The following is a 70,940-nucleotide window of genomic DNA, read 5'->3' as shown; positions in this document are numbered from 1 at the left end:
TGTTTGTCACTCTGACCTTTTTGTTGAAAATAAAACTGAAGCTAGCTTTTAACTGTAATTTTACATGTGAAAGAAAGCACAACTCCACTCACCTGTTGTAGCTGCAGTCAATCTTGCTGGTCAGAATGTGTTAAAATAAAGCTCAGATTAAAGTTCAATTTGAGTAACAAGAGCTTCTAACATAGTAGTGCTTTCAGTTAGTGTCACACCCCAGGGAATGTTGATGTCAGCTGCAAAGTATTAGGAAAGTGTCACTAGCAACCCCAGTATAATATACTGTCTTCTCAGCTCTTTTCAATGGAGTCCCTGGCCAGAGAGGCATCGATGGGAGTGCTGAAGGACCTGATGCATGGGCTCATTACACTGATGCTGGACGGTCGAGTGGAGGACATAGAGGAGGGGCAGCAGCTGATCCGCTCTGTCAATCTCCTGGTGGTCAAGGTGCTGGAGAAGTCTGACCAGACCAACATTCTCAGGTATTTCAAATTTTCAGGTGGAGGGTTTGCAAGGGTTTTCAATTTCTGTTTCATAGAGGGTTTTTTTCTTTACCTGGAATGTTCCACAGTATGGCATTAAACCTATAGAGAGATAAGCAGATGGCACAAACGGGCAGGTACAAGTCAGATCTATCGTGAGTCTGTTCACTGTAAATGCTCATTTGTGCTATATTTCCACATGTAAACAGATTTGTGCATTGTTGTCGTAGTAACCGTCACAGCATTTGTACTTGCAAACGTTTCTAATATCAAGGCTGCATTCTCTTAAACAACAATCGGGGGCACTAAAATTCAGTTAGAGAATTGACCAAAACAGACGAAATCTGTCAGAAGAGTTGAGGAAAATGAGGTCTCTCTCTCTCACTTTATTTAGTCCAAGCTGTTTTTGAGCAGTGGATACTAATCTGCAATTAATAAGACTGATTCAATACAAGATGCCCACCAGAAAAGTTACACTGTGCACTTTTTAACTGTAACATTTGTTTTTATATTGTATGTGAACTGTTATTGCTGTGTTTGACAGTGCTCTGCTGGTACTGCTGCAGGACAGTTTAGTCACATCAGCAGGATCGCCAATGTGCTCGGAGTTGGTCATGAAGGTAAACGCAGTCCCATCTTCATTCAAGCTGAATGCAATTATGCAGTGACAAAAGTAGTTACATTAAAATACATTGTGATTTGTGTTTGCCTAGTGCCTGTGGAGGATGATCCGCTTCCTCCCAGAGACCATCAACAGTATTAACCTGGACCGAATCTTACTCGATGCCCACAATTTCATGAAGGTTTTCCCCAAAGAGAAACTGAAGCAGCTCAAGAGTGACGTGCCGCACAGAACACTCAAGACTTTGTTACACACGCTGTGCAAACTCATGGGGGCCAAGGTAACATCCACGGAGCCGAAAACACTTAAATATCACATATTGCGTGATTTTCTGATCTATGTTATAATGTTTCCTCATCAAAAAACATACCTGGAGTTTTGTTTTTTTCGTTCACACGTTTAACACACAAACTCTGCATATTAAGACTGTGTTCTTCTCTCAAATAGAAAACACTCTTTTCCACCTTGTAATGTCATGTGGTAATGTAAAAAGTGCTCCACTACTGAACTAAAGGTAAAAGATGGAGGTCAACTTAAACTGCCACTAAATTACATCACAAGGTGGAATGGAGCTTTTAAATAGACTAATACTACAGGATTACTAAAATATGTGTGAATGAAACGAAGCATGACTCCAGGGATGTTTTTGAGCAGATAATAACATTCTAACATGACAATTTCGTAATTTCGCGCAATATACTGATGACTTGGTAATTATTAATGTCATGCTCTTTTAGATCCTGGATCACTTGTCAATGATTGAAAATCGTAATGAGTCAGAGTTGGAGGCTCATCTGAGGAGAGTAGTCAAACACTGTGGAAACCAGTCCGGCCCCAAGAGTGACAGAGGGAATGAGAAGTCTGGACTACGAGCGGTTTGTGCCCTTTTTCCCTTAAGTTTGAGTAATTGGTTGTGAAGGAAAAATTGTGAGATTTTTTTTTTTTTTTAATACCTGGTAACTGTTTAGATTCATAGGTACATACTTTACTTATCCCAAAGAGAAATGATTTACATGTATGTATGATGTGTTGGTTACTACACTCTTCACTTTATTCTATGATCTGTTTTCCAGGATGATCGCATGTCAAAGGCAAAGGTTAGCGACATCTTGTCTGAAATCTTCAAGAAGATTGGGTCCAAGGAGAACACTAAAGAGGTCTGCTCTTTCTCTACAAATGATAATTTTGTAGTTTAATTATTTTTGAGCTCAATAAATCTGCGTGTTTCCTCCAGGGCCTGACAGAGTTGTACGAGTATAAACTGAAGTACTCTGATGCTGACGTGGAGCCCTTCCTGAAGAATACCTCTCAGTTCTTTCAGAGCTATGTGGAGCGAGGCCTCCGGATGATCGAGTCCGAGAGAGAGGCTAAAACACGCATCCAGCCATCATCAGGTACACTTCATCACCGCCTCCTTGTTTTCATTTTCGGTCTCATACTAAGCTTGAAACAAACTTTTTAGTAAAAGCATGACTGTATAATCACGTTTATTATCTGTTAATATGTGTATGCAGTGATGCCCCAGCACAGTGTTGATTCAACTCTTGGCAGTCACAATGAGGAGCTAAAACCTGCAGTGTACTATGAGAGACTCAAGATCCTGCGACAGAGACAAGGCCTGGAGAACACTAGAGTGAGTTTGACTGAAGTTTTTGTACTACCTCTTTTGCAAGGGATTGTAAATTACACATGGAATTTCTGTTAAGTTATCATTAGGCTGTTTTGATTATTCCTGAACCTATGCACCTTTTTGTTTAAAAGAAATGACAATGAATGCACTGACAGTATTTTTAATGTTAAACTATAATGCCAAACCATAAGGTGAGTGGAAAGGGTTAACATTTCATATTTAGACCTAAAATTATGCTAAATTCTACAGATGTAGGGTGCCGTAAAAGTCATGGAAAAATCACTTTAGGTCATGAAAGTCAAAATTTTGTCAGTGAAAGAATGGGAACCCTGGTGAATGTCCATGGCCAAATAAATTTACAGTTCAAAGTAAGCATTGCATTTTTTTTCTTTGCTTAGTGTTGAACATTTCGAGTGAAGGGTCTGCTACCTGTACCTGTCTCCATGGAAATGTTATTGCTTTGTCTAGAATGTTCCACAGTATAGATTAGACCTGTCTATCATGGGGGAGACGAGCAGGTTACAGCACTACGCTATGTTACAATTCAGATCTGTGGAGAGTTGCCCCTATTCATCAAAGGAATTGTATTTTTGATCAACACCCATAATTAATAAATGATAGATGCATATGTTTAATGTCATACCATGGAACATACCAGGCAAAGCAATAACATCTCCATGGAAACGAGTAAAAAAGCTGCGCAATGCACCTTTTTAAGGCTTAAATTTCCTCATTGGTCTGACTTTAACATGCATTTCTTGACCACATATGGCAGATTAAAAGTATGCTGCAAACATGACTGTATTCTGTGTTTCTTGCAGAGCATCGGAGGAGATGATGAGCCTCAGCAGCGCCCCCTCCTGTCCAAACCCTCTGTAGCCTCCTCCACAGACATGCTCCAGAGCAAACTATCCCAGCTCAAAGAGTCCAGAGAGCTGTACCAACAGGAGCACAACTCTCATTCCCCCACACACGCACGCTCCTCCTCTCCCGCTCCTAACCTGGATGACCTGAAGAAACGCTTGGAGAGGATAAAGAACAACAGTAGGCAGTAGGACCACCCCACTCATCCTCAGACACCGAGGCATTCTGTTAATAAACTCACTGCTACCTGTGTATTACAAGTCGGGTAGATGTGCCACGTGTTTGAGCCTGACTCCGCCCACCGTGCCTGTTCACTAGTATGCATCTCCATTACCGGATGTTTTATGCACGTCTACATCTAAAGATATCCAAACATCATATCCTAACTCACACGACCATTTTCATACTTGAGTACTTTCTTCCATTATCAGGGCTAAAGACGGTAATTTATTAGTTCTCATCTGAACCTTAACTTGCCTTCATTTCCTTGTCTTTTGTTTTTGAGTGTTTTTGACTTGTTATCTATGTTCTATTTCATCTCCTTTTAACAGACATCCATGTTTTTGTCATGGCACAAAACATTGTATATATTTAAAGGCTCTTAATTCCACTTTAGCCGTAAAAAATCTTCTCAACATTTTGCAGTTTGGGGTTTTGAGCCATATTGTATGGCTGAATTGTTGTAGATGTGCACTTAATTTGTAGACTTTTTTTCTGATGCTCTTGAGGACGACCATGGTTCTCATTTCAACCACTTTGTTTTTATGTAATTTTATTGTAGGATCATTGGCACACATTTCCCAGAGGTCAGTGGTAGCCATTTTAATTCATAAGTGGTATCTCGCTTGGCTGTAAATAGTGTATGTACGATTTGGCTCTCTAACATTGATCAGGGCCCAGAGCTGAACCAGGTCCTAAGGTTCAGCTGAAGAATCCACTGTGTTCGTATGTACGTCCAAGAGCATGCCATGAAGTTGGTCATTGTTTTTATTTTCTTGTAAATAAAAGTTTGCTTACTAAAATGCTGCTCATTAATAACAAATTCCTTGTTTTTCTTACCAAGATGACAGCAGGGGCTCTGTCCAGTCATCTGTTCTGTAGCTGAATGTTGACAAAGGAAAACAGATTAAATAACTTGTTTTGTATTTAATTCCAATGTCAGTCATGTCTTACATTTGTTGCTCCGGTTTCCTTGTATAATCCATAGTGTAAATGGCAATAAAGTCATGTTTTTTGACTAGCTCTGTTCAGTGATATGTTTTCTGCTTCAGATAGTCTAAACATGTATAGATATGTTCATTTTACAATGTTGTGATACCCAGTTAATTATTTATTTTGTTTAATATTTAAGCAATGGAACGGAGAGAAAATTCATAATTTTATTAGAAAAAATACAATGTGCAGATTTAATCTACAAATATTAGTTCTACACTGGTACCAATTATTAACACTGTCATAATAACTTACATACAATATTTACATCACTGTACATAAATATGACACATGGGTTTGAAGGCTGATAAAACACAGCTAATAGATTTTATGACACGTTGATTTCTTCTGAGTCTGACTCGTACAGCTCAGTCTGTTTGCTGTCCTGCGCAGATAGTGGTCTCTGCTGAGTGTCAGTACCAGGCCTGTCCACAGGGGGGCAGTACGTTGGACTCACGTCGGTGAGATCTGGGTGAGGGTTCGTTTTTGTGGGGAGGGTCTGCTGCCGACAGCCCCCCGTGGACAAGAGTTCCCTCTCCTTTGAATTTCTCCACTTCATTCTGCGATTCTGGAACCAGATCTTCACCTATGAAACAACAAAAACAGAGTTTGTCTAAAGGTACCAGGAGTAACTTATCAAACGCTTTAGTTTGGGCATCACAAAACATGTCTGAGAAGTTTTTCCTTTTATCCAAACAATAAAGAGGAGCCCAGTGAGACCTTGTAGGCCTATTTGATTTATATTATTAAAGTACTTTTCAGGGTAGGGTTAATGGTAAGTTTTTGAAGGTACTTCAATTTTGATTAACATTTAAATCATTAACATGACAGCATCATAAATTGCCTTGTTGTATTGTCCGTAGGCCATTATACGAGTAGAATGTACCTGTGAGTCTTTGAGGCCCAGTTTGCTGGCCAGCTTCTTCCGGTCAGGTTTGCTGATGTACTTCTGTTTTTGGAATGTCCTCTCCAGGGACTTCCTCTGCAGGTCGGAGAACACAGCCCGCCGGAGCATCCCTCTCCTGGGCTTCCCCCTTGGGGCCAGGGGCCATGAGAATGTCCCTGGGACAGGCACTATGGGGGAGGAACCTGCAGCAAGCAAGCAAAATCATTACTCAAGGTACTCTCTATCCAAGTATATATATATATATATATATATATATATATATATATATATATATATATATATATATATATATATATATATATATATATATATATATATATATATATACGCACGCACACACACACACACACACACTTATTATATATATATAAATTAAATATATATACTTATTTCACTGGTGAGTAATCATCTCTCCAGTAGATTTACACAAGATTTGTGTTGTTAATGTAGTTTTGTTTTTATTAGTTGTTTTTTTTAAACACCTATGTTATTAACCATTTCAGTCCAAGTGTGGATACAAATGCAAGTCTAGTCTGTCCCCATTTTTCCCTGAAGTGGCATTAAATAAACTTGTTCTGCCCAAAATGTGCTGTTAAAAGTCCAATTTGTCAGCGAGCGGAGACAGAGCCTATGCTAATGAGAGTGGCACCGCAGAGGTCGGCTCACACTGCCTCTAATCGAGCATGAAGGGGGATTGTATGAGCTGCAAATGCACAGAGAATGCTGATTGTGTTGTAATGAATTGAGTGGAAAAGGCCGCCGACAGGCTAGTATATTATAGGCCAATTAAAGGCACGTTAGTATAATGCGGATCTTTGACACACGGAGTCTACTCACTGTGGACTCATGGCAGCACCAAGATTTTAGAAATACGAGGTCTGAGTGGGTGACCCCTGGGAAAAAAAACATACGCCTATACCAAGAAGTGCACGATTATTCAATTATCTTGTTTGTGTTTAGTGTTACTACAATAAATAGAGTCATTATTGTAAATATACTAGTAGATGGTAAATGTTTAACCTAAATTGGAAATTTGTAAATAATTTTATGAAATGAAACATTTTTCAACTTTCAACTCCCAAGTATAGTGTAGTAAACCTAATGGTGCAATTAAAATGCACTTGTTAGCATTAGTTTGTGTTACAATTTATTTATTTAAGTAATCTCAACTATATGAGATAAAGAATATGGTGATCTTGACTTATTACATTTAGTTGAGTTATTAATATTACAAACCACAAAAGCCAAAGACAAATACATTTTCCTTGAATTACACTTTAGTTTGAATGAAGGCAATATTTGAGTTACAGTTATACCATTTTGAAGTAAATACAACGACCATCATGTTTTAAATTCAGATTATGTGAGTGGTATGTTTTATGGTTTTTAGTTTTATTTTGAGAGCTTTTTTGATACATTGTGCTATGTAAAGTGTAGAAGAGTGACCCAAACTTTAGCTCGACCTATGACTAGACCTGTGTCAGTGGGACAGTGTGTGTGTGGTTCTGCTCCTATTGGTCACGGTGCAGACCCTTTGTGGAGGCAGAGGGGGTTTGTGGGAAAACGACAGCGCGTGAAGTGGAGCTGAGTTCCAGAGCTGGGAAGATACCCGCCTCACATTTAAGCCATGACAAACGGGACTAATATATTTAGGGCATGACAAACTGGACTAATTTGTAGATTAGGACAACTGGTGCTAATGTCAGCAGTCAATGCGCCTCCTAAATAGACCTTCAAATTGGCGGAGCTGATTCGGAGCTGTCCGGAGGATTCCCAAGCTAAAAGGGTGACACTCTACAAACTGTCAACGACCCAGTTTTTATGTGAAAAAAATTAACTTCTCAAATTCTCTTTATGAAGATTTTTTTGTTTAATCTTAATCAAAATGTTAGTTGTGTATGAAAACAAAATATTTATCCTTCTATTTGTTCCAACTGCAATAAATATGAAATTAACTGATAGAAGTAAATGCTTTTTCTAAACATGCTTGTTTGAAAAAGCTCGTTTTACCTGTGAAATATGATGCTCTGATGAATGGATGAAGGCTCCCATCAAAGAAGTGCAGAGGGAAGGATTTGGGCTGTAGACTGGGGACCGAGGGAGAGGAACAACCTGCAAAATAGCACAAGGTTCTTTTAATGCCTTTTCTACAAATCACTAAATAACCCTAAAAAGAAATAACAGTGCAGATCTCTTATAAAGTATATCATCATAAGGCCCCTGGTGAAGTGCCATGCTTTCATGAAATACTTTTTATCATGCATGTTTTTATCCAAAGACCTGTCAGATGTACAAATGTTGGGCTACATTCTGTTTATGAAAATGGAACAATTTTAATCAAATAACTCACATACAGTTATCAAGAGCATCCGATACAGTGAATTTAAGTCTATGTTGTGACAGAGTTACTCACTGTTGCGTGTGGAGGGAGCCAGGATTGCGCTGACACCGAACTTGAGGTGTGAAGCCTCGGGACAGCCGCTGTGTGGAGACCCGGGGCTGGAGACTGGGCTGGAGTGGTGCGCGGGCAGAGCGCGCTCTCTTGGCTCTGACGCACGAGGAGATGCGCCCACACAGCCCGGGTTTACAGAGAAGAGATCGCAAGGCGTCCTACTGGAAAGTGCGCGGTGTAGGTAGTTGACAGGCTGGCTTATTCTTAGGAGGTCCTCCACAAGGAAGCCTGAAGGCAGAGAGCGGCTGAGGGGCGATGAGAGAGCCGGGGTCGGGCGCAGTAAACTTGGATAGAAAGGCGGCGGTAGAGCGCCGCAGGGGAACATGACTGCTCCACTCCAATAAACTTTTTTCCTTTCTGTAACCGCTCTAGGCAATAATCTGGACTGCGAGGTCGGACTGCACAGGTTTTATACAAGACCTGAAGTTTCTTGCTCACGCACGCGACCACGTGCACGCGCAACTCACTTGTCCGCATGGGGTTGTTTGAAGACGGAGACTAGAGCTGGGATTGGTTGAGACGATTCTGCGCATCTGCTCTGATTGGACTTTTCCTCCACTTGGGTAAAGTGCTGCTATTTTACTCCCACTCGGGACTTTTGAGGCTGGCCTGTTAAATTACATGTATTTTACTGCTGCTTTCTTATTTTTGACACAAATATCTTGACAGTTATTTTGGTAATAATAATTTGGCCTTCGTTGGGTAATAGGCCTCACAGCCCCAGAACCACTGAGCAAATGCCAAGATGGGCCTGCAGCTTTTTTTTGTGTTAATGAGATATGAGTATATATATATATATATATATATATATATATATATATATATATATATATATATATATATATATATATATATATATATATATATATATATATATATATATATATATATATATATATATATATAACTTCGCTGGTCCATCTTGTCCTTGCAGTTGTCCAAGGCTAAAGGTCCGGGAACATGAGGTGGCCTTTACGCATAAAACGATTTTCAAAAGAGGAGGACTTAAACACAGATTTTCTCTGGTGGCGTTTGATCACTGTGATGCTCTCAATGTCCCCCGCTGACTTCAACGAGCTCAGATCTGAGACGATAAACGTGTGTTTTACATTTGAGCACGTGGAACAAGCTTACCTGAAAAGCGCGCCTTTCCACAGGTAAGACACGGGCGAATTTTAATCACTGACATTAGTTCAACTTCATATTTGTAGTTCTGTTTGGAATATAAACAGTATTTCGACTAACGTTGAATTAAAACGTTCTGAATTGAATCGAATTTCCAGTTGCCTTCATGCATCGCATCCTGGTCCTTCTAGGCCTGTCACTGTGTAAAGCTTCGACCCAAAAAGCCTATGGAAAATCAGCTATATGCGTATACAGTCTAAGTGAATTAATCAATAATATGATAATTATTGATAATTATGTTAGGAATTAGGAAGTATAATGTTTGAACAGAGACAGTATGTCCCTAAAGTCAGAGATGAGTGCAGAACAAAGCAGTTTTAAACAAAGAGTTTGTGGGACTTGAAGGGCACATGAGGTGATTCCCTGAGGGCCACGCTAAGACCTGTGACCAATGGTATTTAAACACCCACTATCTCATTATTCTACTGCTTATTCATACATTCATCTAAATGATCACAACGTATATGTTAGAATTTCAAATCATCTGTGTCAGTGCATCTGTGTTAATCGGACATTCTTGTTCATCTTTAACTGATAGTTCAAAATATTATATACTGGTTGTATAAATATATAATTCTACTGAATTATTTTCCAGTAACTACATAAACAGAGTAAATAATGGACCTGCATAAATACATATTGCATGTTTTAATGTAACAGGTGTGCCAGTTATGAGCATGCTTGTGATTGTTATTATAAAGAATATTCAGCCCTTTGTAATGCTGATAATGAAATGCGACCAATACAAGACCCAATTATTAAATGTGCTACAGAGACGTGCTGAGTGGCAGCCTTGCCTGGAAATAAGACACTTTAACCAAAACCCTTCTCAAAGGAATGAGAAAGAGAGAAATTGTTGCATTGAAAGCATTTTATTCCCTTGGAAAATCCCTCTATTGTATTGAAGTAAAGCAGATGGTTCTCTGGGAGGGAATATGGGCATTCGGCAGAACTAATTTCTCTCCTGGTCGAACAGACAGACAGAGCGGCCTGCTGCCTGTCTCTTAACCAATGCAACAGCTGTCAGTGAATTAAACACCAGTTAAGACTCATTTTAAAGCTATTAGCCTATAGAGGGAACAACATGAACCCACCCGCTGCACATGTAAAGGAGCAGTGTCTTTCCTCACTATAACTAGTTAAGACTCTTAGGGACTTAACACAGATGCTCCTAAACATTATTATTGTTTATGGATCACGAGAGACAGACCTAATTTAACTAATTTGTTCTAGGTTGACCGAATTTTTTATTGTCATGATATCTTTGCCAACAAATGTTTCTTTTGTTTTTTGTTTTTTTGTTTAAGAAAATATAACTGCTTGTTTTGTATTTAACCTTGTTATTTATTTAACAATTGTCTTACTATCAACGCATATCTTTTGCTTGGATATTTTATTTATGGGTAAAACAAATCCCACACAATAATGGTCATATGGAGCTGCAAAAAGATTAAGATTAAGAAAAAGAAAAGAAAAATCCAATAATTCCTTCAGTGTCTCTTTATGCACTTTTCGGTCATTAACATGTTTTACTAAAGCTGCCTCATTTTAGAAACATGACAGTACTTTAAACCCATTTCTTCTGCCAGTCTCTCTTCTCTCTCTCTCTCTCTCTCTCTCTGTGCCAGAGCATGTGTTTCCAGGCCCATGTGGAACCGAGTGGATTAGTGGGGCCCTGGGTGTCGGAGTGCGGCGACAAGCATTAAAACCATATTAACTTTCCATTAAACATCAGCTCACTGTGGAGGAGAGAGAGATACAAGGCCTGGATAAAGCTACTGAGAGGCTGTGCCCCTGAGCACCTGTTCCTCAGTCGCAATGTACAACAAAGGGCCAGAGGGTGAGGCCACGCCACACCACACACAAAACCTACTTTTATTCATTTTTCAGTGTTAATTTGTTTTAGTTTTTGTGAGTAAACTTTTTATTAGGTTATAATTTACTAATGCTCATCTGAAAATAAGATTTATAAATTGTTCAACCTGTATTTTTCTTCAAAAGTATTTTTTGTTAAGTGTTCATTTAAACCATAAATTAATATAAAAAGATTTAAAATTATTAAAATTTTTTCCTGTTGTATGTCTGTGGTTGAATCCACCCTTTGTTCATTAGTTTGTTAGTTTTTGGTTGTTGTTTTTTTGGAAAGTGCTGTTTGTTTATTTATTTATTTTAATATTTGTTTATTTAGTTAATTTTTAGTTAGTTAATTATATTTTCAAATACACTTCACCCAATTGTATTTAATTTTCCAAAACATTAATGCAATTCAAATGAACCTAGTGTTGCAACATAAACATGTACATGCACTCATATTCATGTAATCAAAGTACCATATACTTTTAATAAGTACATACTGGCATTGTTGATGATTTCTCTGGAGCAGTTGCAGTCTGACACATATGAGAAGTGGCCCGTGTGTTGGTCCCAGCAGAGGCTGGGGACTCTGTGACGTGCAGCACACTCGGTGAATGCTCATTAGTTGTAGATTGGTCATGGGAGCTCACAGAAACACATTGCTGTGCTAACAATCTTCCCCATTGGAGTGGCGTCCATTCTTCCATTGAAGGCCTTTCAGAGCTAATCTCATTGGAGTGAGTCTCATATCGCGGTGCAGGCCTTCAGGGGGAGGCTTAAAGCACCTGGCAGGTTGTTTAGAGAAGAGCTTGTAAATGCCTGTGGTTAAAAATGGGCATCAGAGACCAAACACAAGCTCAACTCTGGTGAGGAAGAGGGAGGAGCCGATGTGCCTGTCACATGTATTTACAGTTTGGCTTTGTCACTCACGCGGGGAGCAAACAGTGATGCAATGCCTGAGCAAACCTGTTGCTTCAATTGTTTGCAGTGACTCAATGATAATACCTATGTAAAAGACATGCCTAGGTTTGATCCTAGTCTGGCTTTATTTATTTGGAATTGGAATTTGAATTTGAATCGTGTCATTCAATCATTCATGCATTTTGATATATTTTTTATTTCGTATCCACATCATATACTCAGTATGCTTATTTTGCCATGCATATTGCTGCAGATACTTCCTGTCTCTACACTATGCTACTTTATAAATACCCATTCATTCAGAGTCCTGCTGTGGTCTGTGGCATAGCAGAGTGCACTTTGTTTTATGGCCGGTTTCAGAGAGTCCAGGGAAGGACCTTGTGCAAAGGCCTTCTTAAGCCCCACTGATGGCTGTGGCGTCGGGTTGAGGGCACAGACTCTGAGCTTGCTGAGGTGAAGAGACCAAGGTTATAGCTGGGCTTGGAGCTCAATACAGCCAGTCTCATTTCTGAGGGCGTCTGAATGTGGGGACGCTAGCGCTGCGCTGCATGGTTAGCAGGTATTGAGGCGGGCCACGCCACATAATTGGATTGAGCTCTGGCCACGGTATTTATGTCACTTCTCGTCTTGTCAATTCCATAACAGGCATAGCAATGGCGTGGGGATCTCCCATAGAGACGGGCTTTGCCTCTTTCAGACCAAATACAGAGAAAGGAGCCAAGCCTCATTTAATTCACGTTTAATTCTCACTCAAACCGTTTTAGGAGCTGATGTTATTTGCATAACAGGGACTGGGGACTCTGCCTTTTCAGTGCCACACTGTGTGTATGCGAGTGTGTGTGAGAGAGAAAGAACAAGCCAGTGTAGTGATTCAAAGTGTATAGTAGGCTTATATATGCATACGCCGAGGGACAACCGTTCTCACACGGATCAGCACACAGACACTCACTGTGGCTGTACACTCAAGCGTACCACTATTTATCTTCAAAATTAATGGCATTTCTATGCCTCTGACAGACAAATACATTTCTGGGACAAATCTCCAACAACACAGTATGAGAAAAAACTGTTGCTGCAAAACAAGCCTGTGTGAAAAATGTTATTTTTTTTTTCTTAAATTAATTCTGTTTTAGTACATTACATCAGATTATAACAGGTCTAAAAAGTTGTTTTTTTTTTCATTTCACAAAAGTTCTCCCAAACAACATTGCATTTTATTATTGCATCATATTATTTTATGTATTCAAACAGTGAAGCTCAACGCCAACCAAACAAAAACAGATTTGTACACTTTTGCACTGAGAATAATTCAATTTTTCATAAAAATCCTGTAACTGAGCCTTTGAGCTAAATTTTTCTTGATTGCAACCCACTTCAGTTTTAATTTCACTGGTCAGTGATTTGTCATGCCATTGTATCTCTATCATCATACATGCTTTATACTACTACTACTTTATTATTGCACCAGCGATAATATTAAAACTGATCAATGATTATAGTCTAGGACATCCAATCTGGTCAGTACTGAAAGCCATTCTCTTTTGGCCTCTATGGCTCTCTTTAAACCTGAACCCCACCCCTGAGCAGCTAGCTCTAATCCCTGGTTCAGCCTTTGATTTTAACCTCAACTCTCTCCCCTCCGTGCTATCCCGCTGTCTGCCCGGCCAGTGCAAGATGAGGGTCCCGTCTGCCCCAGCAGAGAGGCCAGAGGGGCGCAGGGATAAAGTGACTAGTCAACTTCCTGCTGGTCGCCTCGCCTTGTTCTTTGTTGGCTTTCGGCCCTTTGGCTGGCTCTTTGCTCCTGGCCCTCTCTCTCTCTCGTTACGATGTGTGCTGGTCGTATTTATGTGTGTGAGGTTTGATCTGGTTTCCCGGTGCAGTCCATTGTGACTGTGCAGGAAACAGCTAATCCAGCTCTATCCGTCCCAGTCAGGGATCGAGTGTTAGGAGCACAGAGCGCAATATGGGGCACAAAAAAAATAAAATATATGTATCACAGACACTGAAAAAGCCTTGCCTGCCATGACAAGTAGAATATTTATTTTAATTCCTCTTGCCAAATTTTGCTAGTTGGTTTAATTTTTTGCAACATTTTGAAATTTTCCTGTTACTTAACAACACATTATTTTATTAAAATATTAAAATAGTATAAAATAATGAATCAGTCTACAACCTAAATGTCTTTAAAATTAAACATCAGTTTAAACTGTCTTCCTCAGAAGCCACACACGCCACAACATGGAGTTGGTGCCCTGCGGGAGCACTATTCAGACACTTCCTGTTTCACTCACGGTGACTAAAGTCAGCAGTGGCCAGCGCACACGGCCACAGAGGCACACACTGGTGTCACATACAGCAGAAGAATGGAACAGGGGGATATCCCAATCTTTTCCATATCAGAGCTCTTTTGAGCGCTTTGACTGGAGCTGAATGAGAGGTCGCACAGGGTCTATTCACCTCAGTCACTGGCTCTGATCTGCTCACAATCAACCATATCTGTTATACATGGCTAGTCCTGGGGCCCGGGGCCCTTAGAGGAGAGAGGGGGAAAGGCTCAGGCCAGGTTATACTTTCAGTGGATTTAAACATAGATTTATTGATTGTGGACACAATAAAATACATTATAGGAGTAGCATCATCTAATTTTGCAAAAAACACATTATTTGGGGTAATGCAATGCATAAAGAGATCATTTTTTCCTTTAAATATAATTTGCTAAAACTGAAAGTGAAAGCACAATGTAATTTCCCAGTGATGCCTAGTCTAATTTCATTTTAATAGTTTTGTTAGGCTGAGATCTTTTGCAGGAGTGGACCCTCGCTGTGAAGCCAGGGTATTAAAAGCATGTCTGGTTTCATTTTATCCATTAACCGTTTGAAACAAATCCTTTCAAAGGCAAATGCTGATAGCGCAGCCCATTCTCACTCCTAAGGTAATAGTTTAGTTTTGAACAAGTTTAAATCCTGCCGTTTGAATGTATGAGAGAGGCCTGTGTGTGGTCGGCCTCTACAGTCCTAATCCCTGTAATGGAGTAGAGCTCATGGACAGGCCAGTGTCCCGGCCAGGCCCACTCCTCCATATGTCCTAAAGCGCCGCACTCTGACACATTATTATTCTCATCGTTTAGCGCCGAAGCCCTCTACCCACAGTCATTCACTGTGTTTTTGTGTTCCTGTAATTGTTGCTTTTAAACTCAAAAGGAGAGTGAGAAACGAAGGCCAATCCTACGTGACCTACTGCATTCTGGGAGTATTGGTAGCAAGAGGTTTACTAAAGGGTTGTCTAATCCATGGCATGTTTAGGTACATAAAGTGGTTTTATTCATTCAGCCGACTCAGTGGGGAGGTAGATGCCATTTATCCTCAGATTTTATAAATGTAAAATGAACTCTGTGCAAAAGCAAGTCGTCATCAAGTTATAATAGGTAACTTAGTGTGACTTTTTCTTTGTAGATAAAATTTGTGTAGCAATCATCCATAATAATCTGTTTTGTAAACATGATCTGTGTCCCCAGATATGAGGTGAACATATTCAGAGCAAATATACAACTGTAAAGACTGTACATGATGGCCAAGTTTATGTTGCTGTTTGGTGGTTTGGTTCTCAAGATGCGGAATCCATGTGACTTTTTCTAGCTATTAGAGAAAACTTGTCTGGCAAAAGTTCTCAGATTATCTGAAAAGTCTCAAGATAATGATCCTGATCAAGAATACTCATTCTGAAAGTCCCTGAAAGTCTCCTGTTTCATATGAGGCACTGTCAGTTTTGATTTGATTGTGGTTACGGAAGGAGGCCCCGGGGAAGACATAGGACACACTGGAGGAGCTAGAGGACGTGTCTGGGGTGAAGGAAATCTGGGAGTCCCTGCTTAGACTGCTACCCCCATGACCCGGCCCCGGGTAAGCAGAAAAAATGGATGGATAGATGTAGTTCCTTTTTTTAAAACCACTTAAGAGTGCAGCTATTGAGGCCACATGTTGTCTCTTTAACAAAAAAAGTGTTTTGACATTTGTTTTGATGAAAAACAATTTAAAGCAGTGTTAGACTGTACTAAAATATTGTTAAATTGTTGAATAGTTTTTGGAAGTTAGTACTTAGTAGTGGAGCTATAACCAGAAATTTGGAATCAATAGTGCACGGGGATGACCATTGAAATAAAAAGTCAATAGAAAAAGAATGGCCCTCTAGCAACAAAATCATGATCAATATTATGTATCAATTCATACAATATTCACTAAGTCTTTAACCAAAAAGAAAACTAATCTAATCCACATTATTTATACAGCAAATTTTATAAACATGTCCATTTCCAGAGTGCTGCACAGTCACATTAAGACAAGAAAAGAGAGTAAATCATAAATAGAAAAAAACATTCAAATAAAAAGCATTCAAATACACAAAGCTAAAAAAATAGTTATGTTACTATAAAATTAATACAATCAAATTAAAATTAAATAAGAGACACAGAGGACCACACAACTGGCATGGGGTTAAAAGCCAGAGACAAGGCTTTAAAGGTGCACTTTTCAGGTTGGGGACCTGCTACCATGGAGATGTTATTGCTTTGCCTGTAATGGTATTAAACTTATATAAGATGCATTTATTCAATTACAGGTGTTTTTATTGCTCAGAAATACCTTTGAAAACATGCATTCTTACTCCCTTGTATGGCTCTTTAAAGTTTAATGCCATATTTTGGAATATTGAGACAAAGCAATAACATCTCCAAAAATTACACAGTATACCTTCAAAACACTCCTCTTAGTAATCTAAAATTTGACACTGCAGGGTGATATTGAGTTACTGTTGTTGACCATAGATCTTATTGGCTGTGAGCTGATGAGTTTGTCTGAAGCTATCAAACACTACAGCTGCTTCAGGATAATGCTTCTCGAGTGCTTCGTAACTTTGAAGTCCCACATTCAGAAAAGTCTGTCTCCTGCTCCAGCGCTTGTGTCCCGTCCACACTAATACCAGATCCATGAAGAGCTGGACCACCTCACGTTGGATTTAATAGCTCTTATTGTGAGAGTGGGCAGCTCTGGAGGGCTTTGTGGATGAGTGCAGGGCCATTCCTTCTGCCACTCAAAGATGTGGACCATGAGAAGTGCTCTGAGCTGCTCAAGTATCCTTTTCTTCTAGCTGTGAGATGAGAGTAATAATAAAGAAGTGAATAGGTGATTCTAGGATTTAATTAAATAGACAAGGCTTATAGAGAAGCCTGAACTCACAGCTTAAAGAAACTCGTCTGAGCTGTAATAGAAAGAGGCTAATGAAGAGGCAGTTTACAGAAAGAGCCATTACTATTCCTCGTTAATCAATTATCACATTCAGGTAAAATGAAAAGACTAATTAACTCCTGGCTTGAGGATTGTAAAGACTGATGCTTCACAGTCAAAGAGACACAGGGAAGAAAGAGAAACAATGCGTGTGTTAGTGATGGTCGAGACCCATTGTCTAAAGAGTTACATACAAGTTATAACTACCACAAAAAGGAGATTAAACAGATGGAATGTCATTCAGTTCAAAAATATATTGTCAAAATGTATGATACTCAATAGGCATTGTCTCAAACCATGGTTATGGTATGAGACTAAATTATATTAAATCTATATGACACTAAAAACATTTTAAAAAACTGAATTGGTTTGAGACTAAACTAAAGACTAAAACACTACAAACATGAACTGACCAAACTAGTCTGAATTGGTAACTATCACTGAAAATGCCCGTCTCTGTGTTTCCCAGGTCCTTGGCTGGCTCTGGCTGTGCTGCTCACTTCCCTGGAAAATGTGTTGAGCGGGCAGTGGTGGGAGTGGACTGCGGTTGGACTTAAGCGGCCTGGGCCCTTTGAGTCAAAGAGTGGGTCTGTATAAAAGAAGCAGTGAGGCATGCGGAGGGGCATCTTCTACCTGAGAGCAGAGACCAAAGCACAGAGCGTCAAGTGCAGCTAAGGGACCCTCTGAGTGGCCCTGGACAATGGGCCCCTGGGCTGCACGCTGACCCCAGAGTCTATCATTCAGAAAAGGGTTAGTCTATAATTCACACTGCACACAGCCAGTTCATTATCAGTGAGCAGATCTGCCAACACACACACACAAGAAACAAGCACTCTTCTGGGAGCAGCAAGATATATACACGACTTATATGAGTTTAACAAACTGTGAAGGTGTTAAGCAAAATATATTGCAATAATTTAATGTCACTAAATGTTATTATGTTCTTTTGTCAATTGGAGATGTGTTTTCTACTGTCTGTTTCTACTGGAGCTAAAGGTTCATGTTGTCACTATAGTTACTGCATTGAGGATGTGTGTGCATGTAATGATACCACACAGAGCTGTGACGAAAGGAGCAAAATACAGACATTTGACACACACACACACATGCACTTTCACACCAGGCCGCGCTCAGAGCAGTTTCTCAGCTCATTAGGCAGAGGGTTGCGTGTCCAATCAGGTTTTGTATGTGAGGGTGCAGCCTCATTATGATCTAATTTACCTTTAGTGGTTATTCAGCTGAGCAGAGGCGAGGAAGAGGAAGGGGAGGAGCTCAGGGCAACCACTGTTTTATCATCCTTTATTTGTGGTTAAGTCTCAGGAGACACTGTTCCCTGTGGAATCAAATGTGACTCTACCCCAGAAATACACAGAACAGCCACTTTCGCGTAGAAGATGCATTAGAGGACTTAGCCATCCAATGCACTGGCTACAGAAAACATAAAACTATTTTTATTTATTTTTTATTTTATACATTATTGCATTTAGCTATTGTGTTGTTAGTTATGTAAGAACTAATGTTGACTTTACATACATAATTAACCAATACACATAATTAATGGGGGTGGTAAACTTTGATGTCCAAATAAATATATAACCTAAGAAATGTTCAACCACTGGTGTTCAAAATGTTGTGTCTAATCAAATCAAAGAAGACTAGATCCTAGCTCAGAAGAAGACAATGTGCCAGAGAACCCCTGCATTCCTCTTTAGCCTGACTAAAGAAGTTAAAGAGGTTTGACAAAGGCCAAGTGTGTGTATTTCAGAGGAGCTGGTTAAGGCCCACAGCGCTGTGTGCTGGTGCACATGTATACATGGGGGTTCATAGGCTTTGTTAGCGTGGGTTAAAGAGTGGTGTCCAGAGGCAGCAGTGTGTGTCCTGGTCAGTGTGTGCAGATAAAGGCCTCCATATGGCGCTGGTCAGTCAGCTCTAGCATCCAACCAGGAGGGCTGACCACCTGCCAATCACAAAACACTCTACAATAGGGCGGACTGACCCATGGCCTGCCACACACACACATGCACACACACACACACACGCACACACACTAATATTTCATACACAATTCATATAACCTGCCTCTGAAGAAAGAGGCAGCTTATATGAAATATACATAATATTTACATTTTTAACTTTAAACACAATATGCTGATGCAGTTGTTCTGTTGTCAGAACATCTGCAGCACATATAAACAGAGGAGGTTAAAAAGGACATCTCGTCCATCTCCACATCTCCTGGATTGCAGTGGATTGCAGTTAAGTCAGCAAAGCAAACTCAGTATTTAGAAGAAACAAACAGAAAAGCAATGTATATAGGGAAAAAAAGAGTCCATTATTTGGAGTTTGCTACTGCCTGTTTTGTATTAATGCCTGTAATTTTCTCAATTAGGTCATATCAAGAAAAAACTCAAGAGTGGATAAAAGTTTATAGGTTGCGTACAGTTAAAATGTAGCTAACTGGTACGAACTACCATTACACACTAATTAAAAATAGGTCTTTTATAGGATTTAAATATGTTTATTATATTTTAGAAGTGATGTTGGAGGTAGCAGCTCAGTTGGGGGAACAGCCACCTTCCCATGACCCTGCTGCACCATGTCCTGCCCAGTGCCAGCCGTGTGGTCTGATCGGACGACCTCAATTTGCACTTCAGATTCTCCACTAGATTAGGACAAACACAGCCTGCCTAATATCTGCAGATGCTCAGTGCAGCACATCAAACAGGGTTATGAGTTTAAATCAGTCCTTTGAGCGAGTGAAGTGGGACTGAAGTCTGAAAGCAATGGTTGAAACAAATTCAAATTGAGCATGGCTGATTATTCTGTGCATTACACCATTTATTCTTATCCTTTTGTTCTCAATATTTACACATTTTATTACATTTAAACCTTTAAATCTCAATTCTTTGGCTTAATCTTCAGGGGGAAAGTCTCATCATGATCCTGAGTTATATGGAGTGCTTTTTGTGACCACATGTGGGCACTGTTGTGTCACAGACAGTTGTCTGTGTTTTAACTTCTTCTGTAGAGCCCTGAATGATGTCCCTGATCCTCTGTGTGTCTGCCTGCACCTCTGCATTCTCAGGGTCAATCTTCAGAGCAGCCTGATACTCCTGAAGGCCTGCACAGACAGAACTATATGTTTAATTGTATCTAACTTTCTTTTGGGTTGCAGTGGGTTGATTATTGGTAGTTGAATAATTAGAAACAAACTAGATGGTAGCTAGTTGCATATGCTTTATCTATGTTTAAACCTTGCTTGTTAGTAGGCACGCTGACCTTCAGTGTAGAGTTGCAGTTGGCAGAAGGCAGTTCCTCGGCGCACATGGGCTCTGGCTCTGGCTGCTGCGTTGGCAGGCACTGCTGGAGTCATCAACTCCAAAGCCTAAAGACAAATATCCATATATGAAGATAAAAGAAGTTAGGTCAGTAAGAAAACTACATTAAGGCACCAACTTGGTTATATATAAATATATTAGAGGACTGAATGTTATATTATACTTTTTATCATAGATGTTTCAAGCTACAGCTTTGCACACACACACATTATTACTTAGAAGTGTTTTTGTATTGTGCGGATTGGATGTGTGTGGATGTTTTGAAGAGGCATAAACTAACCTCAGATGAATCCTCTATGGCCTTGTGGAGATTCTTCAGCTTCAGATGACAAGCAGCACGGTTTGAAAAGAGAGCGGGCACTTTCCTGTTGATCCTAATGGCCAGACTGTAAGCATTCACTGCACCCTGGTAATCTCCGGTGGAAAAGCATTTACTGGAAATGTGAGCACTTGTTTAGTTGCATTAAAAATTAGAATAATAAAAAATACCATGTTGTTTCAAAGCATTTACATACTCTCCCTTGTCCTTGAGCCAATCTGGATTCCTTTCCTCCTCCTTAAGGTCCTTCAGATCCTTCAGTGCATCATTAGAGGCACGCCTGGCCTCAGCCTGTTTCCTGAGCCACTATGAGTGTAAAAGGTAACACATCACATAATGCCTTTAAATACAAAAAGAATTAAAGAAACCAAGAAATATAGTAATATTGTGTTTTACTGCTATGTATATGATGCTGAGTTCACGTCTGTTGTAGGTCTCACCTCCTCCTCTTCGGCCACTCTGGACTCTCGGAGCGCTGTGGGAAAGACTCTGGGAGTGAAGGTCACCTGGATACTCCCTGAAGCTCTTGGGGCAGGCAGCTCCATTTGCTTTCTGCTTTTCAGTCCTCTATTGCCTGTGAGATATCAAAATATTACCAAACAGTAATTTAATAACACAAACTAAACTCTGTTTATAGCACTTACCAGATCTGGCTTTTGCCTCAGTCTCACTTCTCTGTGCAGTGTTTTTTGTTGGTTCCTTCTGTGTAGTTTTGATACGTTTCTCAATTTGAAGTTGATCTTTCTGTTTTTTCTGCCAGGCTTCCAGTTCTGCTGTGGTCTTCTGTCGCTCAAAGTCCTTGATTTTCTGAATATTTTGTATTTCTTCCTGTTCAAGCTAAAGAAAAGATTACCTGTGCATTAGATGAGTCTAACCAAAAGTGCAATACAAAGCATCATACCTTCATCATAGTCTTCAGAGCATATTTCTTTTCAGCCTGTTGCTTCTCTGCTTTTGCTTTGGAGTCGGCACACAGTTTTTCTTGGTGTTTGATCAGAGCTTTCTCTCTCAGATTTTTTTTTGTTTCCTTGTCAGCTGTAACATTCATAATTATGGATTATACAAAGCACACTTCTTCAATGTGTGTAATACTCCAGGCGTACCTGTAGTTATCATTAGCTGGTCCCATAGCTCTTCTGTCTTCTTTGGCAGAGTGATGAGCGCTGCTCCGTTGCCTACCTTTGCCGAGCTTTTGTCTTCATCTACAGGCTGTGCCAGGAAGGCCTCAAACAGGTATGGAGGGAAATGCACCTGGACACCAGCACAAAGCACTCAGTTTAATAAAAAAAAAAAAAAACTATGTAACTTTTTGTTATGTGTGGATGATGTGCTTGTCTCCATAGATACCGAGTCTCAGTTTCAAGCCATACTGTGAAACATATGAAAGCAAAGACATCTCCATGCACCTTTAAACTGTTAATATCATCATGGTAACTCTATTGCAGTGTAGGCCCAAATCGGCTTGGGTTAGTAGCCTACAGAGGTTTGTTCCCCTGCGTTTTATGTCTGGAGATGGAGCAGTTTCCAATTTAGAGCACAGACGTAAAAAGTCACGCACTCATACATAACTTTTAAGATGCAAGAAATTACACATGGCATGGACGAAGGGTGAGTGATATCTACGTTAGCTAGCATCATGTTTATCTTAGTTAACTGTTAGCTAGCTAGCGTAACTTACTTTGATGTACTGGTCAGTAGCGATAATGTCCACTTGGGAAGCTCTGGCTCCTTTCAAAGGGACGCTGATGTAAACTGTGGAGTCTGTTTGGGTCCACGAGTAATCTGTAATCAGCAGTGGCATTTTAGCGGAGCTACACATGAGAATATTCTCTGAACGAGCTAAAAGTAACTTTAAGCTTAGTTTAATGCATAGACGGTCTATGGTTTAATGCGGAGAGCCGAAAGCGAAACGCTACTGAAGGCGCGTGGTGTCACCAAGGTAACCGCTGTGGCGCGTTCACTTGTTCCGTAAAAAACAAAACTGGCGGAGCTGGCTGTGTACGTAGAACTATAGATCCATGGCCATATTCCGGACTGGCCAAGTAAAGCTAATTTTGAGAAAATACATGTGGAATAAATATAGAAGCTTAACCATTTTAATAATGTGGTTATTTGTACAGCAGAAACAGCTGTATAATGTTTTAGACCAGTAGAAATCCTAGTACTATTCATTTTCTTGATTGATCATTTCTCCACAGAAGACAAAAGTTAACAAGTTGAAAGTGTTTCAGTTAATCTGCGTTTGTGTGCCTATGTTCACTTCTACTTAGTCTTGGATATATTATTTTAACTTTTTATCTCCTATTCTAAGTTCTATGATCTCTGTGTCCATCACATTGTTGGGTTTCAGAGGGCATCACAGCATTCTATAGGCCAGTATTAATTAATACAGATGGGGGCAGCTTAAATCAATATGGTTAAAATGCAAAATTATGTTGTAATAGTAAAAGTAAGTTCTTGGGTTTAGTCAAAACTGAAAATACCAGGTTCAACAAATGGGAATTTATCTTTTGGATATTTCATGGCCAAATGTAATGTAGTCAATACGGAAATCTGGCCCTTGGGGGCATCAGAGAATATGATATAATCACATTCTAAGATCTGAAAACTACCTATAATGTCATATGCTCTTTCAAAGCTTTCTGTCAAATCAATCTGGTGGAAAGAAGATCATTTTGTGTCAAACGTAGTAGACTGAATCCAGGACTTTACTCAAGAATCTACTCTGAACTGTATACTTTTCAATAATTATCTAACTAAAATTATTTAAGTTTCTTTTCCCCTTTAAACCAGGTTTTATGTAATTAAAGTTATGAATTGACACCCTGTGAGCCTCCCTTCATAATGGAACTTATAATCACCATGCTGCACAGACATCATCTTTTATGAGATATCCCACACAGATAAAAACAAGGCCAAAGATATTGTATAGACTGTTTGCATGGCATCATTTTATAGACTGTATTGTTGAATCACTGACAGAAAATGCTCATAAACTCATAAATATTGACTAGTGTGAATAGTTGAATGTCTTTGTTGCCAACATTAGAGCATGACACCAGAGATAAAGGCTGTGTAAGAGTGCAGTAAATCTTTTTATTGACTAGAGGACATTGAACTTGGCTTATGAAGTGTGTATATTAAGACCAGTCTTAATACTGCAACAGTTATAGGGCTGCAACAGTTATCATTCAGTCATTGTCTCAACCGATACAAACTGTAAAACACATGTCAAAAGACCCACCGTCTTTGTTCTAAACTGTCTTTTGACAGTACAACATTATTAAAAAATGTCAAAAAAGAATAAGCAATTTCTGATTTTCAGCACTTTATTTGTAAATATTCTCTTTTAGAAGCTTTCAGTCATTATATTTTGACTTTTATTTGTTGTTAATACATTTAAAAAGTTTTAATATACAACAGAAATTCTAGTCTGAAAAGTAACTGCAGAAAGTCAACAAGGCTAGTAAATCTGTTTATTTATTATCAGTTAATTAAGTTTGATCAATAAGTAGCTCTATGATGGACAAAATTTCCATCATAGAGAGAATGTTTTGTAAACCATTGCTTCCATAATATATTTATAAATCATAAGTCATAAAAAACACTTTATAAAAAGATATTATTAAAATCTGTTAATAGACAACTACAGAATGATAATATGAATTGAGGAAGTAGGGTGTATACAGGTTACAGATAAATACTCGAAGATAAATTTTTCAGATGTCTGTTTTGAGTGTTTGAAATTATTGGAAAGAAAACCTTATATTATCTTAAGAGAACCCTAATGGGCTATTGATCTGATTTTTTATTTTTATTTTTTTACCAGATTAATGTAAATGGGTCAGTGATGTGACATAGGCATTTTTATGTCCAGAAGCCACAACTTTTCTAGTTATTAATATATAAATGTTTAAATTGTTTAAATGTATTTGTTTTATATCACCTTTGTTGTACCAATACACATTTGGAAGAAGAAACCAAATTTGAAAGGATATTATATGTTCAGTATCAGAATCAAAATGTCATTTGGTGAAAGGGATCATACACAGAATCAGTGATACCTTTTGCTTACACAAATTATAAAAACTGACAAAATCATAAACTTTTCTCTGTGGGATAATTTTGGAAGCCTTGGCATTAACATGTAAAACTATTATCAAAATTAACACAAAAGAACTACTTTTAATGTCTTAAAAAAGTTGTCCCCAGAAGCCTATTTCATCAATGTCATTCGGTATCACAAAGTCAAAGAGCCATTTTGAACAATAATCGGAGGTCTTTCCTCATGTATCACATGATGACATCACTCTGTGGACCCTGCAGGACTTTGAGGTGGAAAAAAGATTTGGCTTTTTAGTTTTTGCTGGTGATGCCTTTGTCACGAGAAGTACAAATGCCACAATTTTGGATGTCATTTGGTGTAACGTTCAAAATGTGTTTAAAACTGTAATAATTTTTAAAATACTACATTTGAAATCAAATCATTTGTTGTGAGCAGTCAGCACTGATGCTTGTGTTTCTCTGTGATGGATAAAGTATAAACCAGTTTAGAATGAAAATGTATGAAAAATGTCATACGGTAACACAAAATGTGTCATGTGTGAAACGAAATTTGTTATTTGGTGAAACAGACCTGTAACATTAAGCATTTAACTAAAAAATATTTGTATTTCTTTTATAATTTTATTTGTATTACCAAAATGGTACCAGAGTTGAGAGTTATTGCCATATCAAGGCAAATGTAAAATTCTTCAAAACTTTAAGAAAAAAAACCTAAACTTTTTAATGTCCTACTGTTTATTTGTAAATCTCAGTTTGTATTTTTCATCATTTTCAATAAGCTAAGTTATTTAAAATTTAATTAAATTTTTACAATATGTTCGTTGCACTGAATTACATTTTTAAAACATCCCTGACTTTAAATGCAGAAAAATGTTTTTTTCAAGGTGCATATACTAAATGATAAAATATACACTTAAATATATAAAAAAATATGCACATTTTGTGAGCCTTTATATTTTCATGTTTTGAGCATTTGAAAACTCCAAATGTCATTCACCCAATACATATGCAAAGAAATCTACCAATAAATCCCTTAAATTATTTTTCGTTTGGAGTGAAATAACCTAAAGCAAAAATACTGTTGGACATGTTTAGAGACAGTCCTATTACTTTGTAAAGAGTTTGTTTATACGCTCTGCTTCACAGCCACCCTATTTACATGTATTGGTCTTAATGTCATTCAGGTTTTTTTTTTTCTTTTAGGGTTTTAGTTATTTTTTTATTGCCCTCTACTCTATTCTAATCCAAAGTGAAATAAAAGTAGTATATCTAAACTCTTTACACAACAAATCCTGTTTATTCTAAATGTTAATGTGTCACCTGTAGGAAAGGGGGTGGGATCAGAGGGAGTACATATAAAGGCTGATGGTCCACACTTGATGCACATGTGTGGTTAGAGTTTTGGTGTCGACATGGGCAAAGGCTACTTCATCAGCAAAACCGTTGGCATATTCCTCATTTTTCTGGGGGTAGCCTCTGTCTCTATCATTATCGCTCTCTCTGTTGTTTACTCACAAGAAAAAGGAAAAAACAATGAAGTATCACCCACAAATGGAGGAAGCACAACCAAACCTACAGTCACAACACCTGCCCCATCTAACAAGCCCTGGGACCAGTACCGGCTGCCCAAGACCCTGGTGCCTGAGCACTACAGCCTGACACTGTGGCCTCGACTCACTAAAGATCCGACCACCGGACTGTACATCTTCACAGGTGAGAAAGTCCTCTATCACAAGTCATTACTGCCTTGTTAATTAAATGTAAAGTATAAATGCAAAGACGGGTTTACAATTGTGCTTTTAGACTTGCATCATTTCATAGATGTTTTGAATGCTTAAAGGTGCATTGTGTAACTTTTCTGGCAGAAGGCCTATAAAATGCTTTACTTCTTGGAGGTGTTATTGCTTTGGAATATCTGGAGTCGTTCACAGTATGGTATTAAACCTTTCTAACTTCATGGAGACCAAACCGAACCAAGTTCCATTTCAGATCTGTGGAGAGGTGACCCTGCTTAGTCAGAATGCATGTTTTACTAGTGTTACTATTTTTTTACAAAACCACCTTTAATGGAATATATGTAAGGTAGAGCTTGAGAAAAGCATTTGATGTACCCTCCACTTGAAAAGTTACACAATGCACCTTTAAATTAATAGTTTTTCAGCTGATTAAAGTTCATCCACGGAACAATGGTAAGTGTATCAGTTCATATAATAATTTTCCATTTCTACTGGGTACTCCACTTATCCAGGTGATTTTTAAAGTATCTTTTAAAAACAGTTTACAGAGTGCTTCACAACAAAGTAAAAATACAATACACACCCAGAAGCTAAAATTAAAAACATAGAAAATACAAAAAAAAGACGCACATATAAAAACAGGCATTTCATAAAAAGATTATTTGAGTTTGATGTATTTTTAGGTGTGTCCAGTGTGGAATTCAAATGTGTGGAGAATACAGACCTGATCCTCATTCACTCCAATAAACTGAACTACACTAAAGAGCCTGTTCTGGAGTCTGTCAGTGGTGGTGCTGGCACTCCCAAGATCAAGAAGCACTGGTTACAGACAGTGACGCAGTACCTGGTCATCGAGTTGGACAGTACACTGATGAAGGACCATGTGTACCGCCTCAGCACAGAGTTTGTGGGAGAGCTGGCCGATGACCTGGGCGGCTTTTACAGGAGTGAATACATAGAAAATAACGTCACAAAGTACGTGCCTCTTGATTCAAATAAATTGAAGACAGAACTTCTTGCTCCTACCATGAATACATATAACACTCCCACCAATATTTGTGATAAAATTCAAGTGTATCATGTTTAAAATCGCTGCTATGACTTGCACTGCTACTACTATCATTATTATCACTATTTTGGTTCTGAAAATGGTTGTTCACCTCTGATTGTAAGTGATCTTATTACTGTAGACTGCAGAAAGTTGCTTTAAATATTTGAATGTAATTTTCTCCCCAAAAGGATTATTGCTACAACTCAGATGCAGCCCACAGATGCCAGAAAGTCCTTCCCTTGTTTTGACGAGCCTGCCCTGAAGGCTGTTTTCCACATCACTCTCATCCATCCACCTGGAACTGTTGCCCTGTCCAATGGGGAACAGAAATGTGAGTTGCTGTTACAAGAAATATGATGCAAATGCAGAACAGCAAGTATAGTAAGAGTAAGCCATTAACTCTGAGGGTCAGATCAGCTCAGGGATGAACTTTGGCTGAGGAGAGTCCATTGTTTTCTGTATCAGAGCTGAATGATTATATTATTAGTTTATTTATATTATTATTAGTTTATTTAACAGGGACAATACACATTAATAATCATTTCTGTAAATTTACCAGAATTAGCTATTTTTCATCTGCTGTCCTTGGACAGATGTTAAAAAGTCACATTAAACCAAAGAGAATATTAAAGTACATAGATGTATACAGATAAACAATAAAAGACATGGTAAACACGTTGTTGAAAACACATAAGGCAAAATGTACATTACTGAGAATGCTGGCAGGTTTGATTATTTAATAAATGGATTATGAATCTATTTTCTCAATTTGAAACTCAACCTCAGACTCAGGATGACTTCATGTAACATCTTACAGTAACAGTATTTGTATTTTTATTCTTATTACAGCCTCTGTAAATAAAGAGATAAATGGTGTGAAGGTGATTGAGACCTCCTTTGATCCAACTGAAAAAATGTCGACCTACCTGCTTGCATATATAGTGAGCGACTATGACTTTGTCAGTAATACCATTGATTCGGTTTTGGTAAGTGTAACCCTACTATTTTAGACAAACTGGTCATTAAAAATATATAAATATCTATTTTGTGTTTGGATGTAGATTCGCATCTTTGCAAGGAAGTCTGCCATTGCTGCCGGGCAAGGAGACTATGCTCTTAACACAACTGGGCCCATTCTGAAGTTCTTTGAAAACTATTACAATTCCAGTTATCCCCTTCCCAAGTCTGGTAAGAGCTGTGTACAAAGCTACAGATTAACATTTTAACATTAGACTTCTTTCCATGTAACTGTCATGCCCAACATATTGCCTTGGATTACAACAGTTCCAAAACCATTTATCATGTGAAAGTTATATCCTTATTACCTCTTATCTTTATCAGTCACATCTATTCTTGTCAGCATTTTCCTCGAACTTTATTACATATTTGTCTCATTGCATGCATCAAAGAACAAATAAACTTAATCACTCTGACCCTCCTACTGATCATTATGTTTTAGTAATATCTGATTTTACCTTCAGATCAGATTGCTTTGCCTGACTTTAATGCCGGAGCCATGGAGAACTGGGGTCTGATCACGTACAGAGAGACTGCGCTGCTGTATGACCCAGCCTTCTCCTCCAACGGCAACAAAGAGCGCATCGCCACCATCATTGCTCACGAATTAGCCCACATGGTTAGTCAGTAATAGAGAAATTTAATAAGATAACAGGTAATGAGAAGAATACTTTAGTTACTGAATATTGGAAATACTCAATACCTGAATTAAAATGCATTTCGTAATGTATTCTCTTACTTGGGCCAATCAGCGTACTGTAATCAGAATACTTAGAATACTATTACATAAAGTTGGATTATATTATTGAGAGAAAACATGACATAATTACAAGCAACCTTATTTTTGTGGTTATGCATTAATTAATTTCTAAATAGAGATAAAAATTATACATTCACATTGCAGTGTTTTCTATTTTTTTCTCTATTATCATGCAGTTCAAAGCTAAAATTGCGTGATGAATACCACTATGTATTCTGAATACCACCAAATGAAAGAGTAACTGTACTGGAATACAGTTACTCAGAATTAGTATTCAGAATATGTATTTTCGGTATATGTATTCAGTTACTTCCCAACACTGGATATAACTTGTATTCTGGTTATTAGTTCACATAGGCCACTAAATTCATTCAATATTACCAAATGTCTTCTGTGTTGGTTAGTGGTTCGGTAATCTGGTCACTCTGCGATGGTGGAATGACCTGTGGCTAAATGAGGGCTTTGCGTCCTATGTGGAGTACCTGGGAGCAGACAAGGCTGAACCTGACTGGAACGTGGTATGTTTTCCAACTAAACGCACAACTATTAATGATTAGTGACATTTCAGCAGTGATCAACCAGTGTATGCTTCTTTACACAGAAAGACCTGATAGTGCTCAATGACGTTCACAGAGTGTTTGCAGTGGATGCCCTGACCTCCTCTCACCCCCTGTCCTCCAAAGAGGAGGACATCCAGAAACCAGCACAGATCAGTGAGCTGTTTGATGCCATCTCATACAGCAAGGTATCTAAATGTATAATTTCACAGCTACTGCACATTTAAATATGGAAATGTTCTTAAATATATTTGGATTGACACCATAAAGTAATGGAGCATGCCATTCTATAGATTTAACCATATTAACCAAACTAATATCATGTAATTGGCACATGTAATTGTGCAAATGTAAACAAATTTTTAAACTTAAACTTTTTCTTTAAATGTCTGCACCTGTCTGTCTGACCTCTCCTATATACAACTGTGTCAATGGTTTTAGGGTGCTTCAGTGCTGAGAATGCTTTCAGATTTCCTCACAGAAGAAGTGTTCACAAAGGGGCTCCAGGTATGCATATATTTTACACAATAAAAGCATACCAACAAAACTAACAACATAATTATTGATCTTTATTTTCCTTCACTTCCCAGACTTATCTGAATGAGTTTAAGTTTGGCAACACAGTGTACACAGACCTATGGAAACACCTGCAAGATGTGCGTATTAATTTATATTAAAAAACAACTATTGTTGTGTCCTTAGGCAAGGCACTTCACCCACATTGCCCAGTATGAAAGTGGTGTGTTTGTGAGTTTTGGTGGTGGTCAGAAGGGCCAATGGCACAAATTGGCAGCCAATACAGATGATAAGCAATCATCATCATCATAACCTTTTCCATGTCATCTTTATAGGCTTTTGAAACGACTGGACAAACCCTCCCAGATACTGTCGGCAACATCATGAACACTTGGGTGCTGCAGATGGGCTTCCCCGTCATTACCATCGATACAGCCACAGGAAATGTATCTCAGAAGCACTTCCTGTTGGACCCAGATTCTAAAGTCACAGTCGAATCCCCGTACAAGTATGTGTCGCCTCTGTGTTATGTCATACTAATACTATTATGAACTTAAGTGTTTTTTTAACTCAGACAAATTCTAAGAGAAGCTGCTTATGTCTCTTTAGAATAAAACTAGGAATAGGTTTTGAATCTCGGGAGTGAGATTATAAAAAAGTACTGTTGATCCACATGCCTTTGGTCATTTATTATTAAAACTAGGTTACTGTGTTATATGCTGTGTGGGATCACAAAACATTTTACAGATTTTTTATAAAGGTACCAGTGGACTGTACCCATTAAGTGGATGAAAACTGGAACTGTGGAGTCTCCAGAATGGCTGGTCCCAAAGTCAAGTAAGAAATCCCCGTCACACCACCTTAACCCAATGTCCATTTATATGTTATTTTGCTAAGTAAAATGTTTTTGATTCTGCAATTATACTTTACTATGTTTTTTTTATTGTAGAAATTGTTGAGAGGATGAAAGTAACTGGAAGTGATTGGGTGCTGGCCAACCTCAATGTCACTGGTTACTACAGAGTAAACTATGATCAGGGCAACTGGGACAAACTCTTAAACACTCTTAGCACCGGTCACACAGTGAGTCCAGACTGCATATACAGTAACATAATATTAATGATTGTATTAGCTGATTGTTCCATACTGTTTATACACATGTATTATAGACTATTCCAGTGATCAACAGAGCTCAACTAGTGGATGATGCCTTCAACATGGCCAGGTATGGTGCTGTTATATATTACATGTAATACATATTTTTCAGTAATTTATATCATGCATGTTTATGGTACATTTTCAATAGTTTGTTTTTAATTACCTGTCCAGTAGTATGATTTAAGTTGTAAAGTGTGTTTAAGAGGCTAATTATTTCCAGTGTTTTCTTGTAGAGCCAAGATTATTCCCACAGTACTGGCCCTGAAAACCACCCTATACCTGAAGAATGAGCGGGAGTTCATGCCCTGGGAGTCAGCTCTGGACAACATGGATTTCTTCTATCTCATGTTCGACAGAAGTGAGGTGTATGGCCATATGCAGGTGAGCAACTGTAAAATAACTTAATCATTTTGTAGATCTATTTTTCATTCTCAAAAAATGTCGTTTATGACTGCTTTTGTAGACATATCTGCAGAAACAGGTTACGCCATTGTTCAACTATTTCAAGGGACTAACAGAGAACTGGACAAAAGTCCCCAAAGGACACATGGAGCAGTGAGTAAAATATTATTATAAGTAAACTAGACAGTGTCCAGGATTTTTTATTATTTTCCTCTCACTTCAGGTACAATCAAGTGAATGCTATCAGCCTAGCATGTAAAACTGGCCTCCAGGAATGCACAGATTTGGTTAAAGGCTGGTTTCAGCAGTGGATGAACAATGAAGATAACAACATGTAAGTCTCTTTACAAAGAAATAAGTTAATTCATATTTTTGTTCAAAATCTCCTATAAATGATCATTTCAATCCTACCTTTCAGAATCCAGCCCAACCTGCGCTCTACAGTGTACTGCAATGCTATTGCAGCAGGGGGCGTTAAAGAGTGGGAGTTTGCATGGAAACAGTTTGAGAAGGCTAATGCCATTGAAGCTGACAAACTGCGTTCTGCTATGGCCTGCACTAAGGAGCCATGGCTTCTCAACAGGTGGGAAGACGCCATCTACATATGCACGTCATGTTTTTATGTCATAAAAGCCCTTGCTTAAAATATTATAGAAAGTAACAAATAGGATAAACATTACTGTGTACGTGGGAACATTAGACCAACTATTTATGCCTTATGACCATAGACTTATATAAATGACACTTGGCTTTTGCTACTTTGGCTTAGGCATTTTCACAAATTCTGCTTCTCAAATCTGTATATCAGATACTGACAAATACATTATTTTACGTAATTGAGTGCATTTCAGTCTGTTTTGAAAATATAGACATTTCCAGTCCATGTGACTATACTTTTCACTACAGGTATCTGGAATATGCAATTACACCAGGGAAGATCCGTAAACAGGACGGCACTTCTACCATTATCTACATCGCAAACAACGTGGTGGGACAGGCGCTGGCATGGGACTTTGTCAGAGCCCGCTGGACATACATTTTCCAGGAGTGAGTACTTCAGTGCAAACAAATCAAGATTTTAGTTACCTTTAAGCAAAGAGCGTGTTTCAGATGACAATACAGATACATTTAACGAAGATAGATAGGAAAAATTATGATTTTAGTTTTAATATAATGAGGTGAAGGGGCATATCACTATAAGAAATTATGAATGCTAAGTAATGTTAAATATGATCTTTTCTAATATATTTCATGAAAAGGACATGATATGTAAAAGGAACCCATAAAAGGAAGAAAAATAAGCAATTGATTTAAGTGTGCTCTCCAGTGACTCCAAAGTGATCTTACTGTGATTTTAGTTTTGTGTGTTTAGTTTACTGGACATTGAGCCTTTTTGATGGACTTGTTAAATATCCTTATGGAGTACAGTGTCACATGTCTCACGTGCACCAGCTCCATAAAACATCACAAACATTATCACATGGCAGCTCTACGGACAGTTTATGAGAGCAATGATCACAGGTCAACGCTAACTCAGCAACACCACCCTTTCAGCTGACCTTTTCCATTATTTCAATTTCTTTTCGTGTTTTTTTTTTTTTTCAGTTGGTTAAAGAATTCATTCATTACTTAGTCTAATATGATATCAATCAAGATTTATTTCAGACTCCAGTGGATCCATATAAATAATTTAATTAGTTTTATTTTAATTTTGGAAAATGGTTGGCAAGGTTAAAGATGTAAACAGCAGTTGAAAAAAACACCTTTACTGATCCACTGCTGTTAATGTCATTTCCATGAGGTTATGGAGGGTTTAATCTTGGCCGTGTGTTTGTTTTTAGATATGGAGGAGGCTCCTTCTCCTTTTCTAACCTCATCAATGGAGTAACGAAACGCTTCTCCACTGACTTTGAGCTTCAACAGGTTTGTGTTTTTCTCACCTTGTTTATAGTTATAAAGTGCTGGACAGTTTTCTGGTGGAGGGTCCGCCACCTGGTGGTGTCTGTGGTCAGTCAGTGGTGAGGTGACTCCTCAGTGTAAGAATGTCTGTTTTTCAACACATTATGTAGCAATGAAAAAACACTTGAAGCAATACAAGATTACTGAGTATTACTGTGAGAAACAAGCTGCCGAATCTCTGTCAGAAAAGTTACATAGTGTACCTTTAAGCATTTTTTACTGAACGTGAATATTCCTTGAATATTATTTACACAACAATATGAATATGCATGCAACCTATTACCACAGTGCAATCTAAGACATTTTAATTTAAATCTAATTATTCAATGAAATGTAACCTATAACATATAATAGTGATGAATGTGATTTGTGTGCTCTGTTTTTAAAGCTGAGGCAGTTCAAAGAGGACCATTCAGAGACTGGGTTTGGCTCTGGGACTCTGGCCTTAGACCAGTCCATCGAGAGGACCATCAGTAACATGAAGTGGATTGAAGAGAACAAAGAAATTGTTTCTCAATGGTTTAAAGAAGAAGCCGCAAAACCATAATTTAAATATTAGCCCACTACTATCCAATTTTATGGATAGTTATGGATTTTATGGGATGTTTTTGTATTTTTTATATTTATCTCTTGTGCCCATGAGATAATTCTCATTTACATGTAATTGTTTTAACCTATATATTTATTGTACAATTGTATACACAATAAATTGGATAAATCAGCATAAATAGGATGTTATTAATGTGCTCCCTTTTAAGACAAAGTTGAAAAATTATTTGCCATTTCACATGTTGAATAAATGCACCTTTATGTTCACAGGCCCCCATTATGTGACTACTGACACTGTGAATGCTTATAGACATTTTCTATCAAGATTGTACTCTATTTTGAGAAATAAAAATGTTTGTATTTAGTACTTTGTTGTGCTCCTTTGATGTGTAACTACTTGTGATACCTCGTTTCGTTAAAGATTCTTGAAGTAGACTTATCTTTATTGGGTATTATATTTTACTGTAGGCGTTTACACATTTGTTGAGTTACCAGACAGATATAGCCTCTCGATACAGCTGCCGTTTAGAGATTTGCATTGTCTGCAAAAGGATATGTTATCGTTAAAAGTGAATAACTCAGAAAACACATTTTAATTCTCCATGATAATATATATATTATATATATATATATATATATATAACTGTTTACATCATTACAGGCTAATAATTATGTAAAATGTTTTCTATGTCCATTTATGGGACGTGGGGCTGGGAGTGCAACTTCAACTTGAGTTGTAGCAGTGATATGAGTCTGTTGTTGAAGTTAATGAGATGTTCCTAGGCGCTAGGCTCGTTTATAAGCGAGAATAATTTATCACTCTTATCTCTCCCTCGGCAGTTTATCCACACATGTAGTTCTGCTCTGGCACTAATTTATCACCAGCCTGGGAACCTCGTGTCCAGTGAATGTACTGTACTGGAGTGTATCTTTGCCTTTGGGCTGGTTATGCGTGCGCCTTGGAGAAGACCACTTTGTAGCACTTTGGCCTGACCTTACCTCGGGACTGGAAACATGGGGAAATGCTGCCGTGTCAGCAAACTGTGTATGCTGTGTACGGTGCTGGCTGTGGCCTCGGTGGCGACCATTGTCACGATATGGACCCTTGCTCTGGTGGGAGACGAGGGCGACAGTACCGCACCATGGGACAGGTACGACCAACTTTGGTCATCTTTCACCACTTCACAAATATCCAAGGAGGACAGTTAAGAAGTATATTGATTTGATTCTTTAGATGTGTGCTTGTGTGTGTCTTAATTAGGCCACCTCTATTTGTAATTTAAATCTAAAAACAAAAATTCACTTAGAATAAAGGCTAAGGAATTTTGTGATGGAGGAAGTGCGCCCTCCAACGGACTTTTAATAATACTGCAATAAAACATATACATGAGTAAAATGGAAATGCTTTATCGATCTCCTTTGTGAGCTACGCTAGGAACTATTATGTTATCGCAATAGAAATTTAATGCTGTTTTTAATGAAGGAAAGCCTGCTAATTTTTTTATAGTAAATCATTGACAACAGGTTCTTACGTCCTCTATGGATAGAAACCACAAAGAAATAATCTGCAAACATTTAAAGATGTCAAGGAATAAAAATAAAAAAAATAAATTTTTTTTTTCATTTTACCCATTTCTTGTGTGGCCCACAGATATCGCCTGTCTTCTGCTCTGATACCACTCTCCTACAGTGTGACTCTGTGGCCTCATCTCAGCCCAAATCCTGATAATATCTACATCTTTACAGGTAACTGTCACACTGGCTCCAGTGTGTAAAGAAACAGATCATTAATATGTGAACCTAAGCCATATGTATTTAGATGATCTTTTGTTTTATTGTTGTTTCAGGAGAGTCTACAGTGGAGTTTGAGTGTGTGACAAACACTGACGTCATCCTGATTCACTCAAACAAACTGAACTACGTGCTCCAGGAAAATGATCTCATGGTCCGACTCACAGCAGCAGGTTCTTTCATTCACTGTGTTACTGTGGTTAAACTTCAGACACAAGCTTTTACTCTTTTACACACTGCCAGTCATGGTGGCTACCACTCACGCTTCACAGTAAGAAGGTTCTAGGTTCGATCTCCAGTCTATGCGGAGTTTGCATGTTTCTTTCCATGTCTAAACTGGGGTTCCTCCAGGCACTCTCTCATCATGTTCACCCATCAACCCAAAGATGCACTATAGGTAAAATTCTCCAGTGAACGTAATCTGAACAAGTCCAGCTCAAGATCATAGAAATAGGTCCCTGAGCACCGGGCTGTGGTGCTCACTGCTCCCGAGACTGAAGGATGGGTCAAATGCAGAGGAGGAAGATAATTTGGTTCACTGTAAACTGCAGTATTGATCTAAAACTGTTAATTAGTAGAATCTAATAACTAGAGTAGAAAGTCTAATCACTTCCTTCCTTTAAACACAAGCCAAAAATATATGTGAATCCCTGTACACAATGGTGCATAAAAACATAAAAAGTAAGTTTAAAAATATATGGGGGCAGTAGCTCAGTTAGTAGAGCATTTGCCCACTGATCTGAAGGTTGGCAGTTCAAATCCAGCTCTCGACATAAACATCACAGGTTAAGCAGTCAGATCCGCTGACCCACAGGTTGGCTGGTGTGATTCCAGCTCCCACAGATGAATGCTCTCGTTGTGTCCTTGGGCAAGACACTTAACCCACCTTGCCCACAGTGTCTGTGTACACTGGTGTGTGAATGGGTGAGTGGTTCTTTGTTGTAAAGTGCCTTGAAGGTGGAAAAGTGCTATAGAAAAATGTGACCATTTACCATGAATGTATTTGTTTGTATTTTTTGTAGGGGAAGAGCCTGCTCCCAGTATCAAATCCACTTGGCTGCAGCCTACAACACAGTATATGGTCATCCATCTAAAAGAGCAGTTAAAAGCTGGCAACACGTATCAGCTGTTCAGTGCCTTCATTGGAGAACTGGCAGATGACCTTGCTGGATTTTACAGGAGCGAGTATGAAGAAGATGGAGTTAAAAAGTAAAGTAACCTCTCTTTTTGTACAGCTAACATCACACATGTGTATGTATGTTTACCAAAGTGTCCTGGTTCAGGGTTGTTGCCACCTCTCAGATGCACCCCACACATGCCAGAAAGACTTTCCCTTGTTTTGATGAGCCTGCTCTCAAGGCCGTATTCAATATCACTCTGATCCATCCTCGAGGAACTGTGGCCCTGTCTAATGGCAAAGAGATTGGTCAGTCTTATTCCCATCTTTTCACTATGGTACTTATGGTTAAACTCATCATGTGGGGATGTTATTGCCTTGTCTAGAATGTTCCATAGAATAGATTTAACCTATCTGTAACTTACATCACAGTTCAGATCTGTGGAGAGTCACCGCTATTCACAGGAGGAACTATTATATTTTTGAGCAATAGAAACACCCGTAATTAATAAATTCTAGATGGAAATGTTTAATGTCATACCATGGAACATTCCAGACAAAGCACTAACATCTCCATGGAGACAACTTTGCACATTGCACCTTTAAAGCATAACCCAGCTACATGGATACTTATAAAGCTTAAATGTAGCTAAATGTTTTAATAACTATGACTTAACATAGTTTTAAATTGAAATATAGATGCTGATTATCCCCTGGAAAATGCTTAAACTTTTAATATTATTTTTAATATGTGAAAACTGAACTGGAAATCTCTATGTGGGTATTCATTGTTGAGTACAAATTATAATATTTTGAAAAATATCAGTTATCAATAATATAGTGTGTATTTTCAGACATGGTTGAAGTGTAATCAAAATATATGATGGCTTTTTCAGATGTGGTCAACACAACCATAGATGGAATCGCAGTAACGCAGACCAGGTTTGAATCCACTAAGAAAATGTCTTCCTATTTACTGGCAGTTATCGTCTGTGACTTCACTTTCATCAGTGCAGAACAGCAAGGCACCAAGGTAATGATGATGCTGCTTTGAGTTGCAAGATTCAAAGATTTCAAAACAAATGCAAAAGTCAAATTTTGTGTGTGTTGAGATACGGATCTGGGCTCGCAGGAAGGCCATTGAGTCTGGGCAGGGAAACTATGCTCTCAATGTCACTGGACCCATCCTGGACTTTTTCCAGAATTATTACAATATCCCTTACCCTTTAAGCAAATCAGGTGAGGCTATTGTTTAAAGGGCCTATATTACGCTATTTTCTGATCTATGTTGTAATTTTGTTTCCTTATTACAAACACACCTGGACTTTTGTTTTGTTTCATTCACATGTTTAACACACAAACCCTGCATATTTAGGCTGAGTTCTTCTCTCAAACAGAAAAAAATCTGTTCCACTTCGTGATGTAATGTGGTATACGGGAAGTGTTTTTGTTGTGTTTTTAAATTCTATTCTACTGTCAAATACATGGAGTGGTGTCTGTTGGAAAAACCTAATGAGATTTTTCTGTACACCAGAACAGAAGAGATACCAAGGAACAGGTGATGCCTGCTGGAGATGTGGTAGTGACGGTGCTAATCATTTCCGTGTTTTTTGGGAATGTAGGGTCATCCAAGAACACTGGTCAGAGATTCATCAACATCTACAAAATGTTTTTTCATTTCTTTCCCCCTGTCATTTGAAGCCTTGTATCTTGGTAACTTAGTGTTAGATGGCTTTAGCAGCACAAACAAGAGATTGCTCTATATTCTATCAGCAGCAAGTAAAAAGGCAATAATTAGGAAGTGGCTTAAACCTGAGCGAGCAACAATTGAGAACTGGACTGATATTGTGCAAGAGATCTACACAATGGAAAAAGGTTTCATTTTTATTGAAAGTGCAGCTGAACTTATTTTATAAGATGCGGTCTAAATAGAGTATGTTAAGCCAGTGAGATCAGATTTCATATAAAACTACTTCATATTTGCAATGTTTTGTTAATTTTGTAAAAGAGGTTCCCTTGCTTCCCAACTTCTTCTGAGTTTGCATATGTTTTTAAAAAATACAAAAGCAGGATTGTGTGATTTCATTCTACACATTGCAATGTGTAATCTGCTTTTTTAATAAAAAGTTAATTTGAAAAAAAATATAAAAATAAAAAAATTCCCTACTACTGCGTCATGACATTACAAGGTGGAACAGAGCATTTTGAGATTTGAAGATGTAGACAGACTAATAATAAAGGATTAATCAAACATGTGAATGAAATAAAACACAACTCCAGGTATGTTTTTGATGAGGTATTTTAACATGGTTTAAAGCTCCCAAGAGTCAATTCCGTGTAATATAGGACCTTTAAACTCTTCATTGTCATTTGACTCGTCTGGTCAGGCTTAAGTTGTAGTGCTGTTTTTGTGTTAACAGATCAGATAGCTTTGCCCGATTTCTACTTTGGTGCCATGGAAAACTGGGGCTTGGTGACCTACAGGGAGACCAACCTGCTGTACGATCCTGTGGGCTCCTCCAATGGAAACAGAGAGACCACTGTCACCATAATTGCACATGAGTTGGCACATATGGTTAGTGTGGTACTGCTTGGGTATTTAAAGTTAATAAGTAAAAGCACAGATACCAGCGCAAATAAATACAAAGTAAAAAGTATCACCTGAAAAAATGTACCTAAGTAAAAGTATTATAGTACCTGTTTAAAAGTATTTCACACAGATTTTGAGATCTAAAAAAGCTTCTGATGGATTGATTTTGATAAAGATTTATGCAGAATTTTGCTCACCAAAAACAATTGAATCTATCCCTCTATCTACCTTTTCTAGATGTTTTATTTGTTAATTATTGTTTGCACAAATATGTTAAAAATAAACCCCTCAGCCTTTTTAGCAGGTCTCAAATTCTTCTACTTTTCAGTTCAGTAAAAAAAAATGTAGTGGAGTAGAATGTACAGATACCTGCTCTCAAATGTAGTGAAGTAAAAGTAATAAAGATCAGTTTAATTTATACTACACCACTGGGTACATCACTGAAATTCTGGATACTAAATTGGTTCTACTAAAACAACTAGATAGATTATGTATCGTTTTTTCTAGAGGTTTTCTTGCAATTAAAATATGACATAATTTGCTCAACGAGACAACATGCTTTCAAAACTTACCTCTGACTACATTTAAATTTCTGTGTTGAACTAGTAGAGAAATAAAATATCAATGTATATTTATATTATGGACTCCCTTGTTACATAATAACACAAATGCAGTTTAATGATTTTTGTAGAATGATGTAACAGACTAGTATATGTAGGCATAGTTTTAACCAAAAGCATTGTGATATGTTTCAGTGGTTTGGGAATCTGGTCACTCTGAAGTGGTGGAATGAGGTTTGGCTGAATGAGGGTTTCGCATCCTATGTATCTTACTTGGGAGCTGACCATGCTGAACCTGACTGGAACTTGGTGAGGCTATCTTTTATAACCACAAATATATTTGTTTGGTACCATTTACAGTTGTTTATTTGGGTGTTTGTTTTTTTTTTTTTCTCAGAAAGACATGATTATACTTGATGACATCCACCGAGTATTTGCTGTTGATGCTTTGACCTCCTCTCACCCTCTGTCCTCCAAAGAAGAGGACATCCTAAAGCCAGAACAGATCAGTGAACAGTTTGATGCCATCTCCTACAGCAAGGTATTATCTAACCAGTCATACATAGTGGTAGTAGTCTGTGATCCTCACTAAAAAACTGAAATTAAATTGTTGTATACTAACAATTGACACTGTTCAAAGGGGGCTTCTGTGCTGAGGATGTTGTCAGACTTTCTCTCCGAACCAGTTTTTGTCCAAGGGCTAAGTGTAATTATATTTATACTATTGCAATATACATAATTTGACTATTTAAACAAAAGTGTGTAAAACTTTTCTTTTCTTGAAGACTTATCTCACAGCCTTCTCCTATGACAACACTGTGGGGTCATATCTGTGGCAACATCTGAACATGGTATTAAATATTCAGAAAAGCATCACAAAGAGGCCTGTACAAAAGCGAGAAATCATTTTGAAATGTTGTCTTTTGTTGTCAACAGGCGGTGAAAAACAATAGCATGTCTCTGCCTCATCATGTTGGAGAGATCATGGACACTTGGACCCTTCAGATGGGATTTCCAGTGGTCACCATAGATACAGCAACAGGATATGTTTCTCAGAAGCACTTCCTGTTGGATCCTGAGTCGAATGTCACAGTCAAGTCACCGTACAAGTATTGATCAGTATATCACAAAAGATAAATATATGAATTCACCTTGTTTTGTTGTTATTAATGATTCTTTAACATTCAGCTACAAGTGGTTGATTCCTGTGCGTTGGATGAAAGATGGTGTCCTCCAGAGCAATGTGTGGTGGCTCAGTGAAAAGACTGGTATTAAAACAATATTTACTTTTATTGTATCTTCTGTAAATAATGACTAGAACTTTGAAATGTTTACAATTATTTGCTGTATGGGGATGCAAAATAGCAGTGTAGTAACTGCTGTGTGTTATGGTTCTTCAGAGGTGAACTCTGACATGAGAAGTGGAGGGGAATGGGTTCTGGCCAATGTTAATGTAACCGGGTATTATCGTGTGAACTATGATTTGGGAAACTGGGAGCGCCTCTTCATTCAGCTCAATAAAAACCACCAGGTATATTTTACCAAGCTCACTTCAGAACCAATGTACCACATGGTATTAGCCTGTGTTGGCTCTCTCTTTGCAGCTAATACCGCTTGATAAACAGAGCCCAGATAATAGACGATGCTTTCAACTTAGCAAGGTGTGTGCTGATCATACTAATACAACACTTTCAAGTCATTTCTTTGACACTTGAGTTAGTTATTTTCTTTTCTTTTCTGATGTAGGGCCAAGCTAGTATCCACCACACTGGCTCTGAGGACCACCCTGTTCCTGTCTGGGGAGACTGAGTTCATGCCATGGCAGTCTGCTCTGGACAACATGCACTATTACTACCTCATGTTGGACCGCACTGAAGTCTACCAACCTCTACAGGTATCTCACTAAAGACCTGCTGGATGGTGTTTTACTGACAGTGAAACATGACCCACGGTAGTTATTCATAAAACTTGGTTTTCTAGGATTACATGAAAAAGCTGGTGACACCCCTCTTTTTACATTTCAAAAACATCACATCGGAGTGGACTGAGGTTCCAGCCAGACACACAGATCAGTGAGTTCTGTGCTCAGAACACACATTCACATTTTAAAGACCAAATATTGTTTAATGTTCAATGTCGTTGATTTGTACCTATTTGTAGATACAACCAGGTGAATGCCATCCGTATGGCCTGTCAGACAGGAGTCACAGAGTGCCAGGACTTAACCTCATTGTGGTTCAGACAGTGGATGGACAGCCCTCAGAACAACATGTGGATTTACTTATATTATCCATATTTGGTGCATATTGTTACATACACAGAGCTGATTTATTTGTTTATTTATTTTTGTAGGATTCATGCAAACGTGCGTGCAGTGGTGTACTGCAGTGCTATAGCAGCTGGAGCAGAGGGAGAGTGGGATTTTGGCTGGTCCCAGTTTAAAAGTGCTGCTGTGGCCAGTGAGGCCAGTAAACTCATGTCTGCTTTGGCCTGTACAACCAAACCTGAGCTGCTGCAGAGGTGTGTTACTCTGGTTTTACAGCAGAGGGCGCTGTGGGAGTATCTATCTGAAACGGGTCCTGTCACATTTCTGTTGCAGATATTTGTCTTTTACGTTAAACTCAACCATGATTCGCAAACAGGACGCTTCAGCAGTGATCGCTGCTGTGGCCAGTAACAGAGAAGGACAAACACTGGCATGGGACTTTGTTAAAGAGCAATGGGAATACATGTTCACAGAGTGAGTTCTAAGAGTCCACATGTAATATACCTGTAATAATATTTATATTATTTAATAATGAATGGATACAGTTTGAATGGCATATTTATGTTGAAAGTTTAGGAATGTTGCCTTAAAGACATTGTGTTGTCTGTAGGTATGGAATGGGATCCTTTTCTTTTGCTACAATAATCAGTGGTGTCACAGCGAGGTTTTCTACACAGACTGAACTGCAGCAGGTACGTCCTGATTGGCGCAGGAACATCCCTGACTGAGTTATTTTCATCAGGTTATTTTAACATGGCGCGTTTCCTCTGCAGCTAAAGCAGTTCGTGAAAAAGCACGAGCACTTGGGTTTTGGCTCCGCCTCTTTGGCCGTGGAGCAGGCGCTGGAGAGGACTGAGGCCAACATCAAGTGGTTACAGCAGAACCAGCAGGAGGTCCTGGACTGGTTCATTGGACAGACTGGACCGCATATGGTGCTGATGTGATCTGTTTCTATATGCTGACTGAGGCTGGTAAAACAATTAGCATTTGTGTATACTGTTTAGTAGAAACTATAAACATTTATATTCAGGTTGGGCATTTTTATGTAAATATGTGTGTAAGTATCAAAATGATAAATGACAATAAAAAAATCTAAGAGATAAGAAATTACTTATAAGAAATTGACATTGATTATTGAACCCTTATTATTAAATTTTAAAATAAAAACGTGTGAAACACCATGCATTGTTAAACCTTTTATTGTTCTGGTTGAAACAGCAAGAAATACAGTCAACAACAGAAACTGAAGCACTCAACAGTTTCTTCACCCATCAACAACAATAAAGACAATGGCTCAATTACAATACTTTATCTTAACAAAGAACAAATTATGGCTTTTCATTTCACAGCAATGTCATACATACACATACGGCAGGTCTAAAGAAACAGAGACATACAGAGTGAGTGAAGAGCTGCACAGCACTTGTTATAGCAATATTAATGTAGCATTGTACATCTGATCTTATATACTCAAACTGGTCTAGCCCTAATAGAAACAATTATTCTTGATATACAGTAGACTAGTATGCCAGTTGCACATCACTAGGCTCAGTTGCATGGGGTCCAGAGGAGGGCACAGTATATTATGTGTAGTGCTCTTAAGTGAATTGCTCAACTCACTTTTTATACAGTATTTATAAGGTGTATTGAAAGTGCACAACACATGCTTGACTGTTTTGGAATTTTCTCATAGCAAAACCCAGTCTGAGAAGGAAAAGTCTACATAGACTCTCAAGTCAATAAAGGTATTGGTGCACAATGCAAAACACTAGATTTTAATGTTCTTACTGAGGTTAAGCAAAAATGTCAAAATCACAGTGTAAGTGGCTTCAGGCTAGTTAAAGACTATGGCAAAGTAACATGGCTTTTTATCTACACATTAAAGTTTCACTGGAAAACATACCTTAACATACTTTTCCTTATCTCTGGCTGGGTCTTACTATTGTTAATTGTGTTATGTTTTTATCCCACAGTTTGCAACTAAAAGTAAATGAAAAGTTCAAGCTGCACTAGGTAACTTTTTGGTTTGGGGTCCGTCACCTGCTTGTTTCTATGGATATGTCATTGCTCTGCTTGGAATGTTCCACAGTATGACATTAAACATCTCTCCTTATATTACATTAGATTACAGATGGTTTTATAGCTCAAAAATATCTAGAAAAATAAACATTCTGACTGTGAGCGGGGTTACCTCTCCACAGATCTGACCTGTAACTTGGTCTGGTTTGGTCTCCATGAAGATAAAAAGGATTAATGCCATACTGTGAAACATTCCTGACAAAGCAATAACATCTCCATGGAGAAAAGCATTTGATGGACCACCAGAAATGTTACACAATGCCCCATTAATTGAATTGGTACAGACATTATTGCTATTTTTACTTAAATTTGATATAGCACGTTACTTATTTTGCCTGGTATACACTTCATTGATTCCCTTATTTCATTACAACTATTGGTAAGAAAGAACTATACAGTGAATACAAGCAATATTGTTTGGTCAAAGCAAAGTCAACATGAGCAGAGGCAGACTGCAGTGAAGCATCCTCTCTCGCTGTTCTCTGTGGAAGACATTTGAATACAGAGACCCAATACAACCCAAATAATAAACACACAGACCTACGACGCAATAAAAGCAAAAATAAAAGACAAACATGCAGCCACTCTCAGCACAAGACTCTTGAGTATCAACAGGGATATTTTAAACAACAAACTGTACAAGATCCAAGCTGTTAGGTCGGTCACAATGTGCTGAAATCTGAAGTAGTGAATGCAGGTGACAAAACTGTAATAAATAATAATAAAAATACATACATAAAATAAAAATGGACACTATGTATGTACAAATACAAACAGAGAGGAACATTTTTTTGTGTTTTATCTCCCACAAGCAGTATAGCTTATCTTAGTTTGCCATTGGAAGTTATACAGGTGTCGAAGAAAACGAAAAAACTTTATGAAGAGAGAAAGTTGTATGTTGAAAGTTGGAGTGTGCTAAGCTCACTGCACAGAATCACTTCTAAAATGATTCATTCTCGTAATTAGCATTAGCATCATTATGGCGTTAGTAGATGAAGATGTAGCCTCCGTGCATATAATCACAAGTTAGATGAACATTTAATTGAATCTTAATGATATGTTAATGTCCTTGATGGGATCAGGGTACAGGTTAAACTTTCCAGCGTTGTGTATCTAAGATGGGTGTGAGACTGTATGTAAATAAATCTGTGTGATTGTATTATGGCTCATGGAAGGGTTAATGAGGGCAAATGTCTATTTAATTTGCTTAGTTTTGAAAAGCCAGCAAAATGTAATGCTTGCAATGTAATGTCATTTCCAGTGATCATTTTGACTGATTAAGTGAGCATGGAGAGAAAATTATGAACGTTTTACAAATAAATTAAATTAGTCATGGTAAATATGTGCTCTTACCACAACCAAAATATTCAAAAAAAAAGTGAAACACTAAATAGGAAATCTCACTCAAACTGACCGCACACTCTCAAATGATGATGAAACATGATAAGAAGCAGGTGACAGTGTTTGGCATTGTACATGAATCACATATACGTTTCCTCACCCGCTCCCCTTCACAGAGTTTCCAGGGGCTTTCTTTCTGTCTCACAAAAGGATTTTCTCTCGCGTGTCTGGGAGCCTCAGAGCCACCAGGCCACCGCCCACCAACGCGGTGAAAGACAGCAGGATGGGAATGGCTTTGGTGATGCCCACAAAGCTGGCGAAGATGGAACTGCCCAGAATAGCTGCCAGTTTACACAGGGCGTTTAGGACCCCAAACGCTGTTGCCCTGAAACACACAAAGCAGACAAACTGGTAATGACCATTTGCAATTGACTCTATGAGCCAAGAACACTGCACTGCTATGACTTGTACTGTTGCCATTGCACTAACACTACCGTGATGTTGCATTCATAAGGAGTGTCATCATTATACTAAAATTTATAACTCCAATAGTCTCTGTGCACAGCAGCTGCTTGCTACTCATGGTGTCTCAAAGCTAATGGTTTATTAAAATAAAAAACACAAAATAAACAAAATTAATTAAAATAAAGACTACCCAATCATTTTTTATGTAGAATATTTCAGTTTGTCGCATTATTTTAATCGGCTGTTTATTATGCCTCCAAATTTGCAGTAGCATTAGCACTGAGACACAAAATCTCACTTTTTAACCGAAGTTTCCTTTCGGTCATGTATTCATTTTATTTGTGTAGTTTTTAACATGTTGTCTGTCACATTCACAGGCAGATCTGTGTCCACTGTCTTATCTTTAAATATTTGTTAGTTTTAGCATGATTCGCCAAAAACCTCATAAAGATTGAATTGGACAGGAAGTAGTGACACTAACAGTGAGGTTGCTGGGTGCTGTTGCGCACAGGCATGATAATAAGTTGGATTCAACAATGATGAAATCATTCACCTTTTTAGTAATGTTGCATTGTAAAAAATGTAATTTGCAACAACAAGTATAGTCATTTCTTCTATATTACAATTTGATCTTCTGCGAGTTGTGATGTACAGATCCAGAGCACTATTCTTTTTACCTCATGTTTTCTTGTTTCATAAACTGTTCTATTTATTGCATTTTATGTTTGTTATGCTTTTTAGTACTTAGTCATTTAAAATTTACAGGACTTTGGTCAGTAATGACTGTACTTTCAAAGTGCTTTATAAATAAAACTTGACCTTGATTCTATATCATCAAAACTGAACCGCCATGTACCTTTTTGAGGCAGGGTACAGCTCCACAGTGACCACTTCAATGCCATTCCAGGCTGCCACACTCACGCCACAGAAAAGGCACTGCAGCGCGATGATTGCTGATTGGCTGAAGCTCAAGAAGAGAAGGAATGTACAGCCTGCGGATATGAGCATGGAGCCACCTGGGAGAGAGGTTAAAAGATTAGGATTAGCTCAGAAAAATCGCACTAACTTGTATAGGATAAATCAAATAAGCTCACCGATTATCTTGACTCTTCCAATCTTCTCCATGAAAAGCGCTGATATAATGTTGCCGGGCAGAACAGCCAAACTGCCCAAGAAGCTGACCAGATATATAAGGACGTCGTTCTCCTCCACAATGTCCAAGTGGCAGCCATGTTTGTTGTGTTCAAAGGTGGTGTTCTCCATCTTACAGTCGATGAAACGCTCCTCCCAGAGATCTGAAAAAACAACAAGAAAAAAACACTGTTGTTAAAGATGCATTCTGTATCTTTTCTGGTAGGGGGTGGAGATGTTATTGCTTTGTCTGGAATGCTTCACAGTATGTGTTGGAGCCATATTGCGCTTCTTTACCTCCCGCCTCTGTGTGGCGCTATATATAATTTGCTGCCCTATAAAAGGGGAGGAAATTGTGCACACAGGTGTTGCACCGTGAAGGTATACAGTCTTTTGAACGTCGTCGTCGTCGTGATATATTGAGTGCTGAATCTGTGTATTTTTGGATGGCTATAAGGTACGCCAATAAATGTTAAGGAACACAGTATTTGGACTCTCTTTTTATGGAAGACACGCGTCCGAGACACCACACATGCTGCAGCCATAGCGGACCTTGCACAGGGCAAGTTTTGGCCGCTACAGTACCTTTCAATCTTCATGGAGATCAAACCAGACCAATTAACAGTTTAGATCTGAGTAGAGGGAACCCCGCTCACAGTCAGAATACCTGCTAGGTATTTTTGAGATATAAAACCACCTGTAATTGAATAAATGCAAGGTAGAGCTGTTTAATGTCATACTGTGGAACATTCCAGGCAGGTAGAGGAGTGATATATCCATAGAAACAAGCAAATCAACCAAAAAGTTACACAGAGCACCTTTAAATGGTTGGATTGTGCAGTGCCATAATGTGCTCAGTGTTGCTTCATTGTTAAAAAAAAAAAAAAAAAAAAAGAAAGAAAGAAAGAAAACCCAATATATATTACCCCCAAATGGGTTCAAAAACACCATATGAGTAAATAAGGCGCACTTCATTGAACCAGAAACACCACAAATCTTTTTAGTTTTGTTCAATATATTAGTGGAAAAGATTTCCAAGGTCATTTGGACAAGGCAAATAACTTCTCAAACAAATTGATGAAAAAAACAACAACATTGTACATCTTTGAAACTTGTTCAACTGTTGTAAAGCAATATTGGTAATTAATATTTCTATCACAAAAGTAAAAAAAAGACACCTTTTATTATTTTGAATGTGTGAAACAGAGTACATTTTATGAAACTTAAGTACTACTTTAACTTCTACATGGTGAATGGCTGTTGGACCATATGATACTTTCATTAGAAGATCATATTTCATCTTATTACATTGCACTTATCCTGTCTGTGTTGAGACTATAAATTGCCTAAGAACAAGGTCCACTGTAATGGAGGCAGTGGGTCATGCAATGTCCTGGAGAGACCAGGTCTACGCATATTATTAAGATTTAATATGGCTATAAATGATAGTGACATGTTGAAGTGTCTGTTCATTACTAGGAAATGTTCACCTTTCTAAATATATTTATGGTGATGTGTGTTAAAGGGTCACCAGTGAAACAAACTAAAAACTAAATTACCTTATAAATTACTTTACTGTTCTAAAATCATCTTTACACATGATTTTGCGACCTCAGACAAACAAATGAGCACAACACATGCATTCTACATAAAAAAAAATAAAAATAAATAAAAGAAAGGGGACATACTGGCTTTACTTTAGCATTTGTTTAGGCTGTAGTGAGTTTTCACACAATCTTAAAAGTTTTTGTCTGTGTTTGCTAATGTGTGCATTGCGTCGCCATAGTAACTGCTCAACATTCCTACAATACAGATAGGCTACATGTAGAACACCTCCAGCGTGATGCCAATGCAAAGTGTCAACTGGGTTAAATACATGTTTGAGTGCAGACCTACCTGTGTTAGTGAAGACAGTGGAGCGGATGGTACAATTCTCAAATATTGTGTCTGTGGACCTGATGTTCTCAAAACGGCAGTCCTCAAACAGGGAGTCTTCAAACTTCACTGATATCATCTCTATGTTGATGAACCTATGAGCATGGCATGGACACACACAGACAAACTGACAGGCCAAAACAATATGGACTTCTATCGCCATGGCTGTGGCAGACCCAGAGCTGACAGAATGTGATAGTATGTTACATCAAACAACTGAGCCATTCTGTCACTTTGAGCTCTGCAAAACGCATAGAAGTTTAAAGATATACAGTATTAAGATAACTGTATATCTGCCCTGTATATTCTCTTTGAAGGTGAAGCTTGTCGCATAAAGATAAACTGGTTTTGATATTTCAGAAGCATCTTAATTGTAATGCAGGGAGCCTGTTCTATGCTGAGTTGGCCACATTCCACTGCGGAGAGGTAATAAATGGTGAATTGAAGGACACTGAAGGAAATTGTTGTTTCAAAATACGCTAAACTAGTGTGTGAAAGTATTTATTATGAAAATAAATGACCACTATTGAACTATTGTCTGTGTGAAATACTTTGTTTTTCCAGATGCTCTTCTAACCATTACATTTTGTATTCATCCAGACTTGGAACTGGAGATGTATTTGCCTGTCACCTTTTAATGAGTCACTTTGTCTCATGATTTCAATTGGTTGTTCAGTAACAATGTGAATAGCTGAAAAAGAATAGTCTTGTTTTAAATATGCTATTAAGATGATCTCTTAGTTTATTAAGTATCCAGGAGCATCTCATAGCTCAAAACCAGAATGATATCTTTGCCTGCTTCACATCGATGAGTTATGAAATCCTACTATAATATACACCACTGTCTTCCATATGTTGCAGTGTGAAGGGCACAGAAACTCACAGTTTACTGCTTTCACAATGCATAATGAATCTGACTCTCCATTAGCATATGCAATAAAGTATTGACTGTTAACATATAGCTAATGCTCAACACAAGATCATGCTACTATGAACACAGAATGAAATGATAAAGTACAACAATTACATTTAATTATAACTAATTACAAATTACTGTCTACATAGATGTCTTATTATCTTATCTTTTTCTTTTTATCTGACAAAAAATGCTGCAGGGTTCAGGTGTGCAGCTTCAGACTTTACTCACTTATCGTGGATGTACTCCCCCTCCTTGTGAATCTGGTTCTCCAAAGAGAAGTTAAAATGGAAATTTTCTACTCGCTCTTTATGGAACACCTGAGAACACAAGAGGGAACGGTGCATTATTTTTTATTTACTGATTGCAGAAGACAAGTTTATGAGGCAATCAGCCTAAAGACATAACGGGCATAGAATATTTATAAATATTTTTTGCTGTTTTCTTTATTTGGGCCTAGAGTCTGTACAAGCACTACACTCACAATCCTCACCAACAAAGATCTGTATCCAATGACACAACAGAGTGTAAAATGTGCAGTCCTAAGTCCATTTACTTTAAAATGGAAATCCCTCATCAGTAAGTGTAGAGCACTTGCCAGTGCTGTAATGATTTTGAGGAAGACAGATGCTCTGAGTGTTACCTTGACTTTGGACTCGTACTCCTCGTACTGCAGATGCTTGATCATGTCAGGGAACCACACAGACAGACCATAATAACTGCAAAACAAAAGGTAAATGTGCACTTTACTTCTATTGTGGTTTTCTCCAACTGCTGAGTGCGATCATGTTTTTTTTTATCTAGTTCTTGATGGTCCATAATAATTGTAACAATCTGGTTAGATAAATTGAATAAATAATGATAAATAATGAACAGTCTGTGTTTGTGAAATGTTTTGAAAAAAAAAAAAACTGGATTTCTTACCTGAAGGCCATACAGAACCAGATAATGGCCATGAACAGAGTGGCAAATCTCAGCTCCACAGACAAAAGAGATGCAACATTTCTCAGGACCTTTACAAGAGAAAACACATTAATATTAGGCTTATTCTCAATTTCTATTCCAAACTTTTACAGTATGGACTCACCAGTTTACAAAGGGTCAGTGAACGCACCGCCCAGCGCTGCACTGGAGTTCCCGTGGCTGCCTGGATCTCGATGAACTCATCTTCTGCTGTTTTAGGAGCCTTGATATGAGTTACCTGAATGCCACACATATAATGTTAGTAAATGCACTTATAACTTTCTTTCAGGGACAAATCTACACTATGAATGCAACTCTAAGATGGAATATGGAAATGTACAGCAAACACTTTGATTGCATACTATTGTGATTAATTAAAGGGCTCATATTGCTCCATATTTCTGATTTGTTATATGTTGTTTCCTCATCACATACCATACCTGGAGTTTCATCCACATACGTTTAACACACAAACACTGTATATTTAGGCTAAGTGATGCCTTGTGGTAATACAGGAAGAGCTCCACACCAAACACTTTCACTAGAATCATTTGGATCATTTCAGTCCTTGAATTGCCAATCTCTACTAAACAAAAGTTAAAAATGTAGCTGTTAACTTGAAAACTAATGATTCATGACATCACAATTTGAACAGAGAATTTTGAGCCTTGAGGAAACTCCCACAGATGAATCCTGCCATTGTGTCCTTGGCAAGACACTTAACTCAATCACACCCAGTGTCTCTGTACACTGTTGTATCAATGTGTGAATGGATGAGTGGTTCCTTGTATGCATGTATGTATTATCAGAAAAATTCTCACTGTAAAGACTTTCTCCGGTTGCCCCTTGGCTCTCCAGTTGGTATCATGGACCTGCTTCAGAATCATCCAGGCTTCATCATGTTTGGCATTCTGTCACAAAACCAAAACAGAAACACACCAAATATTAGAAAGATGAGCAAACATACTGAAATTAGTGCTGTCATGCGATTAAAAAAATTGAGAGATTAATTAATTATGATCTGTAATTAATTAATCTAATTAATCTCATTTTAATCTCACCTAAAAATTGCTGAGAAAAGCCTTCAATTTGAGGTATTTTTATTTAAATTCATTATTACATTATTGTGGCAGATCAAAAGACTGATATAGATTTAAAAAAGTGACTTTATAAAGTAATTTATTGTTTAACAAATCTCTCCAAATTGGCTGTTGAGCCCAAGTCTTAATAAATAAGAAACTGTTTGCTGTAAAGTAGCAAAGACGAGGAAATCTGAACATAATAACTTTTGTCTACTTAAAGACAATAAAAAGTCCAGTCTTTCCTTAACCATATTAAAAATATTATTGATAGAGAAATGCTTTATATATGAGATCACTGGTTTTAGTCCTTGTTTTAGTCCTGGTTTAGACCTGCTTTAGTCCTACTTTAGTCCTACTTTAGTTCTGGAATGGGTTAGTCCTGGTTTAGTCCTGGTTTAGACCTGGTTTTAGTTCTGGTTTTAGTTCTGGTTTAGTCCTGGTTTAGTCCTGGTTTAGTCCTGGTTTTAGTTCTGGTTTTAGTTCTGGTTTAGTCCTGGTTTAGACCTGATGTTAGTTCTGGTTTAGTCCTGGTTTATACCTGGTTTAGACCTGGTTTTAGTTCTGGTTTTAGTTCTGATTTAGTCCTGGTTTAATCCTGGACTAGATTAGTCCTGGTTTTAGTCTTGGTGTTAGTTCTGGTTTAGAGGCGCACAGGAGGAAGCGCGGTTTACGCAGCGTACGCGAGAAAACACGATCCACACGCGGCTCACGGGAGCACGTCGGTGTCCGTGCAGTAACTACGGAAGGAAACGTGGTCCGCGCGTTCTCAGGTTGATGACGATGATGAAGGTGTGTGTTTGTTTTTACCTGTGCACTGCTGACTCTGTTCTACTGGCTCTTCAACCTCGTCCATTGTGTGACTGACGCCGTCAACGTTAACATGACGTTCACATCGCTCTTACTGCGCGCGTTTTGTGTGGGTTTCCGGCAATGAGTGGAATTACCGAAATAAAAAAAAAATTATAAATGTGTGTTTGTGTGTGTGTGTTGTTGTCCCAACAACACATAAAAACAGATTTTATAATAAAGCAACTCGCATACAGAGACAGTAAAGTTAGAGATTAAAAATGAGATTAACGCGATTAAAAAACATAACGCGCTAAATATGACTGTAATTAATTAATCGCAATTAACGCGATAATGTGACACCCCTAACTGAAATACATTTAGCATGCACAGGAGGCACAGTGGAGTGATGGTGGTGCATTGGTCTCACCTCCAGCAGGAAGCGGGGGCTTTCAGGCATGAAGGTCAGCCCCACCAGAGAGGCTATGGCCGGGAGAGCAGCGACCAGCACAAAGACCCTCCAACTGTGGAACTGGAACTCTGTGCCCATGCTGAAGCCCCAGCCTGCACACATATAAACACACAGGCACAGCAGAGAAAGATATGTTTTATTAATTACTTGATTGATTGAGATAGTGGTGCCCCTCTAATTTTCTTCCCCATGATGTAAAAGAAAGTTGAACAATATATTGGTACAACAAAAATGTACAGATTTATTTCCAACTTTTTCCCTAATATTAAAATTAGAAGATCAAAAAATGACTGCTTGAAGATTTAATATAGATGTTTCATTATGTGGCATTTTTAACCCATTAAATACAATGATTAATTATAATTATTCAAATAAGAAGATACTTATTAGATACCGTGAGATACTTTAGATTCAACAGATATAGTAGGTCTGTTACTCAAATTTTACTTAATTTTACTCTGAGTTTTATTTTAAAACTATCTGACTAGAAAGAATGGACTTGGTTGGAACTACAACAAGTGAACTGATTTGTGCGCTCAAACAACACACAAACATCATACATCACACATACAGTCACAAGTTAGCCAACATTAATCAACACTTTTTTTCACTCTCACCTTTGTGTTGAAAATAAACCTAAAGCCATGTATTTTTGCTTGAGCTTTCAGACCAATTTTAAAACATTATTTGTCTGTGTTTGCTAATGAGTGCATTGTGTCATCATGGTAACTGTTGACCATTAGGCTAATAGACATACATGTAGAACACCCCCAGCATGATGTCACTGCAAAGTATCAAAACACAAAAGTACCATATCTGGGTATGATTCCCCAGGCTGTGAACGAGGCGTAGATCCCTCCCATCATCCAGAACATACAGAGCCAGGACAGGTGCTCTCCTCTTTTGTCCATTTGCAGAAACTCAGCGAAGTATGTGTAGACAATAGGAACCGTGCCTCCAATCCTGCCAAAGACAACACATATTCAAACAATTATCAAAAGTCACCTATCTATCACGAGGGAGACAAGCAGGTGACAGCACTACGCTACACTACAGTTCAGATCTGTGGAGAGTCGCCCCTATTCACAGAAGAAATTATTGTATTTTTCAATAGAAACACCCACCCATGAATAAATGCTGAATGGATATATTTAATTATTTAATGTTGTACCATGGAACATTCCAGGCAAAGCAGTAACATCTCCATGCAGACAAGCAGGTAGTGAGTGAATGAGTAATCTAAAAATATGCATAAAGTACAATATATATGTAAAATGACAGCAAATACGCAGGATAAATAAAGGAAAAGTACTCAAATTGCATACAAAGTAACAGTCAATGGACCAGTGTCCAATAAAATAACATTTAAGGTGTTTAGATTTTGCTTTCGTACCCTGTTGCTTTCCCTGTGTTCTCTATGGGTTAGGGAATTTAACAACCAATCTCCCAGCTGACCCATACCAACACAGTATTTACGATCCATCTGTGCTAACAATGTCCTACACTGACTTGCCCTCACTTTATTGGCCAGCTGCTAGTCTATATTCAAACTTGGTAGCCCTAGCAGTAAAATCCATAATGTGAAAAACTGCACTGAAAATACTTATTGACAGTGTATCTCAGGGTAAAAGAAAATTGAATACATTTAAATCAAAAGCGCCTTGTAGGGTGTGAATAGTGGCGCATGCTCGTTGCCTTTGCTCAGAGTGTGTGACCTGATTTCTGAGTAGGTCCCTGTAGATTTGGGTTATTTTAAGATGGCGTTCGGTGCAGCGTCAGCCCGCCCCACTTGGTCTGTCTGATGGGTGTGTATATATGAGATATAAATTTACAGGGATGCTTTTCCTGCTGTGCTGCAGTGCTCATAAAACATGCAGAGGTTTGATGAACATATGGCTGCAGCTTGAGTCGTAATAACAGATTTAATGGGGTTTAAATGTCCTATATTACACTAAACTGACTCTTGTGAGCTTTTGGCCATGTTATAATGTTGTGTTTTGTTTCATTCACTCGTCCCTATTCACAGTAATGCCGCATTATTGGGCTACCGGCCTTCCCAAATATCAAAATGCTCTGTTCTATCTTGCCATTTCATGAAATGGTAGTTTTCAAGTTAACAGCTGCCCTTCACCTTTTATTCTGTAAAGACTGGCAATTCATGGGCTGAAATCATCCAAATGATTCTCATGAAGGTTTATATCACATATCACGTCATAATGTGAAACAGAGTGTTTTCTGTTTGAAAGAAGAACTCAGCCTAAATATGCAGGGTTTGTGAGTTAAACATGAGTGAATGAAACAAAACACAACCCCATGTATGTGTTTGATGAGAAAAGAGCATTATAACATAGATCAGAAAATAGAGAAATATAGTCAATTTAAGCAAAAACTAAACCTAGAAATGGCCAAAAGTGACTACAATGCAATACAGTATACATTGAGCCACTATTATTTATCTCTTGTATGCATATATGTAATTAAAACTAATTTACAAAAGCTAAGCAAGGTTGGGCCTGGTTAGTACTTAGATGGGAGACCACAGTGGGTGCCACAGTGGGGCAGCAGACAGGTCACACTGTTGTTGTATCTTTTACCCACCTTGTCTAATATGCATGTGATGTGTGAGTGAAAAATTGGTAGGTAGCAGAGGAGCAGATGGCAGAAATTGACAGAGGTTGGGGAGATGGTAATTAGAGAGTTGACATATTCATTGTTCATTTAAATAACCCGTACAGGTAAGTTGAGACAGGCTTGACATTTTCAAAAGGCCACTCCAACTACAAAATCACTTTGATTTTGCATAGCAACATACAGCTTATGTAGTAGCCTAAATATGGCAGAAAAAGCTGAAGTGGCTATGACATTTAGTTAACTTGCATGAACAGAAATTAATCAAATGAAAACAAACATTAAAGGTCCTTTATTACACAAAATTTACTCTTGAGAGGGTTTAGTCATGTTAGAATGTTGTTACCTATCATAAACACACTCAGATTGTATTTTGTTTCATTCATACATGTTTGAGTAATCCTTTATTATTTTTCTGTCTACATCTCCAAGGCTCAAAATGCTCTGTTCCACCTTGTGATGTAATGAAGAGACTGCTTGAGAATAGAACTCTGTCTAAATATGCAGGGTTTGTATGTTAACTCCAGGTATGTTTTTGATGAGGAAACGTGCTGTAATGGTGATGGGTGTAGGTGATGTTGTAGTTACCCGATCCCAGAGAGCAGCCTGAAGAAGAGGAAGAAACCGTATCCTTGGGCAAAGGAGGACAGGAAGGCGAACACACAGTTGATGGCCAGAGCCACGATCAGACACTTTCTCCGGCCGAGTTTGTCTGCTAGTCCTCCCCACAGGAACGCTCCCACCATCATGCTAAGGAAGACCACCAAACCTGCAACAAATCACCATAAATTCACTCAAAGAAATCAAAGACATGTTTTTCTCTTTTTTAGCATAAATGATATGTCCACACATTCCTGTTAGAATATCTCTTCTAAGCCAGATGGTGAATGGTCAGTCCCAGGACAGTTGCCCGGGTAAAGTGTTTCTAATGCACACTCTTGGCTTGTTGGCACGCATTAAAGCCGGTAATTCAGAATTTACTCAATCGCTCCAATTCCTAATGGACCATGTGCTTTATTTACACAAAAGCAATCATGAAACTCTTTCTTCACTTCATTAAGAAACTCAAAGGACAAAATCCTCCAATATATTACTAGTGGTAAAAGACATTATGAAATTCAATTGTCTACACTGCCACAGAAGAGCATTTAAGTGGATATTTGTATTTTTCAAGTAAAAACCTCTTCTCTACTTTGACATGACTGACTTGGAACATGTCAAAAAGTATAAAATAGTAGTAGTAGTAGTAGTAGTACAATATTAGTTATTAGTTGTTGCTGTATTGTTAAAAAGTCTACAGGTATATTTTATGGACAGATTTACTGTATAATTGTATTAGAGCTGGACCAACTTGTTGAGTCCGTTTGAGTCACACCTACTTGATCTAGCGCAGCCTAGTTTTCGCCAGTTGCTGTATTTGTGCCAACCATGCTGCCAACATCATACACATGGGGCAGATGGTACCCCACAGGAGGGGGACGGCAAACATGACTCAGCTTCGGAGAGCCAAAACCACCCCGCTGCCCTCACTACCTCTGAGACTACTTACTTCAGTGACAGAAAAAGAACCATGATAATTAATGACCTGTTTGTGGTTAGATGAGTAACACATCAATCTTTAAATGATGTGTTTTGGTCCAATAGTGGGATGTAGAGCAGAGCTGAAAGGCAAGGTCAGGACACAGAGGATCGATAGCTGTAACTGTGCTGAGTCACAAACACCCACACCATGAGAACTCAGCAACAACACTGGGAGAGGTGCACAGGAAAACAGACCGGAGCCGTGTAGAGAATTCACAACTCTTTCTGTCCAACAGCAATACAAATTTAAAGACAAATTAATGTTTTAAAGGTGGTGATGATAACTGCAGCACAGGTAATTCTTAGTGTGTGGAAAAATCCTTCTCCTCCAGACTTTAAAAGATGGATGGACAATTTGATAAAAATAGTTTCATATGAGAAATGATTGGCAAAGTTGAATGATAAAGCAGACGTGTTTGTAAAATCTTGGGCACCTATTTTTGACTAGTGCCTATGACAGGTTCGACTGCTTATTCTGATGAAATTCAAATGAGATCATTGTGTTTGAGATTTTTACACATTTCACTTGTCTTCCCAATGTGTACTTTTATAGTATTGAAATGATTTTTTATTTCCAACAGGTTAAATTGTGTAGAATTTAGAGAGTCCTGAAAACTTGCCATACGCACTTTAACTGTGTGGTTTTTTTTTACTATCGAGTATGTGCACTTATGCCAAGATATAAGAAGATCATGACAATGTGCTGCAGTCTGTTATATGTTAAAAATGGCAAAATAAATAATACAAATAAATAAATAAATAAAGACAAATAATTATACAACATTGACTTTTGGAGCTTTCTACCATGTTATAATGTTCCCTCATAAAAGACATGTCTGAAGTGATTATGTATGTCATCCACACATGTTTGAGTAGGGCTGTAACGATATCCAAATCTCACGGTATGATATTATCACGATATGCATCTCACTGTACGATATTTATTGCGATACTTTGAAGAGGCTAATGTAATTGTAGATGGAACGCTTTTTTGCTTTTAAAATACCTTGACAAGATCTTGGTGTGAATTATTACTGTCATCATCCCAAGAAGTCAAGTAAAAAACATGTATCTTCATTATGGTTGCACTGAAATGAATCATGGGATATGTAGTTCCCAATGTTCATAAGCTGTTGCTACAGTAAAACCATACATTTAAGCAAAGGAACTTTTGATGAATTTGATATATTGTGACAGTCTACAATATTATTGTGAGACTTTTGACGATACAATATCACAATATTTCGGATACTGTTACATCCCTATATTTGAATAATCTTGCAATCTTTCACAATTCAGACCCTCCTTATGGTCGGCAGTAAAGTCATGTCCAAGACTCACAAGCCTACGTAACCCATGTTCCTGGGTTATAAGTTAAAGGTGCATTATGTAACTTTTCTGGTAGAGGGTCAGGCAGTTGCTTGTTTAGTAGTACTTTAGACTGGAGCCAGACATAAACTGTAAGACTTGCATATATTCTGAATGGCCCATTAGCTAATAGCACTGCAGCATTCACAGAAGAATTATGGACAACTCTGAAATGCTGTAGGAAGTCATTTGGTCAGTGGCAATGTGTTACTTACTAATTAAACAGAGCAGATATACAGATACAAATGTAATATTGATGATAAAGTAAATACATATTTCTATTGGTAATATAAGTCCTCAGCTCTTGACTTCTTATTCTGAGTTTAGTGTAACTACATACTTAATTAAAGACCCTTTATAAAACGCAAAATTGATTCTTGTGAATGCTGTTGCCTCCTAAAAAACATACTCAAAGTTGTGTTTTGTTTCACACTTGTTTGAGCAATTCTGCATTACTGGGTTGTCTACAGCTCCAAAGGTCAAAATGCTCTGTTCCACCTTGTGATGTTAGTTGGTAGTGGTTACAACTACCTTTTACCTTTTGTTTAGTTTAGTAGAGATGGGCAATTCCACGTCTGAAATTATCCAAATGGTGGGAGTTGGGAGATGGGAGATATGGAGTTTAAAAACACAGTGGAGTTTTCTGTGCGTTAAACATGTGTGAATGAAACAAAACAAACTCCAGGTATGTTTTTGATGAAGAAACAACATTATAACATAAATCAGAAAACAGCATAATATGGGCCCCTTGAAGCTATACCTTGTAATTTTTTGTAAGATAAGATGATTACTTTGCCTAGAATGTTCCACTGTATGGCTTATAACGTATCTGTCTTGCATTAATTCAGTTACTAGTGTTTTATGGATACTAAATGACCTTGCATACTGTAAGCTAGGTTGATTTTCCACATATTGATCAGTAACTTGATCTAGAGGCATTATCTACGTGTACATATAGATAAGTTTACACTGCTGAATATTCTAAGCAAACAATATCCACAGAAACAAGCAGAACCCTTGACCAGAAAAGTTACACAGTGCATTTTTAAGACAGGACAATCCTTACCCAGCATCCCTTTCTCTGCGTTGGATAAACACAGGTCCTTCTCAGCAGAGGGTAAAACAAAAGCCACCACGAAGCACTCAACTCCGTCAGCCATGAGCGCCAGCCCCAGCACCATGAAGAGGGTCCACTGGAACTTCCCGTGTCCACAGTCCTCCATGATGTCCTCGTACTGCTCGGACAGCTCCTGTAGTTCAGAGGCAGCACTGGCCCCACCTCGAGACTTTGTCCTACAGCAGAAAGCAGATGCATAGAGGATTCAAGACATAATTCACAAATGATAATGTAATTTATTTTTACTTTTAGTTGGTTCAAATCAAAATCCAAAATCCAAATCTGCCCAGTTTGTTGTAAACCAAACTGATGTTACGATTAGTTCACGCAATTTAATGTTACAAATTTTTGTTGCAAACAAAATCAACATAAATCATAAGTTGGTTCTCCACTATGATGAGAAATTATAACTTCTAATCATTTAACAAAACACTACATTAGCCTTGCTTTTGTGGAGGTCAGAGCAACTGTGGGTTTAACAGTTTAACAGTTTTGTTTCATTCACACATAATGGAGTAATCCTTTATTATTAGTCTGTCTACATCTCCAAAGCTCAAAATGCTCTGTTCTGTCTTGTGATGCCATGAAGCAGTAGTTTTCAAGTTAACTACCTTTTACCTTTTGCTCATGAAAACTTCCAAATGTTTTGGTGAAAGTGCATGAAATATGAAAACACAGTGGAGCACTTCCTGTACTACCACATGACATTACAAGTTGGGACAGATTGTTTTTTGTTTGAGAAAAGAACACAGCCTAAATATGCATGGTTTGTGCATTAAACATGTGTAAAAGAAACATAACACAAATTCAGGTATGTTTGTTATGAGGAAACCACATTATAACATAGACAAAAAATGTGCAATAATATGGCCGTAATAGAAACACTTGAATGCAACCACTACAACTTTAATCACTACTTTTTCATCTTCTTCTATGACAAGGTTATGTTTACTCTTACCGTGCGGCCCTTTGTGTGGCCTTCACTTCATCTGGATGTGGGATCCCCTGGTACTCCCCCTCGTACATCTGGTCCTCCTCATCGTGCCCCTCTGTGACATCACTGGCAGCATCCTCCTCTTGAGCGGGATAGTCCGCCTGGTACCCGTAACCGTCATGGCCGCCGCCTTCTCCGTATGTCCCATAAGCATCTCCTCTGCCTTGGTGATAGTAATTGTTCTGGTAGGGGTCAGCCATCTTGACTTACAACAATGCAGGATATTGCTAAACTGTGGGTGGGGAGTTTTAAATGAACTCAGTTGAATATGTCCATTGGTAACAATCGCTCTCACTAAATCCTGCAAATCCACAGAAGTTCCAATCAGGCATGAGTCTTGTGCTGTATTGAAGCAGCAGTTTATGGATGATATGTTGTGATCTGGTTCGTATTGTCACAGTTCAATTCTGAATTGTGAGTCCACAATTTTTCTTCTTTTCTGAGCCCTGAAAAAAAAGCAAGCACAATTTAGCTCAAATAAAAGGCAAGCTCTCAAGAGTTAAAGTTGCTACCCCAGTATTGAACTGCATTTTATTGTCTTCCTTTACTGATTCTCTGCAGGCCCAAAACAAAAGAAACCCCATCAATATTTAATGTGAAGAAGCTAGAGTAGGGGTGAAAATCAGACTTCACTGACAGATGTGCCTTTACACACATCAGGGCCAGAGGAGAGGTTTAGGATAGTGGTTTGTTTGTCTTCAAATATTGCCCTGAAAGTCACAGATGGGATGTTTTAGCTTTTAGCTTGACAATAAAGAGCTGAACTGTGCCACAGTGGATTTCAAGGATTTGTACCATTGTTTTTTACAGTTACATTGAAAACTATGATCACATTTAAATTCAAGACATGACATACTAGACATAGGCCTCATACAGCATGATACAAGGAATAATCTGATACTGATTCTGATAATATGGCTATAACTATCTGCTATTACCCGATACCAGCGCAGAGATTGAAAACAGCATTTATTTAATTTAAACAAAAATAGATAGATAAATTGCAAACAGTCCTAAATGTGTTCTGTAGCTGCTACTTATCCCTCAAGTAACTACAGAACAGCTTTGTATAATTAAAGTTTAAACATTTTGAATATTTTCTGAGCTGAGTACGACCAGTAGTTGTATTACTTCAATTTATATGTCTAACCATCATATCATCTGAACTGATATTCAAGTCAGTATTGGATCAGTTAATCCCTACATGATACTTTAGAGGTCTTGACTGCAGCCCTTTTGAGGGGCTCTGAAAGTGCTTGCTTCAGAAATGAGAGTTTGATTCCTGGCTTCTAAGATTTGCAACTTGCAACCTTACAAACTTTATTTAACTTAATAAAGGAAAATTTAACCAGCATGATCAGTCCAAAACCAAAGAAACAATTGAATAGATTTTCTTTTTGTTGGCAGAACATTTCAAGACAGCCCTTCTGTTAGTTTGTGCTTTGCTAAACCAATTGAGAGAAGCTCTTTTACTTTTGCGATATGTTTTCTGAGTGCAATAAAGACTGGGATTGAATTGTCTAAATAGCTGAATAATTTTTCACTTATGCATATGTATTTTTTAGCAAAGTTATGGAATGATTACGGAATCTGTTCACATAATCAACAGTATGTTGTATGGGGACCTGCCTTTCGTCACATGACCCACTGGGCTTTGTTAAACTGCATTTAGTGTCTCACCAGTAAAGCACATATTGAGTCTGCACCATAATAAATATGTGTGCTTATAGATTTCACACACAATAAAGGAGATAAGGGAAATGAGAGAAGGCGTTTGTGTCCTCCTCTGCCAACAGAGGGAACATCAAATAAAGCTGCTTCTTCCTCATTGCGTCTGAGAATATTAATCATTATCTAATGTGACAGGGACGTCCTCGGTTAGAGAAAGTAGAAGATTATATCATGAAGAAAAATGTCCCTTTTGTCAGAGGTAACATGATTTTGTAATCACTGAGCATTTGCTATTGTGGTCCTTTAATAAACACTTGATTAGTTGATTAGTTGAATGTAATAACATTAGCTAAACCATTGAAACTATTCACTACTTTTAAAGATGTTTATGCATTTACAAATGTGGAATTACAATTATATAAATCAACCTATGTCATATGTTTAGGTTGACATCTCTTAATTATTTGGATTTTTATGTTTTTTTAATGTATTTTAAATACACTTGCTTTTTTTTTTTTTTTTTTTTTTTGAAGCTCTGATGCTGACAGGTCATTAGCAGCCTGTCTCTCTCAGACGATGGCTCCTGACTGATGGTTCACTGCCTCATCTTCTGTTTATGTATGAGCCAGTTCACAATAGCACCATTCCATTTCAGCAAAGTGAACTGAACAACAGCACACACCACAGGTGCATTTGGCTGTATAATGCTCATTCATAAGCAGTTGATTATTTTAACAATCAGTCATAATTACTCTGATTGGTAATTTGTACAGCATATTATGACCATAAATTGCACATTGCATATTGTGGTTGAGAAACAATAGAAATAGACAAATTTGTCATCAAACAAAATAATACAGAACTTATACCTTGGGCCCCGAGTACCTCACATTGTCAACACCACTTTCTGTCCTTTAAATGTAAAGCTGTTTCAGGGGCAGTGTAGCAGGAGCACGAGTTGGCGCAGGGTTGCGTGAGGCCAGAGGCTCAGACAGCTGTGGTCTCTCAAGTGCTGCATATGTTCAGAGCCACAGCTGATCCACGCACCACTGACAATGTCTTTCCTCATCACTTTTGTCTCTGGACAAAATCTAAAAGCCCAATTTCACAGTAATATTTTCAAATTAAGAGTTTCGTGTTAAGATGTTAAACTGACATTCAAGTCAGGGATGGAGGAGATACTCGATATGCACTAATTGCTCTCCAAAGGTTTACATTTAGTTAATTGAATTATTAGATACAAACCAATTACCAAAGCCTAACAGCTGTCTCAGACATGCTCTAATCATCTAGTCTCAGACTAGATAATAGAGCATCCAATGTCACAAATACAGCAATCAGTTAAAGGTGTATTATGTACCAAGCGCACTATTAAAAGAGTCCACCACCTGCTTATCTCCATGGAGATGTTGTTGCTTTGTCTGGAATATTCCACAGTATGGCAATTAATTGATCAATCTTCACTGATGAGATGGTGGCACCACCAGGCCAACTTATATGGCAGGTACATTTAATACCATACTGTGGAACATTTGAGGCAAAGCAATAACATTGTTATGGAGACAAGAGGGTGGCATTCTCTCCATCAGCAAAGGTGCGTAATGCAACCTTCAGTTAGGCAGCTATAAATAAAATGAAAAATGCTTACTTAGACATACGAAAAGTTTCCTAAGATGCCCTGATGGAAAACACTATAATAAGACTGTGAGCAGCACAGACTTAGAAATGTGGGAGAAAGCCACAGCCTCAGCCATTTAGGTGAGATAAATAATGCATAAACTCCAGCACACACACACGCACACACCACACGCACACGCACACACACACCCACACCACGTCACACACAGACACACACACACACACAGACACACACACACGTACAGAGGAGTGTACTGTATCCAACTGGAGCAGAGGCGATGCATCAGCTCTGGGGCCAGTTGCTTTCAAAATAACACACTATTTTTATGTATTTTTCAGGATATGAAGCATGTTGTCTGTTTCCAGGATCAGAGACAAGTTTTGAACCAACTCTGTCATAGCTAAACAAAAGGAGTAATGGGCTCCAGGCATGGCTTTCAGTTTTCAGTTACAACATATTTGCCTAACTTAACAGCTTTAATAATAAAATAAACTGAAATTAAATTATATAAGGGAGGGTGTCTATTAAACTAAAATTTTTACAAGTGAAGAGATTTTCAGGTCTTTTATGGGATCTGAATCTTTTGGGTCTGTACATGTTAAAGACATTTTACTAATAAACTAATCCCAGAGAGGAATGCCCAAGGCTAAGATTTGACTCAAATGGTTCAGAGTGGGAGTGAGTTTACTCATTTAAATTATAAATAAAAAGTTACACTACAATAATAATAATTAAAAAACAAGTTATTATGATGCCAAAATTGCAATTATTTTTTTGTGCACCTGCTCTGCTTCTTTGCATACAAGTTAGAAAGAAAACTATTCAGTACTTAAAAAAAATGTTCACTGTTCATGTTAAAGGTGCACTATGTAATTTTTCAGGTACAAATTCAGCACCATGACAAGATGCTAGGGAGATTGCTTATTAATTAATTATAGGTGTTTTTTTTTAAATAAATAAATGCCTTGAAAAATATGCATTCTACAAATCTGACCACTAAATTGGCATGGTGCTTGTCTCCATGGAAAAAAATAAGTTTAATGTCATCCTGTGCAAAAATTCCAGGAAAACAACAACATTTACATGGTGACGGACCCTCCACCTGGACAGTTACACAGTGCACCTTTAAGGAACTGTTCAAAAGAGCCGACTCATTCATTCACAAATTTTTACTTTGTGTTATAGTGCCTTGACTAGCTGACTGTTATTTGCAAACCAGACTACTAGAAATATACATTATCTCTTTGGCCATTAGTAGAAATAGTTACAAAAAATAACATGTGGCCCTTACGTTTTGTGAATCTTACTGCATTTGCGCACAATCATCTCTTCAATTCTACCTAGAGACAAGAGAGGCCCAACTGATTCTGTGTGCAATAGAAACAGCAAGGGGCCAGGCAAACAATGGGATCTGTGCAAACATTATCTGATAACTTTACAATACAACATTTGCCCAGTGTAAACAGTGACCAACAATGACATGTTTTTATATCTATCCTTGTATTTTGTGAGTGCATGCAGTATTTCATGTATCTAATCAAATCTCATCAGTTTGTTTTGGCTAATACGCTGCAAAAATAACATCACCATCCAGTTTCATCAAAAGAGAGTGTGTCAACAGGCCCTTCTGTTCCACACTCACCATGACACAGGGAAACAGGTAGGATGTGGTGACAGATTGGATGAAGGTAGGTGCTACAACGCTACCACAATATCCTCTAAGATCTGAACACTGATAGGTAGAGAATGTGTCTGCATAGTGTTGTTACTTGGGCTAGGAATCACAAAGTTCCTCACAATTCAATACGATACACAAGACATGGCTCACGATACGATATTATCACGATATGGCGACACATGTGAGAATCAATATACTGCACATTATACTCAGTTATAGGCTATTGCTGTTTTTTAAGAACCAAACACATTTTAGCAACAGTATTTCTTTGTTAAACCACCAATACATCTATTTTAATCATGAAAACAGTGGATATGTCAAGTGTATTGCATAAACAAGCTTCCTTCCACTAAATAATAGGAGTGTAAAGTGAAGTCTCATGATACGATAACATCATGGTATGGTGGGGAGGCTCACAATTAGGGATGTAACAATATAAAAATCATATTGTATAATATTTTCACGATATACATCTCTAGTTACAATATTTATTCAGATATTTTGTGGAGGTTAACAAAACTGTTAATATGCTACTTTTTCCTCTTTAAATGCCTTAACAAGACTTAATCCAAAGAACTAAGATTTAAAAATGCTTAGAACTGTTATTTCTTTACGTAGTCTACACTGAAATGGAACAAAGGTTCAAGGTCTATGTAGTTCCCTCTGTCTTTTTGCTGCACCATAACTCTTAATTTAAGCAAAGAGACTTATAATTCGATATATTGTGATGGTCCATGATATTATTGTGAGAACTTTGACAATACGATATCACGATATTTCGGCTAATGTTACATCCCTACTAAATAAGCAATTAAATTGTAGTGTGGTCACAAAAAAATTACTAAAAGAAAGAAAATAATACTCTTGCCGATATATTGATACAGCAGCCCACGATAATGATACTGTATCACCAAATGATTTTCAAGTTTTTACGTTTACAAGTCAATGTAAGCAGTGTAATAAAATGTGATCTTTAAAGGTGCACTGTGTAACTTTCCAGGTTAGAGGTGCACCACAATGTATGCTATTGCTTTGTCTGTAATGTTTAGACTTAGACTTATATAAGTTGAAATTATTTTATTGTGTGTGTTTTTATTTATAACTTTAATAACATGAATTCTGACAGTGGAATCGCCTCTTCACAAGTCTCAACTGTAAATTGGCCTAGTGGCATCCTCTATGGAGATTGATAAGTTTAATGCCACACTTTGGAACATTGCAAGCAATGTAATAGTGTCTCCATGGAAGCAAGCAAATGGTGTGCCTTCTACCAGAAAAGTTAGATAATGCACCTTTAAACTAAAATCATAATGAAAATGTTCTGTCATCAAATGGTACAAACAAGGAGCCTGTTCAAAGACAGTCAAACCTTCTTCAACTCACTTTTTGCTCCTAAGTCCTGAGCAACCATTTCAAAATTATAAATACATTGTATATAAAAATATACATTATAAGAAACCAGTTTGATTTCACCATCTAGACCCCAATATCACAAGCCCCTCCAGTATGTCTCACTGTTTGAAATGTCTGCTGGACCTTTTGCAGGCTGCAGCAATAATTGATAACTGACATCACATAACCCTGGACATCCAAGTACATGCTCAGCTCATCTGCTTCATGTCCACACTATCTTATGATGGACCCGACTGCAGATGAGTAAACAATTGGTCTTTATCTCATTACCTAAAGGTAGCTTGTACGGGGGGAGGCGAAAATAGAGTGAAACGTGAGCTGCTTGTGTATAAGCATTGATTACATAATGCGTGTTGGAGAGCAATCCCTGCTGAATATGAGATTTTGGAGCTTCCTGCTTCTGTCCCGACTGACTTTGTGACATTTAGCAAACATTTTAATGAAAATTCAACTTGTATGCACCTTGAAAAGTTGAATATAGTGTAAAACAGCATTTATATCTAGCACATACATTATGCAAGGCTTTGTGTGTTATATTAAAACAATACAAAACAGATTTCACTGTTAAATTATTTTAGCTTTCGAAATAGACTGGTGCCAATGCTGCTGTCATACATAGATTCATAGGTTAGATTTGCAAATGAATAACCCAAATGAAAAAGTATCTCGAAGCAAGTCTCTTACCAGAACTGAACGCAGCCAAATATTATCCTGATTTCAGTCAAAAAAGAATTTGAGATGTATCTGCCCGTCCGACTTGTGTTTTACGAGGAGAGCATCACTGTTAGAACTGAGGGATTAGGAAAGGATCGCGCCTATGCCCCCACCTACCCTCTTACCTCCTCCCTGCCTTGTTCTCTGCAGCTCCTCCCAATGGGCACCCCTTACACCAAAATAATGGTTTGGTCCAATCTAGGGCGATCTATAAGCTGGGACGTGCCATGTGAGAGGGAGCTGGGGGCTTGGGAGATGGTGTGAGGGGGTGGGGAGGACAGAGAGGATGCAGAGAGAGCGGGCAGATGGTGGGAGGAGGAGGGGAGGAGGAGGAGGAGAGCTGCCCCGCTGACAGATGTGTGCTCAGAAGAGTTGGTGATGGGGGAACTATTGCTATTACCAGCCAATGTAGACCCTATCAGCAAACTACCACACCCCCACCAGCACCGCATGGGCAGGTCTGACTCACCGTGTGCACCAAATATGGATTGTATCTGGCACCAAATCTGCAATTGAGAGAATAAAGTGTTGAGATGCAGAGCTAAATACGTGGGCTACTGTACACAAGCTATAGTCCTATCAAAATTAACAGTGAATCTCGCAGAAGAACATTTTTACATCAGAATTATAACCAGCATGGACAGAAAGGTGTACAGAAGTCTATTAATTAAGAACAAATTAGGATTTGATAATTGTGATTTCTAATTTAAAGGATCCATGTTATAACATTTCCTCATCACAAAAATATGGGAAGCTGTGTTTTGTTTCATTCACACATGTTTAACACACAAACCCTGCATATTTAGGCTGAGTTCTTCCCTCAAACAGAAAACACTCTGTTCATGACATCACAAGGTGGAACAGAGCATTTTAAGCTTTGAAAATTAATAATAAAGGGTTACTCAAACATGTGTGAATAAAACACAACTCCAGGTATATTTTTGAGGTTGTGTTAGCTTAATATGGCTTTGGATAATATAGGACCTTTAATAGGACGTCAATATTAAATCACAGCAAATTAACTTTGCAGTGATCTCAATTAAAATGTTTGAAACGTGAACCATTTTACATAATTTTACTGTGTTCACAAGAAATGGCCTATATTGCATTTTCTATACAAATTTCCTTTCAGACCTACATCCAGTTCAAGCTAGTTTATAACAAAACCAACAAGAATGGACATGTAGATTATAACTCAATAGTGTTTCTTCATTTTCGATACATTTTGCAGTGATTTTGCTGTTTCAGTTCTATAAGATGGTGCTTTAATCTTTGCTCTATGGCATTGGTGTGATAATGAGCGCACAATAGGTGCTCCATATGGTCTGCTGTAACCACAGATTCAGAGCTGACCTGCTGGGCCTGACAGTGCCTCGGGGCTGAAAATAATAAGAAACAAGAAAGTCTGGTTGAAGACACTGTCACTTCTTGTGCAAGCAGCTCAGAGTTTTTCGGAAACAGCTCAGAGGTCAGCTGCCAAGGTCTGCCAGGTAGAAATCCTGCAGTCTGTGTAAATGATTTAAAGGTGCACTATACAGCTTTTCTGATGAGAGGCCTGTCATCTCAATGTCTCCATGGATATGTTATTACTTTGCCTAGAATGGCCAGCTGTATGGTATCTAATATATCTATCTTGCATTTATGTAAATAGGTAGCTCAGAATCACATTGAAAATAATTATGTTTACACCTTTTCAACACCATATCTGACCTGTAACTACCTGGTCATCTCAGGTTGTTGAGGGATATGAGAAATAAATACTTTATTTTGATTTAAAGGGCCCATATTATACAATTTTTTACCTCGAGTTGTTT

At 38.1% G+C, this 70,940-nt stretch overlaps 6 protein-coding genes across 9 annotated transcripts in view; 3 read left to right on the top strand and 3 right to left on the bottom strand.

Moving 5' to 3' along the window:
• The window catches only part of ckap5 (cytoskeleton associated protein 5), an 18,551-nt gene extending 13,719 nt beyond the window's left edge, over nt 1-4,832 (top strand). For all 4 annotated transcript variants that reach the window (XM_055155365.1, XM_055155362.1, XM_055155363.1 and 1 more), the window contains 8 exons: nt 289-476; nt 1,021-1,096; nt 1,190-1,378; nt 1,836-1,973; nt 2,172-2,255; nt 2,333-2,492; nt 2,613-2,731; nt 3,550-4,832. In XM_055155365.1, coding sequence (XP_055011340.1) covers nt 289-476; nt 1,021-1,096; nt 1,190-1,378; nt 1,836-1,973; nt 2,172-2,255; nt 2,333-2,492; nt 2,613-2,731; nt 3,550-3,783 — 1,188 coding nt within the window. In that variant the 3' untranslated portion in view covers nt 3,784-4,832. The remainder of the gene's footprint in view (nt 1-288; nt 477-1,020; nt 1,097-1,189; nt 1,379-1,835; nt 1,974-2,171; nt 2,256-2,332; nt 2,493-2,612; nt 2,732-3,549) is intronic.
• A 300-nt stretch (nt 4,833-5,132) lies between these two features.
• Nucleotides 5,133-12,629, bottom strand: LOC110169485 (homeobox protein DBX1-B-like). The gene is made up of 6 exons (XM_020935025.1): nt 12,529-12,629; nt 11,703-11,791; nt 8,125-8,391; nt 7,722-7,823; nt 5,691-5,893; nt 5,133-5,390 (listed from the first exon to the last, which is right to left on the bottom strand). Exons 1-6 carry the CDS (start codon nt 12,627-12,629, stop codon nt 5,133-5,135), a joined length of 1,020 nt encoding a protein of 339 aa, XP_020790684.1.
• A 7,710-nt stretch (nt 12,630-20,339) lies between these two features.
• dnaaf4 (dynein axonemal assembly factor 4) lies at nt 20,340-22,949 on the bottom strand. Its single transcript, XM_055155708.1, has 9 exons — nt 22,738-22,949; nt 22,163-22,310; nt 21,961-22,094; nt 21,704-21,896; nt 21,500-21,633; nt 21,256-21,365; nt 21,021-21,174; nt 20,682-20,787; nt 20,340-20,523 (listed from the first exon to the last, which is right to left on the bottom strand). Exons 1-9 carry the CDS (start codon nt 22,876-22,878, stop codon nt 20,351-20,353), a joined length of 1,293 nt encoding a protein of 430 aa, XP_055011683.1. The 5' UTR covers nt 22,879-22,949; the 3' UTR covers nt 20,340-20,350.
• A 3,575-nt stretch (nt 22,950-26,524) lies between these two features.
• Nucleotides 26,525-35,114, top strand: anpepb.1 (alanyl (membrane) aminopeptidase b, tandem duplicate 1). The gene is made up of 21 exons (XM_020934898.2): nt 26,525-26,837; nt 27,544-27,835; nt 28,100-28,242; nt 28,761-28,897; nt 28,973-29,099; nt 29,393-29,547; nt 30,093-30,206; nt 30,290-30,433; nt 30,687-30,752; nt 30,836-30,901; nt 31,097-31,269; nt 31,522-31,598; nt 31,711-31,844; nt 31,931-31,986; nt 32,153-32,300; nt 32,383-32,474; nt 32,545-32,655; nt 32,740-32,904; nt 33,228-33,368; nt 34,163-34,244; nt 34,669-35,114. The coding sequence occupies exons 1-21, from the start codon at nt 26,537-26,539 to the stop codon at nt 34,825-34,827; spliced, it is 2,883 nt and encodes a 960-aa protein (XP_020790557.1). The 5' UTR covers nt 26,525-26,536; the 3' UTR covers nt 34,828-35,114.
• A 729-nt stretch (nt 35,115-35,843) lies between these two features.
• On the top strand, nt 35,844-44,183 carry LOC110169483 (aminopeptidase N-like). Its single transcript, XM_020935023.2, is given in 24 exon segments — nt 35,844-35,980; nt 36,481-36,575; nt 36,677-36,793; nt 37,643-37,829; nt 37,904-38,046; nt 38,634-38,770; nt 38,850-38,976; nt 40,158-40,312; nt 41,083-41,196; nt 41,285-41,428; nt 41,528-41,593; nt 41,673-41,738; nt 41,824-41,996; nt 42,076-42,155; nt 42,288-42,418; nt 42,492-42,506; nt 42,508-42,548; nt 42,634-42,781; nt 42,868-42,959; nt 43,048-43,158; nt 43,240-43,407; nt 43,487-43,627; nt 43,764-43,845; nt 43,927-44,183. Coding segments are annotated over 24 exon segments (2,841 nt in total). The 3' UTR covers nt 44,098-44,183.
• A 2,584-nt stretch (nt 44,184-46,767) lies between these two features.
• sv2bb (synaptic vesicle glycoprotein 2Bb) lies at nt 46,768-62,211 on the bottom strand. The gene is made up of 14 exons (XM_020935232.2): nt 61,976-62,211; nt 60,967-61,193; nt 57,540-57,720; nt 55,135-55,286; nt 54,282-54,415; nt 52,805-52,894; nt 52,108-52,221; nt 51,945-52,033; nt 51,664-51,739; nt 51,252-51,340; nt 50,066-50,199; nt 48,133-48,333; nt 47,895-48,054; nt 46,768-46,958 (listed from the first exon to the last, which is right to left on the bottom strand). The coding sequence occupies exons 1-14, from the start codon at nt 62,209-62,211 to the stop codon at nt 46,775-46,777; spliced, it is 2,067 nt and encodes a 688-aa protein (XP_020790891.1). The 3' UTR covers nt 46,768-46,774.
• Between the last annotated feature and the right edge of the window lie 8,729 nt (nt 62,212-70,940).

This window comes from Boleophthalmus pectinirostris, unplaced genomic scaffold, assembly GCF_026225935.1.
Source record: "Boleophthalmus pectinirostris isolate CB_2022bp ecotype Guang Dong unplaced genomic scaffold, ASM2622593v1 HiC_scaffold_2, whole genome shotgun sequence".
Classification (NCBI taxonomy): Eukaryota; Metazoa; Chordata; class Actinopteri; order Gobiiformes; family Gobiidae; genus Boleophthalmus; species Boleophthalmus pectinirostris.
This window is presented reverse-complemented; position numbering and strand designations above follow the sequence as displayed.

Coding starts and splice junctions, on each gene's coding strand:
- LOC110169485 (XM_020935025.1), bottom strand. CDS start 12,629: ATGAGACTGGCTGTATTGAGCTCCAAGCCCAGCTATAACCTTGGTCTC. Junction 11,792..12,528: donor ACCCGACGCCACAGCCATCA/GTGGGGCTTAAG, acceptor TGCACGTCACAG/AGTCCCCAGCCTCTGCTGGG. Junction 5,391..5,690: donor TGGGCCTCAAAGACTCACAG/GTACATTCTACT, acceptor GTTGTTTCATAG/GTGAAGATCTGGTTCCAGAA.
- dnaaf4 (XM_055155708.1), bottom strand. CDS start 22,878: ATGTGTAGCTCCGCTAAAATGCCACTGCTGATTACAGATTACTCGTGG. Junction 21,897..21,960: donor CTCTGAAGACTATGATGAAG/GTATGATGCTTT, acceptor TCTTTTCTTTAG/CTTGAACAGGAAGAAATACA. Junction 20,524..20,681: donor ACTGCAACTCTACACTGAAG/GTCAGCGTGCCT, acceptor CTGTCTGTGCAG/GCCTTCAGGAGTATCAGGCT.
- anpepb.1 (XM_020934898.2), top strand. CDS start 26,537: ATGGGCAAAGGCTACTTCATCAGCAAAACCGTTGGCATATTCCTCATT. Junction 28,898..28,972: donor ATACCATTGATTCGGTTTTG/GTAAGTGTAACC, acceptor GTTTGGATGTAG/ATTCGCATCTTTGCAAGGAA. Junction 32,301..32,382: donor AGGTGTATGGCCATATGCAG/GTGAGCAACTGT, acceptor CTGCTTTTGTAG/ACATATCTGCAGAAACAGGT.
- sv2bb (XM_020935232.2), bottom strand. CDS start 62,211: ATGGCTGACCCCTACCAGAACAATTACTATCACCAAGGCAGAGGAGAT. Junction 55,287..57,539: donor AGGCTGCTCTCTGGGATCGG/GTAACTACAACA, acceptor TGTCTTTGGCAG/GATTGGAGGCACGGTTCCTA. Junction 48,334..50,065: donor CACTGTCTTCACTAACACAG/GTAGGTCTGCAC, acceptor TTGTTTTTTCAG/ATCTCTGGGAGGAGCGTTTC.